Here is a 72,089-nt window from a genome sequence, read left to right on the forward strand (position 1 = left end):
TTGTTATCATGTCATGTAAAAAACATTATTAAATCTAATATTAATATTAATATTATTCAACTTAATAACTTTTAATTAATATAATATTAGACTTTTTTATATTACAATATATATTAATATATCATGATATATATTAACTCTAGATATATATGGGAGAGAAGAACAAAGTCGTAGAGTGATAGAGGTCGAGAGATAGAGGGAGTGTGATAAAGGAGGAGAGAGAGGGAGTGACAAGGGAGAGATGGAGAGAGAGTGTTTACGCTTGGGGTGAGATAGAAAGACAAAGAAGGAGAGATGGGGGGAGAGAAGGATAGAGGGAGTGAGATAGTGACAAAGTTGGAGGGTGAAGAGAGAGAGAGAGAGGTGGGAGAGAAAGGGAGATAGCGAGGACATGAGAGGGAGAAGGGGAGAGGAAGGGAGAGAGAGAGAGGAAGGGGGAGAGAGAGAGGAAGGTAAGAAGAAAGACACATAGCGAGAAAGGTGGAGAGAATTAGAGGGAGTGATAAGGGAGATGGAGAGAGAGGGAGAGAGGAAAGCAAGAGGGAAGAGAGATAGAAAGGGGGAGAGGGAGAGAAGGGTAAGAGAGAGTGTGAGGGAGAGGAAGAGGGATGTAGAGATAGATAGATAGATATGCAGAAAGAGTGTGTATGTTTTGGAGGTGATATAGAAAGAAGAGAGAGAGAGAGAGAGAGAGAGAGAGAGAGAGAGAGCATGTGTGTTTGGGAGTGGGGGGGGGCATGTGGGGTGAGATAGAGAGAAAAAGAAAGAGAGATTGAGGGAGATATAGATATAAATGGAGGGGGGAGAGATGGAAGAATATTTCATTCACTAGATGCATTGATTTTAGTGTAGATAGTGATTTCTAATCCTATTTGATTGCTTACATTGAAGGAGATAAACTAAATTGGAGGGGACATGAGGAATGAAGAGAGAGAGAAGGAGAGGAATGAGAGAGGGAGAGAAGGCTATAAGAGAGAGAGAGGGAGACACAAATATGAAGGTGGAGAGAGTAGGGGAGAGAGAAGGAGAGAGGGAGGGAGAAAGTTGCAGGGTTGGAGTGCAAAGAGAGAGAGAGAGATGGGGGGAGAGAAAGGGATAGAGAGGAAGGACGAGAGAGACGAGGAGAGAGGGAGAGACAAAGAGATGGAGTTGGAAGGGGAGGGAGAGAAGAAGAAAGACATAGAGAGAGAGAGAGAAGTGGAGAGAGAGAGAGAGAGTGAGTGACAAGGGAGAGATGGAGAGAGTGTGTGTATGTTTGGGGGTGACATAGAGAGACAAAGAAGGAGAGATGGAGGAAGATATAGATATAGATGGAGGGGGGAGAGAGGGAAGAAGATTCCTTACACTAGATGCATTTTTTTTAGCATACATGGTGATTTATAATCCTATTTGATTGCTTGCATTAAATGCATTGATTTTAGTGTAGATGTTGATTTTTTATGATATTTGGTTGTTTGCACTAGATTCATTAATTTCAGTGTATATGTTGATTTCTAATCCTATTTGATTGCTTGCACTAGATGCATTGATTCCAGTGTAGATGTTTTGTAATTCTATTTAATTGGTTGCACTAGATGCATTGATTTTAGTGTAGATGGTTATTTATAATCCTATTTGATTTCTTGCACTAGATGCATTGATTTCATTGTAGATGGTGATTTATAATCCTAATTGATTACTTGCACTAGATAAATCGATTTCAATCTATATGTTGATTTCTAATGATATTTGATTTCTTGCACTAGATGCATTGATTTCGGTGTAAATATTGATTTTTAATGATATTTGATTGCTTACACTAGATGCACTGATTTCAGTGTAAATGTTGATTTCTAATCCTATTTTATTGCTCGCACTAGATGCATTGATTTTAATGTAGATGTTTTCTTATTCTATTTTATTTTTTTTACTCGATGCATTGATTTCAGTGTAAATGTTAATTTCTAATTATATTTGATTGTTTGCACTAGATGCATTGGTTTTAGTGTAGGTGTTGATTTTTTATTATATTTGATTTCTTTCACTAGACGCATTGATTTCCGTGTAGATGTTGATTTCAAATCCTATTAGATTGCTTGCATTAGATGCATTGATTTCAGTGTAGATATTTTTTCTAATCATATTTGATTTCTTGCATTAGATGCATTGATTTTAGTGTAGATGTTTATTTCTGATTTGATGTAACTAGATGTATGATGGTACATTAATTTTAAAGTGATTGGATTAATAGTGAGATTGATTTTAGTTTAAACGCAAAAAAATTATTGACAATGTGCATTGATTTTGTGTTATAGTAATTCAAACTATTAATATTGGAGAGAAAGAGAGACAATATAAGATGTTTACTACAATAGCTCAAGTTAAAGATTTGAATGGTTTACACTTTAAACAACACTTTTCATATAATCAATATAAAATTATGGCAAAAATAACAGGGGTGACAATAAGAATAATACAAAAAAATACTTTGAGATTGATCGCAATGAAGGCTATTTTTAATTGACTACATTCTTATTATTCACATTCTTTTCCATTCAACACTATTACATTGTCACTTTGCATTCGGATTTTTTATTTCATCATTTTTCATAATTAAAGTTATTAACAATATCTATCATCTCAACATATTGAGGTAACTGAGAAAATTTAAGATTAAAACTACTCTTCAAGTTAAATTTAGTAATACGTGGAGGGACACTATTAAGAATTAATTAGTTGTCAAAAACTGTGTTACCTAAAATTAAATGAAATAGATGTGCAATTTCAATCCTCCTACAACCTATTGACCAGATTATCTTCCTTCTTCATCACCAAATAATTACTAATAGACAATTACATGCACATATAGAAATATAACGCAAAAATTGTAACATTCATGAACATTACCATTCAAATCCAAACACATAAACACACAAAACACTCAAAGAATCCAAACAAAGGCACAAAAAAACACTCAAAACATCCAAACATAGACATACAAACCATTCAAGGTGAGCAGCATAGACTAAATTAAATAATATAATTATATGGTCATGTTATACAAATAAAACATAATTTAAATTTCAAAGTATGAAGTTTATCTCAAACATATACATAATAATGATAATATAAAACTATTACATTGTTTCCCTCAGCTTCAACCAACCTAGATCCATCTAACTTCAGATCTATCATGGGCCGAGAGGGATTAAATTCCTCAAGGTGTGAACCTTTCCTCAAATTATACACTCCAAAAAGAATGATTGCACCTCGAGGGATTCGATCCCTCTCGGTGCATGATAGATCCAGAGTTAGATGGATCTAGGCTCGTTTATTGTTTCTTGTCTCCCATCTGCTACTCAATGATGAGAAGAGCAAGTTCGCTCCATTTCCATTTTCAAGTTTATTCTGTCTTTATTTTCTTTATTAATTCTTGTCAAATATAACAAGAACTATCGATTAACCTATGAGGTGTAGGTGTATACCATTTGCTTGTTGGGTTCAGTCCTCGCTAGTTCACAAGTTCAAACCTCATGGGGAGAGGTTGAGAATGGAAGCGACTTTGGGGAATTAAGCTTTCCAAGGGGCAGCCAGGCTCAACTAAGCCATGTAAAATCTTAGTGATAAACATCCCATTATTCTTAGATCAGTCTTCTTCCATCCAATAAAAGTGTTAGCTTAGGCCTAAATTCAGCCTAGTCAAAACAAAAAATCCAAAAAAAACAAGACGCGACTAGAAGGAGAAGGTTTGAGGATGGATGCCACTCTGAAAAAATTAAACTTCCCAAAAGAGACCACACATAATCCTAATCCTGGTAATAAATATCCCATATAATTAGATCAATATTTTTCCATTCAATTAAAAAAAGTCCCAAAAAACACTCCAAAAACCAAAACTATCAATTAACTTAACTTATTATTTTCCTTTATCTCGCTCTATATATATATATATATATATATATATATATATATATATATATATATATATATATATATATATATATATATATATATTACGTGAGTAGACAGTTTTATATAAAAGAAATAAGTAATTCGTTTTAGAAATGAATTAATTAATTAATTAAATTATATATTGAAAGTTTCTGTTGTATTGGGGAGACGACTGGTTAGAGCAAGGGTTTCAAGCATTTGCAAGCATTAAACTCCATGGAGGGGTGCAAAGGGGGGAGCTCCACTCTCTCCTACATTCAGGCAGTCGCCAGCTGAGGTAAGAAACCGATAGAAATTGCCAGAGGTCCTTCAGGAGAAGGGAAAAGGAATATTGAAGAGGAACATGATTTGACCAATACAAAGGAGGATAATAGAACAACAAAAAATGAGGAAGAAGACAAGAAACAGGAAGCAGAAAACAAAACGCAAAAGGGTTCGTGTAAACCTAAGGTTGAGGTCACACCCAGAGTAGTTTTAAATGATCTTGCTCTGCAGGCGCACAGGGACCACATGCGGACCTATGCTATCATTTGTAAATTCATCGGATTATGGCCCACAGAAAAGGTGATACAATTGGATTAAATACCACTGGAAATTGAAAGGAGGCATAGACCTACATCTTGGGTCAAAGGGTTTCTTCACTATGGTCTTTACAAACATCGAGGACAAACACAGGGTGTTTGAAGGAGGGCCCTAGTTCTATGTAGCTGCAGGCCTCTACATGCGGCCTTGGATGATCAATTTAGTACCGGAGCTAGAGACTTTCACTTCGGTCCCAGTCTGGGTAAGACTTTATTCCCTACCTCTAGATTACTGGCAAACTGAATCTTTATTTGCCATAAGAAATAAACTAGGGCATTTTTTCAAAGCATCTGAGGCCACCAAAAGGGGAAATACACTTCCTTCGCACGAATATGTGTGGAGATGGATCTCTCTAGAGCTCTACTGGATGAGGTCATCTTGGAAGTTTTTGACGAAGAATGGGTGCAAACAATACATTATGAACATATTCCTTTCAGATGTCGCAGGTTCCATGAGCATGGGGACCTATTTAGAGACTTCCCTCTCAGTAAAATAGAAAACAAAAGTAAAGCTACCCACAGTGAAAGACACTAAAAACTTTCAAAATGTGGGATATAGAGGAAAGGGGGGCAAAAGGGGGCTAAAGAAACATCAAACAAAAGGACAACATGCCAGTCTGAACAGGTTCCAAGGACTAGAAGAAGAGGAAGAGACAACAAAGGTAGATCAGGTAATGGAAGGCAGCCCAGGCGAGAAGGAGAAGGAAGAAAATAGTGGGCAAACATAGGATATTAATAAACAAAAAGAGACTACGCTGAGCGATGGGGAACTAGAAATGGACCAAGAAATGACCCAGAGTGAGATGGAAATGGAGGATCATGAATTGCAGGATATTCTTGATAGGGAACACCTAGATCTGGAAGGGTTCTTGAAACAAGGGACCATGGGAGGGGTAGAATCACTACCTCAAGAAGAGTTTAACAGAGTTCATCAACTATTCCTATGGATAACTCAGGCTAATGGACTGGAAAGGAAAAGAAGCAAAGAAAGGCTAGGCAATGAAGGTGTGAAATCTATGCAAGCCACACCAGGATTAGCTCCTAGAAATCCAGGAAGGAAAAGCGGTAGAAAAAAGCAGAATGAGTTATTGATGGAATGTGGAAAGCTAATGATAGATTCAAGTATTATGAAATATCTAACCAGCTACTCGTTTACAAATCTTTCATAATGAAGTTGACATCTTGGAATATCAGAGGTCTAGGTAGTAAAATAAAGCAAAGGATACTTAGTAATAGAATGAAACAAGAAGCTCTGGATATGATCTTTATCCAGGAAACTAAATGTTCCATTCAAAAAATAAAAGAAATACATAGTAAATGTCTCAATAAATATGAGTTTCTAGAAGTTAAAGTAGATAAAACAACAAGAGGTATACTTACTCTTTGGAAGCCCCAAAAGATTGGCATAATATATGCTGAGGCAGCTAGGAATTATTTATCAGTGGTTATTCAACCTGTGGGAGACAGGGAGATTTATTTAATTACAAACATTTATGGCCCCCAAAGACTGGATGATAAACTCAAGCTTCTAGATTCTCTTGTGGAACTAAGAGATAGACACGTAGGAGTACCATGGATTATGGGCGGGGACTTCAACATGACCAAATCACTGTAAAAAAAAAGGTGGGACCAGAACTTTAAGCAACGACTCTATAGCATTTCATAATTTTATAGACAACATGAAGCTAGTTAACACTGATATGAGTAATGGCCTGTTTACATGGAACAATAAGAGAGGAGGAGAGTCTCAAGTAGCCTCTAAGTTAGACAGATTCATAATCTCAGAGGACCTTATGCTGACAGATAGGGAAATGACAGTGACAATTCTCCCCTTTGGAGGCTCAGACCTTCAAGGCATTAGCACCCCCAAGAACAGACCTTTTAGATTTGAGAATATCTCGCTCACCCACCCAGATTTTATCAGCAACATTGCAAAATGGTGGACAAAAGATCTGCATATTTAGGGTACGAGAATGTTTCTTCTACACAAAAGACTAAAACACATCAAGCTCAGACTCAAAGATTGGAACAAAAATGAATTTGGTAATATTTTTGAAGCAAAAAAAGCTGTTGAAGGTAAAATGCAGGAACTCAATCAAGCCCTAATCACGGATGGCTTTGATAGAGTTAGAAATGATCAAGTCACCAAGCACCATCAAGACTAGGAGAATTTAGTAAACAAGAGGAGATATTTTGGAGACAAAAATGGAGAGTTCAATGGTTAAAAGAATGGGAGATAAACACTAGGTTTTTCCATAGATCCACCATGGCGAACAGTTCTCATAAGAAGATCTCATCAATCAAGGACTCTGAAGGACAACTACTCAATACCCATGAAGATATAGAAGTTGTGTTGGTTCAGCACTTTATCACAGAGGATACCATCTTAGACAAAGCTCATTATATCAGGGACTTAACAAAGCGCATACCTAAACTAGTAACAAGAGAGGATAATTTCAATCTCAATAGGTCGATGACTGAAGAGGAGGTTAGTGAGGTCATCAAAGAAATGCAAAATGGTAAAGCACCAGGCCCTGTTTCAATGTTGATTTCTTTAAATCTTGCTAGAACATTGTAAAGAAAGACATTCTAAATGTTGTGGAGCACTGTCGGATGAATAGAACCATTTGGAAGGTGCTCAATACATCCTTCATCTCTTTGCTCCCCAAACAGGACAATGCTCAGACTCCACACAGATTTAGACCCATAGCTTTGTGCAATGTGGTGTACAAGATAATATCCAAAGTTATTGCCAATAAACTCAAACCCCTTCTTCCTACTCTAGTTTCTGTGGAGCAAACAGGATATGCGGAGGGTAGAAAAATTCTCAATAACATCATTCAAGTACATGAGATGGTTCATTAATTGTTAAGCAATATAAAGGCGGGAATGATTATGGAATTGGACCTTGCCAAAGCTTATGACAAGTTGAATTGGACCTATATCAGGAAGGTCCTTCTAGCCTTTGGATTTGACCATAACTGGATAAGATGGGTTATGGCCCTGGTGACTTCATCTAGCTTTTCAATTATGGTTAATGGTTCTCCATCCAAGACTTTTACTCCTACAAGGGGCCTCAGGCAGGGAGATCGGCTCTCTCCCTTTCTCTTTATCCTCATGATGGAAGGACTTGGTCGAATAATCAAGCATGCCAAAGAAGTGGGTAACATCAAGGGTCTCCAACTCTCCGAGATTGGACAAGCTTTGACCCATCAACAATTTGTTGATGACACCATACTGCACGACATCCCCACAGTTAAAGAAGCGCTAGCTTATAAACAAATCTTGAGTGACTTTGCCATGGCTACGGGTATAGAGGTAAATCTCTCAAAATCTAAGATTTTCTTCTTTAACACTAATATTGCTATTTAGAGGAATATCTCCAGAATTTTACACTTTCAAAGAGATATCCTTCCTTCCAAATACTTGGGACTTCCTCTAACTGATAAACCTTTGCACAAGAGTATTTGGGAGCCGGTGACTAACAAGAAGCAGGACAAAACCCAGAAATGGACTATCAGATATTTGAACTTGGCAGGCCGGCTGGTGCTTACAAAAGTTGTACTTCAAGCAATCCCTGTCTTCATGCTTTCAGCCCTTCCAGCTCCAAAAGGAGTTGCAACAATTTAAAACCATTCAAAGAGACTTTCTTTGGGGTAAGGTGGAGGAGAGAAAGAAATGGGCCTTGGTAGCCTGGGATAATATTTGCAAACCTAAAAACCACGAAGGTCTTGGAATGGATGATCCGGAAGTGCTAAGCAAAGTTTTAGGGGCAAAATTATGGTGGCGTTGGGTAAAAGATCCAAAGGCTCAGTGGGCTTGTATTTGGAAAGAAAAATACGCCAGCAATTGGCAAGACAGTGATCACATAAGGATGACTCGCATCATAAAAGGCTTCAACATCTGGAATAAAGCTTGGGAGAATAGAGGCTTAGTGCAAAAAAATAGCTTATGGAAATCAGAGAGGGAGATCTTGCTTTGTTTTGGGAGGATAAATGGCAACAAGAACCTACACTGCTAAGAGAGGACTTGGTGAACCTCAAGAATGAAGTTGATTCCAAAGGGTTACTTAGGGTAAAATATTTTTGGGACCAAACCAATAGTGAAGGAAAATGGCGAACCTGGAAGAATATGGGATACAGGGATGGTAGCCCCTTGAAAGTAAAAGCTGATGCACTTCTAACAATGTTGGACCAAAGGAAAATTCTGGTGTCAAAGGGGCATGACCAACATAGATGGGGCAATAATAATGAAGGTACCTTCAATCTTAAGGAGGCAAAAAGCATAATCCTGGGGCTTGTTTCTAATGAATCAGACATGGTTTGGCAGAACCTATGGAGGCATCAAGGATGGATGAAAATCAAACTTTTCATGTGGCTGGTACATCATAATAAAATTTTGACATGGGAAAAAATTCGGAATAGGGTTGTTCTGGGACCATCTAGATGCCAGCTTTGTGAGTCTCAAGAGGAAACGATGGAGCACCTACTCAATAACTGCATTTTCACCTCCAGGTTGTGGGATTCTTTTGCCACAATTTTCAGACAGACAGACAGGGACAAAGGAAGCATTATCAATACCCTTAATAACTGGAGAGGAAACTTCTCTGATTATGAAATTCTTCGCACAGCTTGGGCTTTAACTCCAAGCTTCATCATATGGAATGTCTGGAAAGAAAGGAACTACAGAATCTTCAAAAATAAAAAAAGTTCCTCCCAAAGCATTATGGCGCAGATCTTAAGACAGCTTAAGGAGACGGTGGGAACTTTAGTGCGAACTTCCCCAAAAACTCCACCTTCAGAAGCGGAAATGCAGATACTTCTTCAGTTGGGTATGCAGGGGCTTATACCACAGGGCATGGATAGGAAGGTGAAGAAACTGGTCAATAAGCCAGACTGCTGGCATCCGCCCCCTCAGAGTTTTTTAAAATGCAACATTGATGGGGCCTCAAAAGGGAACCCGATTATTGCTCGTTATGGAGGGGAGTTGAGGGATGAAAATGGCTGCATCCTTTTTTTTTTTCATTGCCATTTGGGAAGAGCTACAAAAAATATGGCGGAACTAATGGCACTAGAGCAATGTTTGGATATCTTGAAGCAGGACAATCTTCAGAATATAATAATTGAAGCGGATTTTGAGTTAATCATCAACTCGGTTAAGAGAATCTGTTGTGGTATGGAGCCGGAAAAGGTCTCAAGACACTGGAGGATGCTTCAAGTCTTCCAAAGGATACAATTTCACCTTCAGTGCTTGCGAACCATGAGTTTCATTCATGTACAAAGGACGAAAAAAAAATTGGCAGACATTCTAGCCAATCAAGGGGTGCTCTGCACCAAAAGCAGTGTAAAGTTGAGATGGCAAGGGATGCCTCATGATAGATTGAGGGAGCATTGTCTCAATCAGGTGGATGAGGACAGAACAGTATATCGAAACAGAGTTGGACAACAATCACAGAGACAAGGTCTAGTTGATTCAGATTCACTATGAAGTGTTATTTCAAAAGTGAGGTTACAATTGGGATGCAGGTCTTTCTCTACTTCCTCAGCCCAGGTAAGCGCAAACACAGGAGTCTAAGGTGGAAGTTGTTTGGCAGACAGCGGTTCTCGGATGATCGGACGGAGAACATCAAGAATGGTAAGAATATTTTCATCTTCCTTTGGTTCAAGCGCTGGAGGAGTAGGGGTGGTGCGATACCCGGCTTTCTCAGCAGACTCAAAACCCCTGCTTTACTTCCCGTGGTGTCAATACTGCCCTCGGGGTAATTTCCATTATATCGCATGCCCTTAAAGCAGGGAGTGGTTTCTTGTAGTTGGAAGTGATTCCACTCACCACGCAACATGTGGCCAAGGGTGGGGAGAGAATACCGCCCTCATCGTGCGGTAATTCTCAGAGCTTTTAGATCATGCAATATGATCCTCTGCCATTGGATTAGGTGAGGAAATCAGCGGTCAAGGAATAGCGTGCATGTTGGTGGGTCCAGGATTTGAATTGTGTATAGCTGTGCGGTGGGTCACTAGGGGTTCGGGATGGCCACTCATGCATTGTTTATTTCGGATTTGAATTATTTCGGGTCTGTTGTTTGGGTATTTAGGACCTAGTTGGTGGGTTTAATATTTTGGTGAGGTTTATACCTAGGGCTAAAAGGTTTAGCCTGTGGGTGTTTGTATTTTATGTAATTTTATCCTTTGGACATTTTGAATAAGAAGGCACGACTCTTGCATTAGCAAAAAAAAAAAAAAGGTTTATGTTGTATTTATTAGGATAATTATGATCATCAAAATGTATTTTTTAAATATTAATTTTATATGTAATATTTATTTATTTATATTTTTTAGTTTATTTTATGTTTAAGGTGTTTTCCAACTCAGTATGGTAGGGATGTTGTAATGTAATATAATGTCTCATAAACATTTGGATAAGTTCAAATTACATAAAATTAAAAACAAAACAAAATAAAATATTAAATAATAATTAATAATTAATAATTATATTTATAATTAATTATAGGTAATAATTAAATCCTCCAAGGACAACTTAATTGGTGATCAAAGTAATGTCATTTTTGGTGATCAAAGTAATGCGAGTCCTCGTAACACTGAGAGATCCAAGGCTCAAATCCCTTAGGTTGTGACCTTGATTACAGAGAGAATGAGAGGTCGTAGGCTCCTAACCTTGTTTACAGAAAAGAGGACAGGCCCCGACCTGGTTTACAAAAAAGAGGACAAAACCTGACTTGGTTTAAGAAAAGAGGACATAACATAGACCTTAGAGGTTTCTAGCAAATTTGGAATTATCATGGATATAGGCTATATGCTATTCTTATTATATAATGTATTACAATGTTAAGTTGCAATATGTGACTTAAATGAATTCCTCTTAGATTCTAAACAAACTAGATGGGAAAATAAGTGACTTTTTTTAAAAGACCCCTTTACATTTATAACATAATATATATTTTCTAAGTATTTTAATAAATATATATTTTTTTTGTTATTTTTAAATATTTAAAATAAAGTTAACTTTTTAAATTACAATATTTATATAGATAATTATTTAATTTTATATTATTGCAAAGTATGTATATAAATGTTTTAACTAATTTTTTCTTTTACTTTCATTTTAGAAAAGTTATATTCTTTTTTAGATTGTTTTTCATATTAATTGCCTATCATTTTATTTGGTCTACATTTTGAAGGAACTACTCTGGTTTATCCTTAAGATGAACATGAAAATCTGATCTATCCACAAGTTTAAATAATATTAAATTAATATACAAATATTAGGAAATAAATTATTTGGTATAAAGTAAGAAATTAACCATGGTGAAAAAATACTAATTTCAAAAAGTAAAACAGAAAAATAAACTCAATAATAAATAAAAATATAAATTTAGAAGGTAAAATTATTTGAAAGTAAATATCTACAATAACCATTTATATTATTCTCTTTTATTAATAAATTTTAAAATGAGAATATAATCCAGAAATTAATTAAACTATCAAAATATTATTATATACTTATATAACTAAAAAGTATATAATAATATATTTTAACCTAAAAAAAATATTTTCAAATATATTATAATGAAGAATTATTTAAAAAAATCTAATACTAAAAAATAATATTTATGTAATATTAAAAAGAGAATGAGAAAAAAATAAAAGGTAACATTAAAATGTTCACGAAGAAAGAGTAAGAATATACAAACATAATGTTAATTTTTGTAAATTTCTTTACTATAATTAAGAAATTATATATATATATATATATATATATATTTATTTATTTATTTATTTGTCAAATAATCAAATATTAATGCTCAGAAACCAGTGAGCTTAACCTTCAAAGAAAAAGCAGTATTTGAAATGCACTAATATGTGTTCTAAGATAGCTGGACCTGGGCCAATGGAAACCTTGTTCAGATCCATGACATCCAGCATAGTGAGTATGGGTGGCTTTCTCATCACTCCCAACAACACCTACACTGCTATTGGTGGAACCTATTATCCCCTCTTTTTAAAACATACAATGGATTCCTGTTTTCGGCTTTATCCTTTGCTTGAGAATACAGTGTAAAATCCCTATGATCATGATTTTCTTTGTTATATAATACCAGTAATCCCCATTTTGTCGATATCGTTTAATGGATACTTTGTTTTCGTTTTCTTTGAATACACAATGTAGAATAACTATGATCACGATTTATCTTAATCTCATGACACGCAAGTCGTTAATATTTTAGTGTCTTGCAACCGCGTTAAAATCACAATAAATTTGATGATGATGATGATGATGATGATGATGATGATGATGATGATGATGATGATGATGATGATGATGATGATGATGATGATGATGATGATGATGATGATGATGATGATGATGATGATGATGATGATGATGATGATGATGATGATGATGATGATGATGATGATGATGATGATGATGATGATGATGATGATGATGATGATGATGATGATGATGATGATGATGATGATGATGATGATGATGATGATGATGATGATGAGAACTTATTTTTAGTTTGTCGTTTTCTTTGAATGCACAATGTGGAATAACTATGATCACGATTTATCTCTCATGAAAGGCAAGTCGGTGATAAATTTGATGATGATGATGATGATGATGATGATGATGATGGCGTTAAAACCAGTAATCCCCATTTTTAGTTTGTCGTTTTCTTTGAATGCACAATGTGGAATAACTATGATCACGATTTATCTCTCATGAAAGGCAAGTCGGTGATAAATTTGATGATGATGATGATGATGATGATGATGATGATGGCGTTAAAACCAGTAATCCCCATTTTGTCGATATCGTTTAATGGATACTTTGTTTTCGTTTTCTTTGAATACACAATGTAGAATAACTATGATCACGATTTATCTTAATCTCATGACACGCAAGTCGTTAATATTTTAGTGTCTTGCAACCGCGTTAAAATCACTATAAATTTGATGATGATGATGATGATGATGATGATGATGATGATGATGATGATGATGATGAGAGAACTTATTTTTAGTTTGTCGTTTTCTTTGAATGCACAATGTGGAATAACTATGATCACGATTTATCTCTCATGACAGGCAAGTTGGTGATAAATTTGATGATGATGATGATGATGATGATGATGATGATGATGATGATGATGATGGCGTTAAAATCATAATAAGTTTCCATATATTAATGGGATAAATTTGATAGGTGTCGATGATGATGATGATGAAACTGTGTTAAATCATAATACAGTGTAAAATCCCTATGATCATGATTTTCTTTGTTATATAATACCAGTAATCCCCATTTTGTCGATATCGTTTAATGGATACTTTGTTTTCGTTTTCTTTGAATACACAATGTAGAATAACTATGATCACGATTTATCTTAATCTCATGACACGCAAGTCGCTAATATTTTAGTGTCTTGCAACCGCGTTAAAATCACAATAAATTTCCTGATGATGATGATGATGATGATGATGATGATGATGATGATGATGGGAAACGTAAGAGATCTTATTTTTAGTTTGTCGTTTTCTTTGAATGCACAATGTGGAATAACTATGATCACGATTTATCTCTCATGACAGGCAAGTCGGTGATAAATTTGATGATGATGATGATGATGATGATGATGATGATGATGGCGGCGTTAAAATCATAATAAGTTTCCATATATTAATGGGATAAATTTGATAGGTGTCGATGATGATGATGATGAAACTGTGTTAAATCATAATACGTTAACAGGATAAATTTGATAGGTGTCTATTTGATGATGATGATGATGATGATGCAATCGTGTTAAATCATAATACGTTAACAGGATAAATTTGATAGGTGTCTATTTGATGATGATGATGATGATGATGATGATCATGCAACCGTGTTAAATCATAATACGTTAACAGGATAAATTTGATAGTTGTCTATTTATATTAATGGGATAAATTTAATAGTTGTCTATTTGTTTTTAATCGTTAGATGATGCTGATGATGATTATGATGATGATGATCTGTTTTAAAAATAAAAATAAAACATAGCATATTGATTTACTATAACTGTGTGGAATATAGAAGACGAGTAACCTGGATTTATTAGGGATTGAATATCTTTTTACTCTAAAAAAAGTTTAAAAGGTTTAGATATTTAAAGAGGGAAGAGTAGATTGAATATCCTTCCATAAAAATTAAGTAAATTAAATATTACAATGTCTTATCCTATTCTAGCTTGTTAAACATTTTGATTCACTCAAATTACATACAAAATAAAATAAAATAAATAATAATTATGGTTATTATTAAAACATTTTGAATTGGTCAATTACATTTAAAAAATTAAAATTAACATCATAATTAGACCATTTTAGAACCATCTTAACTTTAATCTACCAATTTCCAGTCTCTTTTCATTTTAAAAAAGGTTTGCACATAAAGAGATTTGATCTCTACTTCTAGTTTCAAAGTTAAGATGAATCTAGAATGGTATATAAGTGAAATATATATACATTTAAAATAAAACATGTCATTGTTAATCATGGAGATTTTTTGTTACAATATCATTTTTTATCAATACCACATGCCTATAAATTCATAACCCATTTCATATGATATTTTTTAATTAATTAATTTTATTAAAAAGACAAAAAAAACATAACTATTTTAAATATAAATCTCAATCTTTGATTCATGGATATTAGTAACAATATTTTATAAAAATTCATAGAAATTAAATCCCTATGATACACTTAATAATTATTGATAATCAAATTAAAATAAAAAAACCTTATTCTAAAATAGACAAACTTATTAATATAATTAATACTAACTATATAACATAATTATAAAATTGTATTTAATTGTATACTTTTAATTAATTGATATTGTAGTTAACTACTATAGTTATGCTTTGTATTTTATTTATTGTAATTAAATTTATTATCCACTATTGTTAAATTTTGTGCTATAATTACTGTAACTAAAATACAATCAATAAAAACCATTGTTGTAATTATTTGTGTAAGCATGATTAGTTAATTTTCATTCTATAAATTAGAAAGATACTTTTTTATTTGTTCCCCTCTAAAAGAAACTTTTTACTCAGTAATCAGCCACGAAAGCTCAATCTCTAAAAATGGATATATAAAATGCATATATTTTTCGACATTTATAAATTCTCAAATTGATAAATAAGTAGAAGCATTGTTGTAATTATTTGTATAAGCATGATTAGTTAGATTTCATTCTATAAATTATAAAGATACCTTTTTTATTTGTTCCCCACTAAAAGAAATTTTTTACTTAGTAATCAATCACGGAAGGTCAACCTCTAAAAATAGATATATAAAATGCATATATTTTCCAAAGTTCATAGATTCTCAAATTGATAAATAAGTAGGTTTTTATTGATGAATATAATGTTTCATTTCATATATTATCTAGCCCTAAAACCAACGTCTTTTGAGAGTGAAAAAAACCCATAATATAAAATAACAGTAGCAAAAACGTTATAATGTTTGTGATCTAGGAAAAGACCACTGTAACCTTTATGACCACTATCTAAATTAGAGGTAAGACTATTACTATGGACACAATACATAAATACTTTTTAAAATTTAAACAATATAAAATTAAACACCTATGGAAGAAGGGTTATGCTCCGAAGAAGATCCTGGAGCTACCTACTCCCGGTAGTAACTAAGCTTTTAGGAGTACTACATAGGTTGGATAAAAGAAACCGTAGATAATATGGAATTAGAATTGGATTTTTTTGAACAAGCCTTTGATTCCTTTATTCTTTCATACTCATCTATTTTTTATTATATCCTCCATATCTTGTTTAAATTAAATTTGAATACTAAATATACTCCTAACAAAAGAATCAAATTTTCCTAAAAATCAAGGTTATTATCATATATCTTCCTAAAAATCAAGGTTATTATCATATATCATTATAGATAGCTAGATTTTAGACTTTTGTAGATAGGAAGTTTATATTTTCTGTCGTGTATTTGAAAGTGGTTGATGTTTCGAGAAATAAATAAAAGTTAAAAAAAAAAAACTCCGAAAATTATAAGAATTCGGTTAAGAAAACTCTAAAAATAAAAAATATTTATGTATAATATTCTAATAATTAATGCATATAAATTAATAAAGTGCATGTTAAATCATAGTACTTATATTAAATAATGCAATTAATGTTACCTATAATAATATGATTAAAGTATATTAAATTTTATATGTTAAATTTTTATAATATAATTAATATTATTATAAGTTAAAATATTATATGAATTCAAGTTAGTGAGAGAGATTTATATTTGAGATGTTACACTTGAGAAGAGTTGCTTGAGTCAATTTGTGTGATTAAACGAAATCAATTCTCATTAATTTCAATATCATCATCTTTGTTGAGATTATGTGGATGTTTCATTATCTTAAGGGATTCCTTGATCTTTCTCTTCTAATAGTGGTCCTCCCTAGTGATGATTTTAGCATTTTCTAACAAAACATGATGCTTAACTTTCAAGGAGTGTTAAAAAAGGGTTGAAGTACACGATATTTCATTTTTTAATGTTTTCTCCATGCTCCTTTAGTCTTCTTTGCAGGGAACAATTTGATCTCCAATATAACTTTTACCATAAGAACAATTAATTTTGTAGACTCCTTTAAGTTGACGTTGATCAATATTGTACTTCACAACTCTCATTCTTTTCTTGATTGTTCATGTTGTCTTGAAACAAGTGGATATATCCTTCTTAACCAAAATCCATATAATCTTGTCATTTGTTGACACCTAATCTTCGCCAACATGGGATCAAACATCAAACAACTGTGCCTTATAATCCCCAACATAATGGTGTAGCTAAAGGAATGAATAGGACAATCTTAAATATGGTACGCTCCATTCTATTCTTCAAAAATGTAAAAATAATGTTTTGGGCTGATACAGTTCTATGTGTTCTATATATAAAGAATAGATGTCCATCTAATGTTATCAGAAACAAGACTCCCTATGAAATGTGGAATGGGCACATTCCTTCAGTAAAGCATCTCAGGGTCTTTGGTCCCACCTGTTATGCCTTGGTACCAAAGGTACATAGAAACAAACTTGGTGCAAGAAGTAGTAAGTGTATCTTCCTGGGGTATTCAAACACCTCCAAAGCATACCATCTCTATGATGAAGTCAATAAAAAGTTTGTTGTATCTAGAGATGTAATCTTTCTTGAATCATCCAAAACTGACAATGTTATTGAGCGGCAACATGATCGCTTGCATAGATTCGCAAATGCAATATCATTTAAAGAATTTGCTAATCAGATTCCACATCTTGAAGAGGGGATTCCTCTACTAGATCCTATGGAATCTTCTTCTGAATCACTCTCTCCCCTGCATGAAACTTCAACAACGGATGATACTTTAAGTGATGTGATTGATAGAATTGGGAGACTCAATCTAGATTCAGACCCAACTCAATCAATGGAGCAGCATAGAACATCTACGAAAGGTACCCCAAAGTGGATGACAGAGACACTTGAAAGTGTTCATCCTGATGAGGTTGGAAAGACAGGAACTAGAAATTCAAACCGGAAAAATGGAGGTGATGTAGATGACTCTGATTCACCTATTGATATGAATGTTTCTTATGATTGTGAATTGAATTTGTCTATAGATTTTGAACCAACTTCCTTCAAAGACGCTACTTTTCATGATGAATGGAAAGACGCGATGCAAAAGGAGTATGATGCCCTGATAAAGAATGGCACTTGGAAGCTGGTTGATCCTCCATTAGGAAACAAACCAATTAGCTACAATTGGGTCTACAAGAACAAGTATAAAGCTGATGGCTCACTTGACAAGCACAAAGGCAAAAGGTTTTGCATAGAAGGAAGGGGTCGATTATGAGGAGACTTTTTCCCCCATAGCAAAATGGGCTACCATCTAGACACTCTTTGCCCTAGCAGCTCAGAATGGTTGGAAAGTCCATCAAATGGATGTAAAAACTGCTTTCTCAAATGGAGATCTAAAAGAGAATTTTTTTATGTCCCAGCTTGAAGGATTTGTTGTGAAAGGACATGAACATAAAGTATGCAAACTTGTGAAATCATTGTATGGCCTCAAACAAGCACCCAAGCCTAGTATGAAAAACTAACTGAGCATCTTTTGAAACTCAATTTCAAACATTATGATCTTGATGATGCAACTTTGATTCTCTAGAAGGTTGGAAAAACAGTTGTATATCTTGTGGTATATGTAGATGATCTTTTGATGACAGGGAATAATGAAAGCTACATTGCATCCATAAAGAAGGAATTGAGGAAAGGTTTTGAAATGACTGGTTTGGTTTATGTTCATTACTATCTTGGTATTGAAGTAACTCAACATCCGAAGTCCATATTCCTTTCTCAAAAGAAGTACATTGGAGATCTTTTGAACAGGTTTGGCATGACAAAATGAGACTTACTACTCCAATGGAACAAAACTTAAAGCTCACATCCATTGAAGGAAAATAATTTGAGGATGCAACAAAGTATATATAGCTTGTAGGAAGTCTCACCTACCTAACTACTACCAGACCAGAAATTTTGTTTTCTGTTGGAATCCTCTCTAGGTTTATGCAAAAGCCTTGTGAGGGACATTGGTCTGTTGGAAAAATAGTTCTAAGGTAATTGAAGGGAACTCAAGACTTTGGAATCAAGTATACACAGGTGAGCAACTTCAGCTTGATTGGATACTCTGATTCAGACTTCGATGGAGACAACGAAACTGGAGTATCTACTTCAGGTTATGCTATGAGTCTTGGATCGGGAGCTGTCTTCTATAGATCACACAAACAATCAATTCCAACAGATTCCACAACAGAGGCAGAATATGTAGCAGCAACTGAGGTAACAAAATAAATTGTGTGGCTCAGGAAAATTCTTGAAGATTTGCAAGTAAAACAAGTACAATAGACTCCACTCATGATTGATAATACCTCCGCAATAAATTTGGCCAAGAACCCAAATTTCCATGATCGAACAAAGCACATCAATACTGAATTTCATCTGATTCGACATCATGTTGAGGCCAAAACAATCCATCTCCGCCGTTGTTCCACTAATGAGCAAATTTCACACATCTTCACCAAAGCACTTGGAAGAGAAAAGCTTGAAAGATTCAGAACGATGCTTGGACCCACCAACGTCCCTTCAGATTAAGGGGTGGAAAGTTGACACCTAATCATCAGGATTGGGTGAACAACTGTAATTGATGTAAATAAATAATAGAATAGATGAAGAGTCACCAAGAGATGAAATGAACAATCTCTCCCACATGTATATAATAAAGACCAACCTAAATGAATATCAATGAATTGTTTTGAGGAGTTACCTCCTGGCCTAACATCAGTAACTCTTTGATTGTAAGGGAGGTGCACCTTACCACAATGTGTTTGAGGGAATTGTGAGATAATATTTCCTTCACCTATTCTTATAACCTTCATAATGTCCTTGTCTTTGTATCCTATTTCTAAAGACTATAGTCAAGTGCTTCTTCTCTTCATCCAAGTGCTTAACATTTAATATTCTAAGGGCCCTGATAGCAAGAGTATTGAGGACACCAAATTTTTTATTAAGATGATGATAGGAATCAAAGTGGAGGTAACTCTCCGTGTGGTTTTTATTTATTTATTTATTTATTTTTATTTTTATTTTTATTTTTATTTTTATTACTATTATTTTTTATTTATTAATTTTTATTTTCTTTCTTTTTTAGTTTTTATTTTTTCTGAAGACTTGATTTCCCAATTTACTATCTTCTTTTCTGGTAACAACAACATCTAGGAATGATATGCTTTTGTTTTCCTCCATCTCCATAGTAAACTTAATTTCAGAAGACATAGAATTAAGGTGATTGAAAAAATTATCAGTTTTTGTTTTACCATGTGTCCATTTTACATTTGTGTCATAAACAAATCTCTTCAACTAAGCTGGTTTTAAAGGGTATGTTTCAAGGGATTTGTTTTCAAGTTAATCCATGTATAAGTTTGCAACAATTGGTGAGAGAGGTGATCCCATTGCAACTCTAAATATTCGTTCATAATAATTTTCTTGGAAACCGAAAAATGTGGAGTACAGACGCATAACAAGCTTCATTGTTTCAAGATCCACGACTTCCTTACTAAGCTAAATGGCTTCGCCTAAAGGAATTTTGGTAAACAAAGACACCACGTCAAAACTTACTAGGATGTCATTTGGATCCACTTTCTCATTTTTGATAAGTTTAACAAAATCATTGGAATATTTAATAAAAGAATTGATGTTTACAACAAGGGACTTAAGGATCTTTGCAACATATTTTTCTAATTCATAAGTGGGGGAGCCAATAGTATTGACTATTGGCCTTAGAGGAGCCCCTTCCTTGTTAATCTTTGGAAGTCCATAAATTTTGAGAATAATTTCACAAGAAGGTGTTAGCCTCTTCTTTAATCTCTCATGAAGGTTAGACACCTTGAGCTATCCTATCTTTCATTGTCTAATGCATTTCAACCAATCTAAAATATCTCGTCCCATAAATCCTATTGTTGCTCAAGTCTAGGACCCAACCTTGAGGCTCTATTATAATCATAGCTACATTAGTGGCCTCACACAATTGCCAAAATTACATATCAACATCCTTAATGGAAATACCTTTCCCTTTGTTGAGCATTGGTATAAGAGCGGGCTTTGTGTACGAGCCATGTCTTGTTCCACATGGGTCACATAACACTACCTAGAACCCGTAGTTTGAATTGTGCCCCAAGAGGAAAGGAACAATATTTTCCCTTTGCTATTATGTCTACATGTGGGTTCCATTAATGGCAAACCCATAGAAAGAAGACAATCAAATTACTAGTCCACCACCATCACAAACTCCCAATAATTGAGACCCAACCCCTAAAACCTCTAAGAACAAGGTGAGGAGTCCAAAACTATATAAACCACAATAAAAGTAAATTGAAAAGAGAATTAAAAGAATAGATATGTGGAATAATACTTTAAAATAGGTTAGCTAGTAACCAAAAAATAAACCCAAAGACTACATCCTCCTATAAAAATGATGGTGCATTAATGGTGGGTGTCTTCTCATAATGCCAAATACACAACAATAATTAATTAGGGATCCTTCCCCACTGTCCCCACCCACAACATCAACTGTGCTATCTTTCTCCCTTATACACAATGTTAATTAATTGTTGTTACTCACTTGCTCAAAACTATAGGCAAGGTTGTACTATAGGTGCACCAAAGGTGACATTGAAGGAATCTTATATTGTTTGAGCCCATAAAACCCCACCTTGACATCTGCATCCCACTCCCATCCACCAATTTAGCTCTGCATCATGTTCATGGTCTAACATGCCATCCAAAGCATTAAAGAGGAAAGTTATTTACATAATCTTGAAAATTAATTTAAAATTAAAATATAATTATAGTCTATAATTCTAATTTAAATTCTATTTTTTTTTAATATTATTAATTTACAAATAAAATGACAAAAAAATGGATGATTAAATTTGCCTAAATAATATTCTATTTCGACATATTATAATTTTCACTTAATTTTAAAATTTAATTATTTTTTACAAAGAAAATCAATACGAGTTTAACATGTTCATCATTATATTCATATATTTATATTGTAAAATATGTTTAATAATAATGATTAGTTTTAAATGGTTTTATTGTGTATAGTGATCATGTTTGGAATTTTATAATAATTTAAAGGAGATATCTAAAATCTAGCCATATTTAGGATTAATATGACCTCATCTGAATGTTGTCCTTCAATAATTTTAATGGCTTTAATAATCTTAAATAGTAATTTCTTAAAATAAATATTAATGCTACATATCATAAACATATTAAAATAGTTAAAATTTTGTGCATAATAAATATTTTATTATAAATAAATACAAATTTTAAATTAATAAAATGTAATATATATATATATATATATATATATATATATATATATATATATATATTTAACCTCTTTTTCTTTTTTCCAGGACCAACAATGAGAAGAACGGAATGATGCATATATCACAGATGGAGACACAAAACAATAGCTTGTTTATTTTTTTTCAAACACTATTATTTATACATACATGAGCCGGAGAATCAATAGTGATCTCCACTTATTTAGTATTATTTCTTACCGATTCATGTTGACTATTGATTATGAATCATCTACCGTCGACTGAGGAACAATGATCAACATTGTCGTGATTAATATTTTGACACATCCCTTTATCACGACATAAATGTTAACTCGTTTGCTCGTCTAAGTCTCATCTAGGCTTACAACATAATTTGGATTTGCTACAACACACAACTTACTTCTGCAAATTTCAAATTTAGCCTTTCCAAGTGGCTTGGTGAATATGTTAGTCACATTTTCATTTGTATTACAATATGATAAGTCAATTTTTTTTATTGCATTTTTTCTATTATAAAATGATGTTGTGTGTCTATATGCTTTGTCCTTGCATGATATATAGGATTGTTTGTCAATTTGATAGTGCTTTGAATGTCACATCGATTATTGTAGGTGGTTGTTGTGTTTCTCCAACATCTTCAAGTATCCTTCTAAACCAAATTGCTTCGTAGATAGCACTGATTAATGCTTTATACTCAGCTTCAGTGGATGGCAAGGAAACGGTCGGTTTTTTCTTACTCCTCCATGATATTGCTCCTAAACCGATATTGAACATATATCCAATAGTAAATTTCATGTCATCTGGATTTCCATCCCAATCAGAATCATAATAACGTACCAACTCAACATCAAATTCATCAGTATACATAATACCAAAATTAAGTCTTCCTTTAAGATATTTAAGGACTTTCTTTGCTGCTTTCCAGTGGCTTTCACAAGGATTATCCATGAATTGACTAAGTATGCTGACATAATATGCTATATATGGTCTGATAGAGGTCAGATATTTCAAACTTCCCACTAGTTTACGATACAAGGTTCCATTCACCTCTTTGGTTCCATCATCCCTGTACAATTCGACATTCTGTTATAAAGGAGTAGATATCACCTTTCATTCAATCATATTGAATCTTTTAAGGATTTCCCTTGTATATTTTCTTTGTGTGATTAATTTCTTATAATAATTACAAGTTTATTATAAGAAAAAAGAAAAGAAGAAGTAATTAAACATATGATTGTCATTATCTGTGCCAAGATATATATAGTGTTAAAATGCTCTCTATATCGACGCTTATTGAGCAATAAATTACAAGGTTAAAAGTATATCTTATTTATCACAATTATATATATGATTTATTATTATTATATTTATATATAACAATAGGGCTGATTTGACACATATGTATATTGTATTTATTTATATTTATAGGTTAAACAAAAAAATTAAAAATCCATATTGACTAGGATATATATCTCTCAAAAATCTGATAATAATATAATTGAGAATATATATATATATATATAGAAACTAAAAAATTAAATTTAAGATAAATAATATTATTTTTATTAAAATTTTAATTATAATATAATTTGATAAAACAATAAATAATAAAAATTACATTCGAGTATAATATATTACATATTATATTAAAAATAATTTAGGAATATAATTATAATTCTGAAAATCAAATTTATTTATTTCAATTTATGAATAATAAAATATTTTAAATTTTAATTGAAATTATATATAATTTATATTAATTTATTAAAATTTAAATTAAGGAATACTGAAGTATTAAAATGAATTAGAACGTAGACCGTGATTGGGAAAATTATTAAAATGAATTAGAACGTAGACCATGACTCGGAAAATTTTTAGAAGATAAATATAAAATGAAAATTAAAAGGTACTAGACTAATATAAGATGTAAGATGAAATAAATGTAATAGTCTACTTTTATACTCTTTTAATTGTTATTTTAGATTTTCACATTATTACAAGATATTTAATTTTTTCAAATGTTATATTTTAAATTCTGAAGAAATAAGGTAGGTATAAATGTATTAAAAGATATATATAAATATTTTAAAATTTCGAAGGAATGAGACATGTATAAACCAATTAAAAATCAGAAAGAATAAAGTATGTAAATTTTAATAAACATATATTATAATTTTATGATTGTTTTAAGATTAAATTATTATTTTTAGTATAAATTTTATTGATGATGATGATGGTGGTTAACTAAGACTAAATTTTGGTCTATCAGATCTAAAGAAATGAATTATTTAGTTTGATTTAAGATTTTATTCCTATGCTAAAAAAGCTTGGAGAGAAACTTCCTGAGCTCATTGTAATTTTGACAACGTAAAAGGCTAGGAAGGTCAGTGTTGTAACAAAGATTTTGAAACTGAGATGTATTGTAACAAATGTTTTGAAATTGAGATCTAATGTGGTTGTACCAGGGGCACTCTAAGAAGAAGTGCTTTTCATATTCTCACAGAGATGGCAGAACCTTTCCATCCATGATGTGATTTTCATATTCTCACAGAGATGGCAGAACGTTTCCATCTATGGTGTTTTAAGAACTGCCCAACGACCCATTTCACTATGGAGCTCATGAGAGTTCGTTCTAATCTTGGCTATATTAATTTTCTTCTTTGAGCTAGTTAAAACAGACAGATACTTTTGATTTTCTAGGGTGGGGTTGATGACTTCCTTATAATATATTAATTTTCTTTTAACTCCTAAATCTTTCTCGCACCACATTTTTCTTTGAACTTAAAAGTAACAATATTTTTAATGCTGCCCACGGGGCTTTGGATTGATGGTGAATGGGTGCGCTGTTAAGTCACTCCTTGCGATAGGTCACTCGTTCAATTCCCCGTGGGTACTTAGTTTAGTCTTAACCTAGAAAAAAAAAAACAATATTTTTAATGTTATTAATGTTTTGCAATGCAACATTCTAGTCGATCTCCCAATGGTTTAACTAGGCCCTGGTGTCTTTATACCAACCTCGTTTGAGCCTTAGGTGGTTTTGGCTGAATTTAAATCTAGCTTAGGAAGTCTATGGTCACCTATGTTATTGAGTTTGTGCTTGTAGAACATAAGCCTAGTCATAACTAGGCTCTCGATAGGGGAAAGACCCACTTTTATAAGGAGAATAGGATAGGGTGTGTTGCTTTTAATTTTGAGGTTATACATTATAAAACACTTCTGAATTTGCTCAATCTTTCTCTAGGATTTTCTAGAGATGCTACAACCACAAACCTCACATCCATATAAGATAACTGGAGTGACTAAAGTTTCAAAAAAGAATTTCTTTCTTGAGGTTTACATTTTATATTATTATTTTAAAATATTAAAATTTCAATAAAAAAAATCAATTTTTAATTAATAAGATATCTGAAAATAATTATTAATTTACCAAGGGATTCTTTTAGAAAATATTTATATAATTCGTGATGCTATTTAGATATCCTTTATGACTGATTGATTGATTCCGTGTACTTTCCTGAATGTAATTCATTTATTGTAGTTCTACGTAACCAGGTAATCCAATGGGTGCTTAATTCAAAACGTTTCTCATTCTTCCATGTTTTTTATATTTTCACTGTTTCTTCTCTTTTTAGTTTCATTAATCGTGGCAAAGTTTCTACTTTAGTAAGTAGTTTAACAAATTATAGGCTATTTATAACAGGAAATTGATGGTTCAGATGTCCGAATAGGTGATTATTTCGATGTAATTGCGGGAAATAGTACGGGAGGACTGGTCACTGCAATGTTAACTGCTCCAAATAGGCAGAATCGTCCACTGTTTGCTGCCAAGGACATTATGAAAATTTTTGTGGAGAACTGCGCTTCTATTTTTCCCACGTTAGTGCAAAACAGTTTTATTTTCCTGTGTTACATAGGTGAATATTTATTTGAATAGATAGCTGGATCAGTTGAAGTTCAATGATTGACAGAGGTTTCTTGGCGGATGCACGGCTCGTAAAGGGATCAAATATACTGGGGTTTACTGCACAATTGTTGGTAATTTTTTTGATAAAATTCCAAAAACAAATTAATTGAAATCTCTGTTTATTTGTAGGATCTTAACACAGAGAAGTTTTAAATGATTTCTGATAACAGAGTATTACATACACCCACAAAAGCTTTTTATTCATTAAAATAAAATTCCTCATACAAAATTCATCCTCTTTCTCTTAGAGGGATTCACCAAAAAAAATTTCAACAACAAAAAGCATTACTCTGTCTCCTCCTGAGATTTTGCACTGCTATGTGTAAAAATCTCTTTTACATTCACTGATATAAAAAAAATTTCTTACATACAACTTGATTAGCACTGCATTTCAATGCATTTCAATCTCCCAACAAGACAAAAAATCTCTTTTACATTCACTGATATAAAAAAAATTTCTTACATACAACTTGATTAGCACTGCATTTCAATCTCCCAACAAAAAAAAATTTACATAACTCTTTTTCGCTGCTGTGTGAAAAAATACAATTTACTTTTACTTCTGTAAAAGTCTTCTGGCTTCATTTACTCTGCTCAGGTTGGTGCGTTCTTCACTTGCTTCACATTACATTTCATTGCTATGCATTTCAATGCATGAGCTTCACCAAAAAAAATTACCACGATACTCCTCCTTCTCTGTTTCGCACTGCTGTGCATTTCTCATTACAATGCAAAGTCAACTCAAAACAAAAAAACATAAAAAAATAACAATACGTTTTTACGTGCCCATACTTCCGTGTAAAAAAAAACATTAAAATTTAAAGTTCTACCAACAATTTACAAACCAACGTAAATACTATTAATTACTCTACTGCAGTAAACAACGGTAAAAATAAAATTCACGCAAACTCCATGTTCAGCACTGTATGCAAATTTAGGTTAATCGGACGGACATCCACCATCCTTTCAATTGAACGATTCGGAACAATATTGGACGCCCCTTATTTCCTGAACATTATGTCCCGATGAAAAATCTGTTTTGAAAACGTACAGAGGACACGCGTAGAAAAATGATTGCATCGGGTGCGTTTGGAGGAAAACCACTTTTCGTGAAAAGCGGTCCGATATGGGCAGGCGGTTTTGTGAATTAAGTGCAGCACGACAAGTTGAAATTATTATTTCAACACTCCCCCTTAATTTCAACTACTGGGTTATCAGTCATACCCAAACACTTCCTCAAAAATTCGAAGCTTTTCTGGTCCAATGGCTTTGTCCGAATGCCTGCAACCTGATCCTGAGTCCTGCAATGTACTAAGACAATTTCTCCATTGCTTACCAATTCTCTGATGTAATGAAACATTGTGTCAATGTGTTTCGTTCTCTTATGAAACATCAAATTCTTGAATAATGCAATAGCTGAGCTATTGTCACAAAAAATCATCGTTCCTTTTGTGTATTCTTGGCCTAAGCTCCTTAACATTCTTCTCATCCAAACTGCTTGACATGTTGCTGCTGTAGCTGCCACATATTCTGCCTCTGCTGTAGACAATGCTACAATAGGTTGTTTCTTAGAAGCCCATGAAATGGCTCCTGAACCCATGTGAAAGACATAACCGGATGTGCTTTTCCGATCATCTACACTTCCAGCCCAATCACTATCAGTGTATCCAACTAAATCTGAACATTCTGAAGTAGTATATAGAATCTCAAATCTTTTAGTACCTTTAACATACCTCAGAATTCTTTTTGCTGTTTGCCAATGTGCTTCTTTTAGCCTCACCATGAATCTGGAAATTAAACTAACAGCAAACATTATATCTGGCCTAGTTGAAGTCAAATACATTAGGCTGCCAACTATGCTCTTGCACAAACTTGGATCAAAATCCTTGCTGTTGTCCTCTTTGTTGAGCTTTAATCCCATCACTGTGGGAGTGATTGCTGCCTTGCTGTCCTGCATATTAAATCTCTCCAACATTTCATTTACATATTTTTCTTGTGAGATAAAAATTCCTTTTTCATTTTGATCCCCTTCTATTCCTAAGAAGTATCTCAGTAAACCCATGTCAGTCATCTCAAATTCTTCTTTCATGACTGATTTGAAATTTTCAATGAGGTAGTTATCATTACCTATAAAAATAACATCATCAACATATAACACAACAATTAAAATTTTACCATCATTTTCTTTGATGTAGACTGTGGGTTCTCCCTCACACTTCTTAAATCCATTTTCCAGTAGATAGGAATCTATCCTACTGTACCATGCTCTTGGCGCTTGCTTCAGCCCATAAAGAGCTTTCTTCAATCTGCACACTTTGTGCTCTTGACCTTTCTTTTCGTAGCCTAGAGGTTGTTTAATGTAAACCTCTTCCACTAACACTCCATTTAGGAATGCTGACTTCACGTCCATTTGGTAAACTTTCCATTTGTTTTGTGTTGCTATGGACAGCACTGCTCTCACTGTTTCCATTCTTGCAACTGGTGTGAAAGTTTCATCATAGTCTCTCCCATACTGCTGCTTGTATCCTTTGACAACCAGCCTTGCCTTGGGTCTTTCTATCTTGCCTTCAACATTACTTTTGGTCTTGTAGATCCATTTAACTCCAATGACTTCTTTTCCTTTTGGTAGCTCAACCAAATCCCATGTCTTGTTTCTTTCTATGGCATTCATCTCCTCATCCATAGCTTCTATCCATTTCCTATCTTTAATAGCATCTTCGAAATGAATAGGGTCATCAACATGACAATATAAGGCAAACAGAGAATTCATACCTTCATCATAAATGTCACTTAGATTTCTGAATTTCTTACCTCTTTCATTTGGTGTACAAGTGCTTGAAGACGCACTTGAATTTCCTCCTTGTGGTGTGCTTGGAGAAGCACTCTCATTTCTCCTCAAGGGTGTCTCTTGCTGTCCTTGTGTTGGCGTTGTTTGGGGATGTATTTCAGCCATCTCCTCATCATCTTCATCATGAGACAAACAGTTTTTGACATTCATTGTTTTCTCTATGCTTCCATCCCAAGCTTCCTCCTCAATAAACTGAACATCTCTGCTCACAAAAAACTTCTTGGCGGATGGGATATACAACCTGTAAGCTTTGAATTCCTCACTGTAACCAATGAAAATACATTTCTCCCCTTTTCTGTCCAACTTCCTCCTTAGCTGATATGGAATGTGTGCATAAGCCACACATCCAGAAACTTTCATGTGGGTGATTCCTTGCTTTCTCCCACTCTATGCTTCTTTCGACACTCTGTTCATGACTACTTTTGTTGGGCATCTATTCAAAATATATACTGCACAGTGTATAGCTTCAGCCCAATAATCATTTGGCAAATGCTTTGCTGTCAACATGCTTCTCGCCATATCCATAATTGTCCTGTTCTTCCTTTTAGCAACTCCATTTTTCTACGGGGTGTACCTCGCTGTAAATTGCTTGTGAATTCCATTTTCTCTACAAAACAGTAGGAATTCCTTGAAGATATACTCACCTCCTCTATCAATTCTCAAAACTTTGATGCGCAGCCCACTTTGATTTTCCACAAGTGCTTTGAAATTTCGAAATTTTTCAAACACTTCACTTTTTTTCTTTAAAAAATAAGCCCAAGTCTTTCTCGTGAAATCATCAATGAATGTTAGAAAATATTGGCTGCCTGCTAATGATGGAGTTTGCATCAGTCCACATAAGTCTGAGTGGACAATCTCTAAGGGTGCCTTTGCCCTTATGCTTTTCCCTGATGGAAAACTTTCTCTGTGTTGTTTCCCTAGATACAACCTTCACAAAGGTTGTCTGATTTCTCTATCAATGGTAATCCTCTTACCATTCCTTTTCTACTCAACAAGTTAAGACCTCCAAAGTTGAGATGTCCAAATCTCAAGTGCCACAAACAATTTTCATCCTTTGGTTGGCTTTGGAAAGCCTCTTGTGTCACTGCTACTATTACTTCTTTGTTTTTCAAATCTGCCTTTATCCTGAGAGGGAACATCCTATTCCTTGTCATCTTCACTTCAGCAATGCATCATTTGCTGGGTGCTCTATCCATGATGGTGCATACATCATTCACAAAGAAAACATTGTAACCCTTTTGAATAAGTTTTCCAATACTTAAGAGGTTACATCTCATTCCAGGAACATAATAGACATCTGCTATGGTTTTCTTTTCACCTTTCTTTGTAAATATTTTTACTTCTCCTTTTCCCATAATAGAAATTTTACCATCAGTCCCAAGTGTGACTTGTGACTTCACACTCTGATCTAAATTGAAAAACAAGGCTATGTTTCCTGTCATATGGTTACTACAACCGGAATCTAGAAACCATATATTATCACTGTTTGTTTCGGCGATATTACAAGCTAAAAGCACATTATCCTGGCTGATATTTTCTCTAGTGATATTTGCACTAGATCTATTACTCATATCATGCTGCTTCCTCCTACATTCATTTGCATAATGCCTATATTTTTTACAATAATAAGATTGGATATTGGCTTTTTCATACCTTTGTCCTTGAGCACGATGTTGCCTACTTTATTGGCTGCTACCTTGACCTTGGTTCTGATTTGGATTGCTTCCTTTTCCTTGAGCATTTGCTGGACTGTTCCTTCCACCTCTGTTTTGGCTTCTGCCTCTTCCTCTCTTGCTTCCTCTGCCTTGACCTATTCCTCTTCCAAAGGACATCTGGGTCTTGAAGGCTTGCCCTAGAGATGATTTTTCATTTCTACTCAACCTCTGCTCATGTGTTATCAGTGATGCGTGAAGTTCATCAACTAAAAAGTTTGAGAGATCATTTGTCTCTTCTATGGTGGTGACAATCACATCAAACTTTGAGGGTAGGACCCTCAATATTTTCTCCACAATTCTCCTTTCTTCAAGAACTTCTCCATGAGTCCTTATTTGTGTGACCAGACCAATCACATGTGTGAAGAATGAGTCAATATTGTCTGAATCCTTTATGCACAGATTCTCAAAATCTCTTCTCAGCAACTATAATTTTGCTGTCTTCACTTTCTCCATGCCTTGATACGTTGTCTTGAGAGTTTTCCATGCTTCTTTGGATGTCTTAGCTGCTGCTATCCTTGGAAACACACTCTGGTCCATTACTTGATACAAAAATACAAGGGCTTTTGAATCCTTCTTCCTATTGCTCTTCAACAGATCCTTCTCTGCCTGAGTTAATCTATTAAACTCATTTTCATTAGCTGGTTCTTCAAAACCATCCTCAACTAACTCCCATAAATTTTGTGAAGCAAATAGGGCTCTCATGGTTATTGCCCAATAGTCATAGTTTTTCCCATTAAACTGTGGGAGCTAAGTATTAAAAATACCCATACTAGTGCTGGTGCTGGCCATTCCTTGCATTCTCAGCTATGCTTCAAATATTTGACTGTGTATTTAAAAAACTCTGACTGTCTTTAACAGCTACACAAAAAAAAACTTTGAGAAATACCTTGGATTCTTTTGCCTGAGACTTCCTCTGCTGGGGAAGCTGCTGCAGCAAAAAAAAACTCCTTCCTTCAGCTTCTTTGACACCTTCAAAGAGCCTGGACAAGCTCTGATACCACTGTTGGGAATTTTTATGGTAAAATTCCAAAAATAAATTAACTGAACACAGAGACAATGCTCTGTTTATCTCCAAGATCTTAACACTGGGAAGCTTTAAATGATTTCTGAGAACAGAGTATTACATACACCCACAAAAGCTTTTTATTCATTAAAATAAAATTCCCGATACAAAATTCATCCTCTTTCTCTTAGAGGGATTCACCAAAAAAAATTCAACAACAAAAAACATTACTCTGTCTCCTCTTGAGATTTTACACTGCTGTGTAAAAATCTCTTTTACATTCACTGCTGTAAAAAAAAATTTCTTACATACAACTTGATTACATTCGCACTGCATTTCAACGCATTTCAATCTCCCAACAAAACAAAATTTACATAACTCTTTTTCACTGCTGTGTGAAAAAATACAATTTACTTTTACTGCTGTAAAAGTCTTCTGGTTTCATTTATTCTGCTCAGGCTGCTTCTTCTCTGTTTCGTACTGCTGTGCATTTCTCATTACAATTCAAAGTCAACTTAAAACAAGAAAACATAAAAAAATAACAATATGTTTTTACGTGCCCATACTTCCGTGTAAAAAAAACATTAAATTTAAAGTTCTACCAACAATTTACGAACCAACGTAAATACTATTAATTACTCTACTACAGTAAACGGCGGTCAAACAAAAAAAAATTCACGCAAAATCCATGTTCAGGCTTGTATGCAACTTTAGGTTAATCGGACGGACATCCACCATCCTTTCAATCGAACGGTTCAGAACAATATCGGATGCCCCTTATTTGCTAAACATTATGTCCTGATGAAAAAGCTGTTTTGAAAACGTACAGAGGACACGCGTAGAAAAATGATTGCATCGAGTGCGTTTGGAGGAAAACCAATTTTCGTGAAAAGCGATCTAATATGGTCAGACGGTTTTGCGAATTAAGTGCAGCACGGCAAGTTGAAATTAATATTTCAACAAAAACGTCATCAAAGAGAATCTGGTAGATATACGATTACACCTGACGTTAACCAACGTTGCTATTCCAACCTATGACATCAAATCACAGGAACCTGCAATATTCTCAACTTTTGCGGTAATCTTTTTCTGACATAAATAACGTAAACTGGGCACTATAAATAAAATAAATGATCTCTAGTGTGGTCAGTTAAAGAAATATAATCTACTAAATCTCTTTACAGGCCAAACAAGATCAATTGAAAGATGCATTTTTATCTGATGTCTGCGTTGGAAGTTCGGCAACTCCGATATATCTTCCTGCTCACCATTTCGAAACATGTGATTCTTTGGGCAATATCAGAAGCTACAACCTCATAGATGGGGGAGTTGTGGCAAACAATCCGGTAGGGCTTACACAGATTTTGTTCATTTTACATTAAAATTATAAGTTCCCCTATACAGTGATGTGTGGGATGGCTGGGTGTTGGGTGAAATCCAGGAAGTCAAAATCACATTGAGTATATTATTTTGTTATAGTGTTTTGATTCAAGAAATAGACTTGTGTATGTGCAACTCAAGAAATAAACTTGTGTATGAACTATTTATATTATTTTTTACCTTACCTCTTCTACCTTTCCAACCCACTAGTATCTTAAAAAATAAATAACACTTTAAAGAAAATTTTATCTTTATCTAAATTCATCAAGCTTTTCAAAACTCAACAATCTTCAAAACCCTATTACATCTCACAATTACAGAGATGAATTCAGCAACTTCATGTCTCAACACTCTTAAAACCCTATTACAACTGATTATGCAATCTTACATTGATATACAATCTCACAATTAGATAGATGAATTCAGCGCTCTCAAATCTCAACACTCTTCGAAACCCGATTACATCTCATTAAGAAATCTTACATCAAGATACAATTTCAATAACCAATTTTTTTTTAATGTTTATTGATGATGATGATGATGATGGTTAACGTCCACTGAGACCAAATTGGTCTATCGGACCTACAATTTTCTTAGTTTTTACTTGTCTGGCTCCTCGTCTTTCTTGGCGAGATTGGTGTTGTAGCTTTCTTTCTTTTCTCTACGGTCTTCCAACTTCCTTTGTCTTGCATCTCCTTCATCTCTTCTGGTTCTTGGGAAATTGGTGTCTTAACTTCGCGATCTATGGTCGGAGAAGTTTGGTTTAGGAGATCTGCTTTGCTGTTAAATGAAGATTTATTTTCTGCGGTATTCAAATCCTCATAAATATTGATTTGTTGGGGCGGGCTTTCTCCTTGCTTGCTTTGAGAGTTGTTTCCTTCTTCCTTGATTTCTTGTGACTGAGAGTTTTCTCTAGAATATTCTTCTTTGATGACACTGTAGTGTTCTTTTTGTGCTCCTTCCCACCATGTCGATCTGTGGTGGTTTTTTCTAGCAAATTTTTTCTCAGAGGCTTTTGGGCAATTTTTAGCTAGATGCCCCGTCTCAAAGCACGATCGACATCTGAAGAGGACACTTCATAATCAAGCTTCTGGTTCCACACATAGTCTTTACTTGTTAGGTTTATTTCAGCTGGGAATCCGGCGCTGAAATCCATTTCCACACAGATGCGTGCATAGGTGGTTCTGGCATATTCCTCTGTTTCTGGGCACCTGCAGTAAAATTTCCCAATTGCATTTCCGATGGCTTTTAGCGAGGAGAGATTCCAGAGATGCAAGGGTAGGCTTGGCAATCTCACCCAAACTGGTGCTGAGGTTATCACTGCTGTAGAGGGATCGAATGATGGGTTCCATGGCTTCATGAATAGGCCTGATTTTTCCCAAAACCAAGGGCCGGAATCTAGAATACATTGTCTGCTTTCAGGATTTTCAAAATCTACTATAAAGAAACCTCTAGCACATGGGTAGATATTAATTTCATCAGAAATGATAGGCTTCCATACCTCCGAGATCCAATTGTGGAGTGCTATCAGCCGCGACCAAAAACCATTGAACCGGCAAATTAGGGCACTTTCGGAGAACTTCAAAGCTTCATCGAGTGAGTCCTGGACCACTTGGATAGTGGGAGCTGGGGCTTCACTCACGATATGGGCAGGAGATTGCCCTCCAGAGGCGGATGAGCCACCAGTTATTTTTGCGAAGCTCGGAGCCATATTTTACGCAGATCTGCACCAGATCGAAAGCCAAACCGCAGATCTGAAGAGATACGAACGTCCCACTCAACCGCAGAGCAGATCTGAAGAGGCTATAACGTAGTTACTAAAAGTTACTAAAAGTTATAACGTAGCCGCAGCTCGAACCGCAGCTATAACGTAGATCTGAAGAGCCGCAGCTCGAACGTAGTTATAACGTAGATCTGAAGAGCTATAACGTAGATCTGAAGAGCCGCAGAGTTATAACGTAGATACTAGGGCACTTTCGGAGAACCGCAGAGTTCCACCCAAACGAGAACCGTAGAACCGCAGAAGAGAATGATCACCGAAGAGAATGATCACCGTAGAACCGCAGAGAATGATCACCGCAGATCAGATTTACACCCACGACGAGAACCGTAGAACCGCAGAACCGTAAAATGGAGAACCGCAGAACCGATATACAGAAGAACCGTAGAACCGCAGAACTGATGAACCGAGAACCGCAAAACCGAGAACCGCAGAACCGAGAACCCGATTATATTGGATGTAGGTACAAATATCATTGTTTGGTGGCTTCTTTTCTCTTAGTGTTTGTCCATGCCTGTGGAATTATTGTTGGCCTTCAGAAATCATGTCGGGTTTTGCAAAGTGATTAACTCTAAGCAGGATTCGACCTCTGTGGGGAATTTTCTGTTTAATTCCAAAACAAAAATAACTTAAACAGAACAGAGAAAAATGCTATGTTTTAACACAGCGGAAACTAAAATTGTTTTCTGGGAAGAACAGAGTGTTTCACATGCACAAAAAAACTTTGTATTCATTAATAAAACTGTGGTTACAACATTCTTCCTCTAACAGAGGGATTACAACCAGAGACTGCTTCTGATGCAGTTATAAAAAACTTTCACTGTCTCTCAAAAAAAAATACTCTGTCTCAGCTTGAAAAATTAACACTGCTGTGTGTGTAATTTTTCTTTTTCATTCACGTTGTTGTTGCATTACAAAACAAAACTATGATGTATATATTTACACTGCTGTGTAAAAATTCTTCACCTATGCACCGCTGCGTGCTTCCCTTACATTACATATGCAAAAAAATGAACAACTAAAACCAAATGACATTACTTATTTCTTGTGCCATACTCCCGTGAGTAAAAAACATTAAAATTAAAAACTTTACCTATGTTCTACCAACCATCGTAAATTTCATTAATTACATTACTGAGGAAAAACTGGCGGTCAAAATGAAACTTTTACTTCATGTCAAGTCCATATGGTGCAGGCCTGTACGCAACCATTGATCTAATCCGACGGCTGACAGACAATATCGCACGGCTCTACTTACCGACCTTTATGCTCCGGGGAAAAAGCTGTTTTGGAAATCTGTTGTGGACACGCGTCAGATGGTGAATGTGATCGCTGTCGTTTGAGAAAAACCACCGCTCGGTGAAAGGCGGTGTGGGGAACTCATGGCAGTTTTCTGAAATGATAACGCGGTAGGGGAAATTAACATTTCAACACTCCCCTTTAATTTCAACTGCTGGGCAATCAGTCATACCCAGACATTTCCTCAAAAATTCAAAGCTTTTCTGCCCCAATGGTTTGGTCAAAATGTCTGCAACCTGATCCTGAGTTCTGCAGTGTTTTAAAACAATTTCTCCATTATTTACCAATTCCCTGATGTAATGAAACTTTGTGTCAATGTGTTTCGTTCTCTTATGAAACACAGCATTCTTGGATAATGCAATAGCTGAGCTATTGTCACAAAAAATCACAGTTCATTTTGTTTGCTCTTGGCATAAACTCTTTAACATCCTTCTCATCCAAATTGCTTGACATGTTGCTGCTGTAGCTGCCACATATTCTGCCTCTACTGTAGACAATGTTACAATAGGCTGTTTTTTAGAAGCCTGTGAAATAGCTCTTGAACCCATGTGAAAAACATAACTGAATGTACTTTTCCGATCATCTACACTTCCAACCCAATCACTATCAGTGTATCTAATTAAATCTGAACATTCTGAAGTAGTATATAAAATGCCAAACCTTTTAGTACCTTTAACATACCTCAAAATCCTTTTTGCTGCCTTTCAATGTGCTTCTTTTGGCCTCTCCATAAATCTGGAAATTAAACTAACAGCATACATTATATCCGACCTAGTTGCAGTCAAATACATGAGGCTGCCAACTATGTTCTTGTATAAACTAGGATCAAAATCCTTGTTGTTGTCCTCTTTGCTAAGTTTTAATCCCATCACTGTGGGAGTGATTACTGCTTGCTCTCCTGCATATTAAATATTTCCAACACTTCATTAACATATTTCGCCTGTGAGATAAAAATTCCATTTTCATTTTGTTCTACTTCTATTCCTAAGAAGTATCTCAGCAAACCCATGTCATTCATTTCAAATTCTTCTTTCATGACTGTTTTGAAATTTTCAATAAGATAATCATCATTACCTGTGAAAATAACATCATCAACATATAACACAATAATTAGTAATTTACCATCCTTTTCTTTGATGTAGAGGGTGGGTTCTCCCTCACACTTTTCAAATCCACTTTCCAGTAGATAAGAATCTATCCTACTGTACCACACTCTTGGTGCTTGCTTCAGCCCATAAAGAGCTTTCTTCAATATGCACACTTTGTGCTCTTGGCCTTTCTTTTCATAGCCTAGAGGTTGTTCAATGTAAACCTCTTCCATTAACACTCCATTTAGGAATGCTGACTTCACGTCCATTTGGTAAACATTCTACTTGTTTTGTGCTGCTATGTACAGCACTCCTCTCACGGTTTCCATTCTAGTAACCGGTGTAAAAGTTTCCTCATAGTCTCTCTCATACTGCTGCGTATATCCTTTGAAAACCAATCTTGCCTTGTGTCTTTCTATTTTTCCTTCAACATTACTCTTGGTCTTGTAGACCCATTTAACTCCAATGACTTCCTTTCATTTTGGTAGTTCAACTAAATCCCATGTCGTGTTTCTTTCTATGGCATTGATCTCCTCATTCATAGCTTCTATCCATTTTCTATCCTTAATTGCTTCTTCGAAATGAATAGGGTCATCAACATGACAATATAGAACAAACAAAGAATTCATACCTTCATTTGTTGCCTCTTGTTTATAAATGTCACTTAAATTTCTCACTTACCTCTTTCATTTGGCGTATAAGTACTTGAAGAAGAACTTGAATTTCCTCCTTGTGGTGTGCTTGGAGAAGAACTTTAATTTCTCCTCAAGGGTGTCTATTGCTGTCCTTGTGTTGGTGCTACTGTTTGGGGATGTATTTCAGCCATCTCCTCATCATTTTCATCATGAGACAAAGAGTTTTTAACATTCACTGTCTTCTTTATGCTTCCATCCCAAGCTTCCTCTTCAATGAACTGAACATCTCTACTCACAATTAGCTTCTTGGTGGATGGGTTATACAACCTGTAAGCTTTGGATTCCTCACTGTATCCAATGAAAATACATTTCTCCCCTTTGTTGTCCAACTTATTCCTTAGTTGATCTGGAATGTGTGCATAGGCCATACATCTAAAAACTTTCATGTGGGTGACTCCTTGCTTTGTTCCACTCCATGCTTCTTTCGGCACTCTGTTCATGACTGCTTTTGTAGGGCATCTATTCAAAATGTATGCTGCACAGTGTACAGCTTTAGCCCAATAATTATTTGGAAAATGCTTTGCCTTTAATATGCTCTTCTCCATATCCATGATTGTCCTATTCTTCCTTTCGGCAACTCCATTTTTCTGCAGAGTGTACCTAGTGGTAAACTGCTTATGAATTCCATTTTCTCTACAAAAACGTAGAAATTATTTGGAGATATACTCACCTCCTCTATCAGTTCTTAAAACTTTGATATGCAGCCTGCTTTGGTTTTCTATAAGTGCTTTGAAATTGAAAAATCTTTCAAACAATTCTTGAGGAAGTAAACCCAAGTTTTTCTAGTAAAATCATCAATAAATGTTAGTATATAGTGGCTTCCTGCAAGTGATGGAGTTTGCATCGGTTCACATAAATCTGAGTGGACAATCTCTAAGGGTTCTTTTGCCCTTACACTTTTCCCATATGGAAAACTTTCTCTGTGTTGTTTCCCCAAGATACAACCTTCACAAAGGCTGTCTGGTTTCTCTATCAATGGTAATCCTCTTACCATTCATTTTCTATTCAACAAGTTAAGACCTCCAAAGTTGAGATGTCCAAATCTCAAGTGCCACAACCAATTTTCATCATTTGGTTCGCTTTGGAAAGCCTCTTGTGTCACTGCTGCTATTTCTTCTCCGTTTTTTAAATCTGCTTTCATTCTGAGAGGGAACATCCTGTTCCTTGTCATCTTCACTTCAGCAATACACTGTTTGCTGGGTATTTTATCCATGATGATGCATACATCATTCACAAAGAAAACATTGTACGCCTTTTGAGTAAGCTGTCCAATACTTAAGAGGTTACATTTCATTCTGGGAACATAATAAACATCTGCTATGATTTTCTTTTCACCTTTCTTTGTTAAGACATTTACTTTTCCTTTTCCATAACAGAAACTTTACTATCAGTCCCTAGTGTGACTTGTGACTTCACACTCTGATCTAACATAGAAAACATGGCTATGTTTCCTGTCATATGGTCACTGCAACCGGAGTCTAGAAACCATACTTCTTCACTCTTTTCTTCAACCATATTACAGGCTAAAAACAAATTATCTCGGCTGATATTTTCTCTAGTGAAATTTGCGCTAGTTCTATTACTCATATCATGCTGCTTCTTCCTACATTCATTTGCATAATGCCCATATTTTTTACAGTAGTGACATTGGACATTGGATTTATCATACCTATGTCCTTGAGCATGAAGTTGTCCACTTTGTTGGCTGCTGCCTTCGCCTTAGTTTTGATTTGGATTGCTGCCTCTTCCTTTCTTGTTTCCTCTGCCTTGACCTCTTCTTCTTCCAAAGAATATCTGGGTCTTAAAGGCATTCTCTAGATATGAGTTTTCATTCCTACTTAATCTCTGCTCATGTGTTATCAATGATGCATGTAGTTCATCAACTGAAAATTTTGTGAGATCTTTTATCTCTTCTATGGTGGTGACAATCACATCGAACCTTGAGGGTAGGATCCTCAATAATTTCTCCACAATCCTCCTTTTTTCAAGAATCTCTCCATGAGACCTTATCTGTGTGACCAGACCAATCACATGTGTGAAGAATGAATCAATATTATCTGACTCTTTCATGCAAAGATTATCAAAATCTCTCCTTAGCAACTGTAGTTTTGTTGTCTTCACTTTCTCCATGCCTTGATAGGCTATCTTGAGAGTTTCCCATGCTTCTTTGGATCTCTTAGCTACTGCTATCATTGGAAACACACTCTTATTCACTTCTTGATGCAAAAGGTAGAGGGCTTTAGAATCCTTCTCCTTATTGCTTTTCAACAGATCTTTCTCTGCCTATGTTAAACTATTAAACTCATTTTTATCTGCTGGTTCTTCAAAACCATCTTCAACAAATTCCCATAGGTCTTGGGAAGCAAGCAGAGCTTTCATAGTTATTGCCCAATAGTCATAGTTTTTTCCATTAAATTGTCGGAGCTGAGTATTACATATACCCATACTAGTGCTGGCTCCAACCATTCTTGCATTCTTAACTATGCTTCAAAATATTTGATTGTGTATTAAAATAGCTGACTGCTCTCAACAGTAACACAAAAACTGACTTGACAAATACCTTAGATTTTTTTGACTAAGTTTTCACTCTGCTGGAGAAGCTGCTGCAAAAAGAAATCCTTCCTTCAGTTTCTTTGACACCTTCAAAGAGCCTAGACAAGCTCTAATATCATGTTGGGAATTTTCTGTTTAATTCCAAAACAAAAATAACTTGAACAAAACAGAGAAACACTTTGTTTTAACACAGCGGAAACTAAAATTGTTTTCTGGGAAGAACAGAGTGTTTCACATGCACAAAAAAAACTTTGTATTCATTAATAAAACTGTGCTTACAACATTCTTCCTCTAACAAAGGGATTAAAACCGGAGACTGCTTTTGATGCAGTTCCAAAAAACTTTGACTGTTTCTAAAAAAAATACTTTGTTTCAGCTTGAAAAATTAACATTGCTATGTGTGTAATTTTTCTTTTTCATGCTGTATATATTTATACTGTTGTGTAAAAATTCTTCACCTGTGCGCTACTGCGTGCTTCCCTTATGTTACGTATGCAAAAAAATGAACAATTAAAAACAAATGACATTACCTATTTCTTGTGCCATACTCATATGCAAAAAAATGAACAACTAAAAACAAATGACATTACCTATTTCTTGTGCCATACTCTGGTGAGTAAAAAACATTAAAATTAAAAACTTTACCTACATTCTACCAACCATCATAAATTTTATTAATTACATTACTGAGGAAAAACTAGCGGTCAAAATGAAACTTTTACTTCACTTCAAGTCCATATGGTACAACACTGTACACAACCGTTGATCTAATCCAGACGTCCATATGGTGCAGCAGTGTACACAACTGTTGATCTAATCCGACCGGTGACAGAGAATATCGCACGGCTCTACTCACCGACCTTTATGCTCTGGGGAAAAAGCGGTTTTGGAAATCTGCTACGCGTCAGATGGTGAATGTGATCACTGCCGTTTGAGAAAAACCACCACTCGTTGAAAGGCGGTGCGGGGAACTCATGGTGGTTTTATGAAATGATAACCCTGTAGGGGAAATTAACATTTCAACATAAACTAGGGTTTTAAGTCAGTTTAAATTTTCTGATTGAAAACATTTCAATAGATTACCTCCGAAAAACGATTATGTGCTTGCTCCGGGCGCGTATTTTCTTCACGCTTCTCTCTGCAAATAAGCACTCTAGGGCACGAATTTTATTAGTTGGTGGGTTGGTTTCTTTTCTTCAGCGTTTGTCCTTTTCTATGGAATTATTTTTGTAGTTTTCTATAACGCGAATTTTTGAAACCTTTTCCGGTGGGTTTTTCCCGTCGAAATCCTGCAGGAATTTAGTGGAATCTTAAGTTTGATAGTTATTTTCTGCACAATGAAAGCGTCCCAGGGGTTTTCGAGGGTGCTGAATACAAATATGCAGTTGAAAAACCATTTTAACTGCAACAAATCAAGATTTAACCTCAATTTCTTCCACCGGATTCCGTCACCGGAATCTCCAAAAAGTCACATTATAGACAACTCCATTATTTTTTGGCTGCATAAAATGAGGTCGGGTTCTGTATGCAGAAATTCGAATCTTCTCCCTTAAAAACATTGCTCGGGCTTTGTTTCCTAAAAATCAACTACTCGGGCTCTTGAATAAATTCCCAATCTCTTCTATTTTATTTCTCCCCATTTGTGTGTCAGTTTGGAGGGAGGTAATGTGGTGAAAATATGATTAAAGTGAGGTTGTTAATGTTCTCGCAAGTTTAAACTTAACTGTGATAATTTAGAAAGAAAACCAGAATTGAATGCATCTTCACGGTTCAATCTAAAAATCTTTCTCAAGTTCAAAATATTCAAAGTTTATAATATTCAAAGTTTACAATGCATAATTTAACTATGACATACTTAAATTTATCTAGCCTCGAGAGATAGTACAATGCATAATTTAACTATGACTTACTTAAATTTATCTAGCCTCGAGAGATAGTTCAGTTAGTTAAGTTTTTATGGCTAAGTACTTTATTTATCCCAAGGTTATCGAGTCAATTTCTTTTTTTGGGAGCCCTGAGGACTTAGGCCTCTTTAGACCATGGATTTGGTGGATGTAGAGCCAATCTGTCCTTGAACCACCTTAAAAAAAAAGACCTGTGAATATAAAGGCCACTCGGTGTCTTTGAAATACCTGGCCACTCGGTGTCCTTGAAATACCTTAAAAAAAACGATGGAAGTAGGGTTCAGTCACTGTCTTTGAATCACCTTAAAAAAAGCCAGGGAAATAGGGGCCTCTCAGTATCCTTAAACCAGTTTAAATAAAATACTTATCTAAATTTTGCTAAAAAGTCACCCTCAATTTTGGATTACTGGTTCAAAATATTAACTTATCTAAATTTTCTTAAAAGTTACCCTCAATTTTAGATTACTGGGTCAAATATTAGGGAAAGAGTTGAAAGGAGAAACTACAATGAAAATGGAAATAAAAACAGACATACTGAGGAATCAAATCATTAAACATTAAAACTTTTCCATCTAACATAATAACACTAACCAAATCCCAGACAAGGCTCAACCTGATTCACCAAACTACACTCTACCAACATTACCCTGGACGAGATCACTAGATATTTTCCGTTCAAGAAAATCCTAATTTTCAATTGAGTCTCTTATTATAGTTGTTCGCACTTTTTACCTCCAAATCCCAGCCTAGGCTGAACCAAATTCCCCAAAATACACTCTACCCACATTACCTACATAACGCTGGATCAGATCACTAAATGTTCTGATCAGTTCAACAAAATCCTTGTTATCAGTTCAGTCAATTCTAACAGTGATTTGCATTTTATTCCTCCTTTATACTTTTTCCTTTATGGGCAGACTTAAAATCGTTTCGGCCGACAAACATCCCTTGGGTTTACCTTTATCACATTATTTTGACATGGCCTTCTGTTAGGTTGATGCGACTCTTGTTTGAGACGTTATGTAATTTAGTGCTTTCTGAAATGATCTTGCAGACGCTACTTGCCCTAAATCAGGTGACTAAAGAAGCGCTCTTATGCAATCCAGATTTCTTATTGCCACCGTCCAAAACTCAGGTGAATTATAAACAGATATACATATGTTTATAAGTTGGATTCTTGCAGTTATGATAGGTTTCTAAAGATTCACTAAAACGCACTGGCCTTTGTGAAAGAACTAATGATACTGCACGTTTTAAACAGGACACTAGCAAGTTTCTGGTGCTTTCTCTTGGAACTGGACAGAAACCAGGAAGTTATAACGCCACTGATGTTGCAAAATGGGACTTATTTGAATGGTTATCCAAGGACGGTCAGGTGCCCATAATTGACATGTTTTCGCAATCCAGTGCAGATATGGTTGACATTCATGCAGCTCTAGTGTTCCAAGCTTTTAAATCAGGGAACAACTACTTAAGAGTCCACGTGCATTCCTTATTCCTGGTCGAGATAATTCTGTATTTATATAGCGTTGGGCATCTTTATGTTGATTGCTAATTTTAGATAATTTTGTATGTATATAGTTTTAGGTATCTTTATGTTGATTGTCGATTTTAGGAATATTCAGGGCTGGGTAGTCCATAAATATCGTGAGTTCAAATCACTTATTTGACCTAGCCCATGTCCCTCTTATCCCTAAATATTCTGGAAATTAGGGTATAGGGTTGATGACTGGTTTTTGTTTACATGTACTCCATGCTGAAAGCTAAAGATTATATATCTGGAATCAGGTCAAATTATCACCGGATACAAGCTCAACCGTTCTCTCGACAAAGGAGAATCTTCGTAACCTGGTCAATATAGGCAAAAACGTTTTCGACGATCCCGTTTCAAGAGTGAATATAGAGACCGGTGTGTTTGAGAAAGTGCCAGGCGAAGGCACCAACAAGGATGCATTGAAAAGGTAGATATATCGTTTTCATTTAATCGAAATATACAGAACTTGGAACAATGATATAATTTTTTTAATATGTTTGCGTTATTGAATTGATTTGGCAGGTTTGCCAAGGCACTCTCCAATGAAAGAAAGTTGCGATTATCATCTTCATAGTCGTTTTACAGACTTCACTTTTATTAAATTTTTACATACCTGATAACTGGAGACCCATTTGAATAGACGTAATTTTATATTCTCTGCATGAAAGCAAGTTATGATTATTACCTCCATAATCATCTTCCGGAGATTCGCATCTATTAAAATTTGAGAAGCCGCATCCGAATAAAATTCAATTTTAGTTTATGTTTTTCTTAAAACCTATTAATTTGATAAGTTTTTCAGCTTACTTGGAGTTGGTCTCTTCAATCTTTTCGTTGATTGGTGTGTTTGGAGAGGCTCGAGGCAGTGGTTTTAGTTTACCAAGAATTTAGTGCGTTTAATTTTGTAAATTGTTAATATGTTGTATATGATTTTGTATTTGAGTTTATTTTTTAATAAATTTATTTTAATTTCAAACTTATTGAATATTAAAATTACATTTATTATAAACACTAAAGAATATATATAATTTTTTTTTATAGTTTTATTTAATAAATTTAAATTTTAAATAATAAATTTTTATTTTTTTGATCTTTTTTCAAGGATGAAAACAAATTTTGGATAATTTTATATTATAGAATATCAAAATTACATTTATATGTTTTTGTGGAATTATGTGGTTAGTAACTCCAATGTTTCGCTTTGATAGAACAAATGATCCCAGTTTAATCGAAATTTGTTATGGGAAAGAATGATTAATTTTTAGAAAATTGATTTTTATAAAACTTTTATGAAAAACGTCCAATACAAAATTTATCAAGATTCTTTATTGTGAAGGCATAATAATTTTTTTGAAAAAGGATCATGAAAGAGAGTAGTGAAAAAACCTTTATCTCAAAGTCCAAAACAAAATTGTATCAAGATTCTATATTGTGAGGTCATAACAATTTTTTGCAAAAAAAATCATGAAAATGTGTACTGATGGATACTCGTAGCATAGTTGAATAAGAGATTTTCCATCATGAAATGCTAATCAAATTTGGAGCCAAGATAAATCATATATTTTGGGATGCCATCCTGGTATTTTTTTGTAAATTTTCTAAGGTTCATGGTCCATTCCCATGCTAGCCTTTGAGATTCTATCTACATCTTGGTTGTGCTCCTTGTATATATGAGTGAAGAGGGTAGTATATATTTTGAGGTACTCGAAAGGAAACAAAAGGGTGTGGATTTGCATTGAGAACAATGCTATCATCAAATTGATTGAAAGGACTGACCTACCATAAATATGAAAATTTGTATTTCCTTTCTCCGTGGTAATTTGAAGGGTAGACTTATGGGCCAACAATTCACTAAAATTATTTGTTGTTTCTCCAAGACACATAGATAATGAAACATATGCTTCTTTAGAAGTGTGGCGAATTGCTCCCCCCCACAAGAGAATGGTGACCTTGTGCTAATCCATCAAAGAAATCCTAAGGGGAGTAATTTTGTATCATGCAAACCAAATGAGGTATTTTTGGCATAGAGGAAATATTGTGAGGAAAAGTGATTAGGATAGCCAAGGTTTGAAATGCATAATGAGTACGGGAAGGAAATTAATCCTCAAAGGGGAAGTGGTTCCACATTCGCCAAGTACCCCATGCAACAATCAATGGAAGATCATTGGTGTCTTTGGTACTTTGACTAGCTAATCATGACTTAAGATGTTCCTTACTAGAGACTCCTATTCAAGAGCTATTAGACCTATATATGTTTGAATTTATAGCCATAATTATTTAGAGAATAGAATATCTAAAATGATATGGTTGTTTGTTTCGTTATCATTTTTACATAAACTACTCCTTCTTGGGCCAATGAATTTTCGTCATTGTAGGTGATCACAAGTAGGTGCCTTATCATGTAGAATGAACCACAATAATTTCTTGGCTTTTGTTTGGAATTTTAATTTTTTAAATCCTATTTCCCCACCAGGAAGGAGAATTTTCTCTAAAATCCTAGTCTTAGGTTAAATAACCAAGTTTTGACTTGTAACTACCCAAGCATGGGTTGCGAGACTAGATTAATTAATCTTCCTCATTTGATGGTTTCATGAAGGAATTCTAAGGGGATGTGGTGTAATAAATCCATTGAGGAGAGACATCATCCCATATACCAACCGCTTGCCAAGATCATGATTACCCCTACCTAGAAGCTAACTCCAACAAACCTCACTTGCTTTAAAAAAAGTCTATTAAAATTTAGGATTAAGGGGTTTGGAAGAATATGCCTATTATTACTTCCAATCCAAGGATCCTTGTTAATTATAACATTTCTACTACTTCCAATGTTATGTCCCAACTATTCCCAATTAGGTGAAAGACATTTAAATAAGGAAATTTTTAGGGGCTAATATTAGTAGGTAGGCTAATTTTTCATGTTTTTTCCCAAAAAAGAGATTCTCTAATTTCCACTCTTTTTAAAATTCGCCAAAATTTTATAATATAAAAATAGCCAAAATTTTATAGGGAATATATAATATCATTAGAAATTTGAATATTTTTCCTAAAACATAGCTAATTGTTTAATAGTATGCATATCAGGGACTAATGAGATTCACCAATTTTTCTAAAATTTAAGATAAATTTGCATCTTTAAAAGTTTCAATGATTTAAAATTGCTTTGTGAATAATTGAGATAATTTTAGATTTATTTTCTGGATTCCTTATCCAATCCACTAGGGATTCCTGTCAAAAGTATTTTATATAGACAATCTAGGTCCAAAGGCCTAATCCTTGGAAAAATATGCATGCATTCTTAGTTACTAGGGCCTTGGAGAAGAGGGGATAAAATTTTCAACCCTAACCTCCAAGACTTTTTTGGGTGACCAAATATCTCTAAGAGGCTAGGAAAAGGAACCTATTGTCTTCAGGGCTAGACCAGAGAAACCTAAAAGAGACTTGTCTTATTTTATTCAACGCACCTTTAAGAGCCCATGATAGGGTGATATGGTAAATGGGGATAGCTTCCAGGATAGGTTTGACCAAAACCAACCTTCCTTCCTAGAAAGGCATCTATCGCACCAAGCATTAATATTTTTTTCCACTATGGCAATGATCCACATCCAGTCATTTTTTACATAGTCATTACCTTTTAAGTTGAAGCCTAGGAATTTCAAACCTACTTATAATACCAAATCCTAGAAGTCCAAAATACAAGATATATAAAGTTGTTCTAGATTTGATATTCCCAAGATCAATAAGGAGGATTTGTCTTCTTTTTTTTTTTCATACCAATGGATTTATAGAAAAAAATTCAAGTAATGCCTTAAGTTTTTCTAAATGACAGGGGTCCTAATGAAATTAAACTAATATACCATCCACAAAAAGGTCTGAGAGGGAAAAGTATGTGCTTATTAATATTCCCTTCATAATTTTGGATTCAATTGCATTATGGATCAGTCTACTAAGTCCCCTCTGTTACCAAGAAGAAAAAGAGGGGGGAGAGAGGACATCGTTTCCTTACTCCCCTTTTTGCATTAAATAATGGAGAAGAAATTTTTTTTATTGGAAGGGTGAAGGATGTTAATAAGGTAAAATTTAAAACCCAAAGTTCAAATAAATCACAAAATCCTAGTTGTATAAGGAGAAGCCTAATGTACAACTACTTGACCCTACAATTTTTTTTGAGAGATATACCTTGAGGGTGACCACTATTTTCTTACTTGTGTGGATAAAGTGAAATACTTCTTGAGAAATTCCAATTTCTTCATGTTTTTTTCTCATTTGTTGAAATCTATTTTTTTCTAGCAACATTTCTTTGAGAGAAAATCCTTTAAGTGCTAGGTAATTAAGTTTGTAATAATTTTATAGATATTATTATAGAGACATATAGACCTAAACATATCAAAAGAGTAAGGATTTTTAACTTAGGGATGAGGGCGACAAAGGTCAACTTGAAATCCAAGAGAAAGTTACCCAAGGATTTAGAGTAATCCACTTCCCTTAAGATATCATTCCCAAAAATTCAAAGAATTCAAGATAAAATCCATTGGAAGTATATCTAGCCTAGTGCCCTTTTCCTTTCAAAAGCTATGAATAATTGTTAAGAGTTCTTATTTTGATACTTCTACCATTAGTTGGTCATTTCCTTCTTTGTTAATGTACATGGAGAAAACATAAGAAACCTATATTATAACATCAATGAGAGGCATGGGATTCTTCCTTATTAATATTTTGGAAGTGGTGATCTCCAATTAAGGAAATGTCCACAATGGATGTTACAAATGAAGTTCTCATCCCATGTATGGCCAAAGTGGTGTCTATAGTCTTTCTTATTTTAAAAAAATTATGAAAAATAGTTGTGTTTTCATCCTCTCCTTCGAGCCATAAAGCATGGCTCTTTAATTTTCATTCTTTCTCTCAGTCCAAAAGGATCTTTTTATAGGCATATTCCATAGATTTTAACTCTTCTTTTTTAATATATAGGTGGACTTATTATTTCTTCTTCTAATGAGAGCTTGAATTTGGCTTCCAAGTCCCTAATGGTTTCATTATTTCTTTTAGTTTTTTCTTTGCCCCATAAGAGGGATAATTCCTTTACTCTTTTTAGATTTCCCAAAAATTGTAGGGAGAGTGGAGGGAATTTGAGGAGGACCAATTATGTTATACCCAACAATATTTAATCGATTCTATAAAAAAAGGGTCCTTAATTTAGTAGGTGTTCAATTTGAAGGGGCTAGGTGGGTTTTGTAAATGGAAATGGATGAAAGCATGAAGATGGATTACACTTTGATGGATTACACTTTGGGCCAAAAGTGGCGATGAAATTTCATTTTTTTCCTCTTTTATCGAATTGAAATCCTCAAAATTCATATAAGCACTCTGAATTTTGATTTAGAGTAAAAAGATAAATTGTGGAGAATTATGTTTTTGTCCTAATGATATCTTTTGCAAAAATATTTAGTGTCGTATAATATGTCAATTTTCCATTAAATGAAATGTTTGTCCTTGCAAATTTTCACACATCTTAAGAGGCATGCTTGTGTTCACGTAGCATAAATTTTCTAAATTGTTTGTATATATATAAACATGATCTACATGGAGAGAGCTAAGTTTTTCATATTAAAAATTTATTTTTTTATGAAACAATACATTTTTTATTATTTTTCAAAGTTACCAAAGTAATATTTCAATTGCATTTTGCAGAAACATGTGTTCACGTGAGGTATTTTTCAACTATTTAATTAAATTGAAAAACCAAAAGTACCCTTTTGAAGAGGACTCGTAAAAGAATATAGTGGTATTTTTTGAATTTTTTTTGTTGTTTATATTTTAAGATATTGATTTTTTATTCAACCTCTTTAAAACTATTTAAAAAAATTTCAAGCATTATGTTTAAAAGAAATTAGATGAAAAATATCATATGAATTCGAAAATGTCAAACTCATATGCTATTCAATGGAGGATTCCTTCATGAATCCTATGTGGTAAACTTCGCCGCCTAAGGACAAATTTATCCCTAAGTCCGCTTGGGTACAAAATGGAGTTGTGGAAACTTTTGTAGAAGGGGTGTTGAAATTGATGATTTTAGGACTTAAGAGGCTCGATTGAGCACTTAAAGCACTCGATCGAGTGCCTAAATTTCAAATTTAAATAGATTGATCGAGTCATTAAAAATCTTACCCACCAATACCCTTACCAACTTTTATTAATGGCATTAATGGTGAACCATATGACTCAAGCCTATAGATCGATCAAACCTCTGTTGTCAATAAATAGTTTAGTGTCTAAATTCGATTGTGCAAAAAAAACAATAAATATTTCTTCATAGATAAATATCAAAGCGTGGAAATTACGTAAATATTCACAAAAAATATGGGAAATTGGAGATTTATATCTAGAAAAGGAAATAAATTTCCATCCATAGAGAAAATACGAGAGAAAGCTAGAGAAAGGATGTGAAAAAGATGTCAAACATTGAGAGAACAAGAAGTTCATGCAAATATAGGTAATTCAAATTGTCTCACTTCTCATATTACTTGTTCCATATTGTATGCATTAAGAAATATGATTGAAAACCATAAATAAATGGAGAATAAAATAATAAAACTAAGATAAAATAAGCATTGAAAGTAATACCATGTAGTTAAAAAATGAGATGTAACAACAACTAAATAAAATCACTTGAAACCATACAAATTATTGGAAACCACTTGAAATCATGCAAATTATTGAAAAATACTAAAAACCATGGTTTACTGGAAATTTTTGAAACCACTTGAATGCATGCAAATTATAAACCAAATTTGAATTGTAAGGGTTTAAGATAACCCACTAAAACTAAATATGTGATTTAACCAAAGAAAACCATTGGAACATAATTTCCATATATTATTTACATGAATTCATGGCAATATATTTACAAGAGGGAATAGAAAAAATGGTTGTCACATAGGTGCTCCAAAACCTATAAACGTTAGTTTGATTAATGTTTATATCCAAAATAGGAGTTAAAAGAGATAAAATGTCGCAAGACTTACAAGGAGCAAGAATGTCCCTACTTCCAATGTGCATGAACTCAGAAGACATTCTTTATTAAACATACATTTAACAACATTAAAATTTTGTAAAATTCATCATTATATATAACATTTAATGGTTCTTTGAATCCTAAATGATGATCCCTACCTTCGAAAACCTCACAAGTTTCTTCTTTCAATTCTCACATGAATGTTATGAGATTTTTTTTAAAGAAGGTGTTTTTTAAAGACATATAAAGTCAAGTGCATATTCTTGCTTGCAAAAAAAGGAGTGCCTTATTGTGTATAACTATAATGCTCCATGGAAGACTCATGCGATTAATCAATATTAAAATCATAAATAATAAATGCAAAAGAAATAAATTAGCATGCATGTATTGATGATATGCTATAAATATTTACAACGTTAATATTATTGGACCATGGAAATCTAATGTCGATTAAATCATCTTGTTGTTTCTCAACATATGTAATCGTGAAATATATTGCCAAATATGGCTCAAAAGTAAAAAATACTTCTTTATTTTAATCTTTGTCAAGATTTGATCAAAATACTTGAAAACATAAAAGACGTTGGATATCCATCTTTGCACGTGCATAAAAAAGGTTCCTTGTAGAAACATATAGTTTTTAAAATCCTCTTACCCCTCCTTGTTCCCTACTTGATTGTTGTGCTAAAATTTCCATGTACATTCTCCCAAAAAAACACTCAAATCATTTGTGCCCCTCTTCACCACAAATGATAACAATGTACATTCATTGTTGATAAGACCTTGAAGCATCTTCCTTGTTCTCTAAATCCACTAAAACCTCTATCTCTTGATTTATTTTTGTTTTCTTATCAACAATTTCATTGTCCTTCTCATCCCACATTTCTTCCACTTTTTATTTAGAATTGTGAAATTCTCTATAGTTATGATAAGTTCTTCCTTTAAGAAAGATATTCTTACTATTATTTTATGGTAATTTTAGTTACACGTTTTAAAATGTTAAATGATATGGTGCTTCTAATGAAGAATTTGTTTTCCAACTAATTTGATTTTGTATAGTAGGCTTTCAAATATTAACATACTTAAAAATTAGTTGAATAGGTTCCTTATTGTATCATGGAGTGTGTATTTATGTATTGTATGGTTTTTCAATCACAATTTATCTTATAGTTGATTAAATTTGTATGAATTTATAGATATAGATTTTGTTTTATCTCATGAAATAAATTTAGCCCTTCAATTTGGTAATCACTAGCTTGATTTTTCAAGAATCTCCCATTATTTAAAATTCAAAAGGTTCCCCACAACATTAAGTTCTTTAAGTAATAATTCCCTATGAAATATGTACATTATGAAGTTTCGTGTATAATAATTTAAACTTAATTTCTATTAGTTTTTAGTTAAACAACCTTGCAAATTATTATACAAATGAGTAGATTTAAATAATTGGCATTGGAATTAAATAATTGAAATGTTTGGTATGTGATATACATGAACGAAGATATAATGTTTTCCTTGTTACAGTAGGGATCACTTTTAGTTTAGGATTTATATAGTGTTTTGAAGAAATAAACAAATGTTGCTAAGAATAAGTAAATTTGAAAAAGGTTTTTAAATGTTTCACTTTGTTGTAGAACTCACTTTTAGTTTAGGATTTATATAGTCTCTTGAAGAAATTAAAAATTGTTGCTAAGAAGAACTAATTTTGAAAAAGGTCAAATGCTTCACTTAGTAAATGGAGACAATATTCTTATGATCTATCAAATTAAATTTTAAAAAAATTGACAATATTGTATTTTATTAACCATTTATAGAAATATATTTAACCACACATTATAACTATATAATACATATTTCACACATACTTGCAATTCAAACACTTTGTATGTGCACTAGATTCACCTTTCACACACCATCACTACTAACCAATTTTCTATACTAACCATTACAAGTAGAGTAATTGAGGCTTATATTTTACTTTATAATTTTCCACACAAACATATGCTCACATAGTATAATTAGGAAAAAAGTAAGTGGAACATCATCTACACATCATTTCTTTTCTTGCAAGGAACAAACATCACCTAGTGTAATTAGGGTAATTTTATTAAAGGATCATAAACCACATATCCACATAACATATGCTCAGATAGTATAATTAGGAAAGAAGTAAGTGACCCGTCATCCACACATCATTTCTTTTTTTGCAAGGAACAAACATCACATAGTTTAATTAAGGGAATTGTAAAGGATCACCACATATCCACATCAATTCACACTTTGTATGCTCACAATTTTACTTGCACACACATTCACCCCACATACTAAGTTCACTTAAACTTTGTATAAAGGGTATCCTCTTTCCAGAATCTTTGTACCTAATTTATTTGAGCTTATATTTTGTTGCACACCCTAAGTGAAGCAAAGCCTTTCTAAAAACAATCTTAACTTGAACACACTAAATTCCCCACAGGGGCCACAAGATAATTTATAATTTAGGCTAGGACCATGGTGATAGGTAGCACATAAGTCATCATGGTTTCTTTTCATATTCAAACATAGAATGTTGTCTTTTAGGGAAATTAACATTATGCATCATCCAGTGACAAATTCGGTACATGGAGAGAAACCCATGAAGGGGGTAAGGCCTAGGTGGTGGATTATCATGGACCTTCATGTTGTCTCCCGACATGTGGTAGGGGTTTTGGGTCCAAAAATGACAACCAAAAGTTGAGATTCATCCATTCCCACTGGACACAGGTAACTTAGTGGCCAAATATTAAGGCATATTTCCCTATAGGTTGAGGTGCAGGAACACTTAGACATGAGGTGATATTGGTCAGGCTACTAGAATCGTCGCCAGCTCTTTTGGGATGTAGCCCTAGTATGTTTGCATAGTATAACCCTCTCTATACCTTGGTTGGTTTTCTGGCTATTGGAAGGATCACTACTGACATTTATGATGTGGGCCAAGTACCCTATTCTAAAATATTCACAAGGCCTAGTTACTACTTGAGTGGAAGGGTGTTAGGTCTTTTTAGTATTTTTTTTCATATGCAAAACCTCATATAAACCTCTTTTGTTGATTTTTTCACACATTCAAATTAAAGGGAAATTAACCATTTATTTTTCGCTTTGTAGTATGTATGTGATTCATTTTGTTTTCTTAAAGAAAATGTATGTGTTCAGGTGTGGTTACAAATACATCATCCTCAGGTGTTGTTGATTTATTTCCTGTCTTTCCAACTAGTTTATTTCTTAGAATATAGTTCTTTTAATTAGTTACACGTTTAATAGGGATTATATCATCTTCAAGAGACTCCTACATACAATTCACATTATCATGAAAATTATTTTACCTTTCATACATGTTGAAGCTTTTACCTTTCATCATATTTTAAATCACCCTTTTTGTTGACACAAGGACCGATACTTTTACTAACCTGCTCTCTTCTTCAACCCATATTTCCCTGAGCTCGAAACCCTTTTCTTTTCATGTTTCAACTTAAAACCCTTGCCCCATGTAACTATAACCCTAGGGTTTCCAAAAAAAAATTTGTTGAGTGAGGAGGAATTCTTTTACCTTTCATCATATTCTAAATCACCCTTTTTGTTGACATAGGGACCGATACCTTTACTGGTGCGCTCTTCTTCGACCCATCTTTCCCTGAGATTGAAACCCTTTTATTTCCATGTTTCAACTTAGAACCCTTGGTCCATGTCAACTTATACTACCTAGTTTCCAACTGTCAACTTGTTTTTCATTTAACTTTTCCCTAGGGTTTGTGACTAGAACCCTAAGGTTTCCAAATTGATTTTTGTTGAGTGAGGAGGAATGATTTTACCTTTCATCATATTTTGAATCACCCTTTTTGTTGACACATGGACCGATACCTTTATTGGTGTGCTCTTCTTCGACCCATATTTCCCTGAGCTTGAAACCATTTTCTTTTCATGTTTCGACTTATAACCCTTGGTCCATGTCAACTTCTAGTACCTAATTTTCTACTATAAAATCACATCATGACCTTCAACCTATGGTGATTTCTTAATTAAGCATGTGTAGATTTACTATTCACTTGTCTTATGATGATGATTCACTTGACTTACAAGTATATTTTGTATTCCACTATGAAAGGATGGAAATTGAACAACCACATGAGGGAGAAGATGTGTCCCATAAAACTAATCAATGAGATGATAATCAAGATGTGCCCTATGGACCTGATCAACCACTAGAGGAACATGTGCCCTATTAAGCTTATTATTGTCACTAGGGGAACAACATGTGCCATGTCAAGCTAAACAACCAATGGAGGAAGAAGGTTTTCCCTATCAAATTGATCAATCACTGGAAGAACAAATTGTTCCCTATCAAGTTGACAGGATAACATGGAGTTGCAGTGGTCTGGAAAGGGGTGGACCATTTGCAAAAAAAATTGGATGCAAGAACAATAGAGGACCTTGGGGAGCTTAACCTTGCTCGCACTATTAGAGACCATGTCAATAACATCATTCAACAACATTTTTATAAACATTCAATTGTTGCACAAGCTCATATACTACATGAGTTGATCAAACATAAGAAACTAAAACATGAGACGAAGCTTTTGGGTGTCCAAGTTTCTAAAGCAAGAAGACACATATGAATGTCACTGAAAATATATGAAAGACTTTCACTATGTTTGGAATTCAATAAAACCCAATGTTCGAGTTGTGTGCAAGGAAATTACAACTTCTATTATTCCACCAAGTACATCAAGGCACCAAAATTTGGCAACAATGTAAAAAATTCTTCATGCATCAAGAAAAAACTTGCACAAGCATATCAAATTTAGGGTTAGAGTGAATGAAAATGATGAATCTGATTTTTTGGCTCTTATCACAGGGAAACCCTACCAAGACAATCTTACAACAGGAATCATAAAATTTGTGGTAGAGTTTTGGGAGATCCATTCCCAATTTATTCCATATAGAAAGCATGTCGTATGACATCACATAGCTAAATGTGAGTATGTGGAACACATTAAGCACATTGTAGAAATGACACAAGTTGCACTGTTCGAGGAATTTTAGGAAAGCAATATCCATGTGAAGCTATCCGTAAGGATGTTTTGGAAATTGAATCCATGATTTATTAGGCCTAATACAATCCATGACACATGTTTTTGCTAATATCATGTTGAATTTTAGCTTCATTGTGAGAGTTTCCGAGAATTTTACAAGAAGAATTGTCACGATGACCCTCCTCCTACATTGCATGATTTTTTTTCATTAATATTGTGTAGAAGGGAGATAGAAAAGTTTTATTACAAGAAAATATGTTTAGGGAGAGAATATGCACTGAATGTGGTGATTTGACATTTCTCCATTGGAACTTTTTTATTGATCCCAACGAGTCTGGGATGCCAAATGTCACTATCACATGGAAGAAATGTGAGTATGTTGTGGGAAATCAATGATCTTCTTCAACGTTGGCACCTAAGAGGATCAAATATGTTGGGGATGAGATTCCTATTTCACGATTCATGGGAGTTTTTCAAAAATAAATCTATAAATATATCAAACACTCACACAGGTCCAAGTGGTAAGAGTATGAATTTAAGCATTCTTGTGAAGCATTTCAGCCAGTCACAATCTTATCAGTGGTGGAATTTGCTGAGAATTACACATTTTCTCCTCAGACAAAGATATAGAGTGAGTATTGTCACTCAGATCAAGTGTCCATATTTAGTACTTGTTATGGACAGTGGATGTGGATGATGTAGACCTATTAAATTAGTGAGAGGAATGTGGGTGGCCATAGAATCAGATATGGAATATGTAGATACAATAAAGGTAATAAGATAAAGTAACCTCAACCAAAGGAGGATGGTGTTTATGAATTCACAAATGCTACAACATAGACAAGATAAAGTTATATACAATATTTGTTGTGTCTTTCAAATCCAAAACATGATATCAATATGTCAAATATATGCGTAAAGTGAGGTTTTGTGTTGGATAGAATATTGGTCGAAATGATATAATCGGTGCACTAAACATCATTGACTATGTTATATATTATAGGGGCAAGATGAGGCCATGGCAACAAATCGTTTCATATTAAATAAGGACACAAAAAATGTCACACGACATCAAGTAATTATGAAATTTTGACTTGACTTAGGAATAATTTTATGATACATCCACCCTTTTTCATAGTATTATTAGAATTTATAGTGTATTATCCAACCTTGAAATAAATTAATGCATGTTGTTGATATTTTAGATGGAGATTGGAACAAGTGCACAACCTAAGCATTCAACTAGCAAAAGAAAAAAAACATATGTATGTGGGCATGGACCTAAAATTGTTAAATCATGAAGAACATAGTGGGTGGAAGAGGATATGACAATGGATACTTTAGACACAACAAATAATTCCACTGAAGAAGAGGTTGGTCAAGACTATATTACATGGGATGGGATTTTTTAAGCGATATTTGATTATATTTCTTTGAAATTGATACATTTATGATTTATCCAATTCTTGCCAAACATTAAATAATGGTTGTGTTTGTCGATAGGTAGAAGATGATGATGAAATAATGACTACTAATACCCAAGCTGATCCAACTGGGTTATTAATATTTGGACGGGATGATCCAAACCATCCTTTAAACCATACTAGGGTGAAAAGAGCATATTTAAAGAGAACTCTACCACCTGATAAATTTGAACAGCTGATGAGATTTGTATACATTGAATACTGCAATATGCTACCGGCGAACAACCTTAATGGTGATGGGCATGATAGTGAAAATGAAATGCATGAAGAAGGATTGAATGAGATTCTTACAATTTTCTTTGGGGATGGAAACAATGATGACAATAATGATCATATGGTTTACAGTAACAATGACAATAGGGGTAATTACCACCAATGTAATGTTGATGATAAAAACTTGCTAAAAGACTCCATCAAGAAAGTAGAAAATACACTCATGTTCAAATCAGGTGCAAGTAGAACCTCAAAACTAGCATGCACATTAATATTATTAGAAATCAAGTCACTATTTGGTTGGTCAGACAAAGGATTCACCAGCCTATTGAAGTAAGTTGAAATCTATTTCTTACAATGAATTTTCAATTGGTTTACGTAATTCGTAAACATTCATCAACTTCATTTATATTTCTTTAAGGATATTTTAAAACCATATATTTTATATAAATAATCATAATATAGAATATTGACATATCAAACATGTTCATCATAAGTCAAACATTCATTTGATCTAATATTTTGCAATCTTACAGGGCACTAAAAACTAAAATATTTCTTGAAGAGAATGTGTTTCCATCAACTTGTAGAGAGGTGTGTCTGTTGTTAGTTGAGTTGGGGATTGAATATAAGAAAATTAATTCATGTAAAAATGATTGCATTTTATATAGATACGAATATCAATACAAGGTAGAATTCCATGTATGCAAAGAGAAGAGATATCATACATATGTACAAGGTCCTACAGTTCCAAAGAAGGTGTTATGTCACATGCCAATTATACCTAGAATTCAACGAATGTTTTGTTGCAAGTCACTTGCACAATTAATGCACTGACATGCAAAGAATAAGAGTAAATATGGATTCATGTGAATTATGACCATCTCCAAAGCATAGAAACACATAGAGGAAATATGGCCAAAAAAATTCAATGATGAACCTTGTAGTATCAGGTTTGGTCTTCCAATTGATGGAGTGTGCCCATTCCCTTTCATGAGTTAAAATTATAGTGTTTGGCCAGTTGAATGATAATATAAAATATTCCCCCATGGATTAGTGATAGAAAAGAGCATCTTATGCTGACTCTCATTGTTCTAAGAAAACATTAGGTTAAAAACATGGATGTTTATCTTGCGCTATTTATTGATGAGATGCAACTACTATAGAAAGGCCTAAGAATGTATGACGTATCATTTCCTCCATCAAATAGGTCCTTGATGTTGTATGGTATGCTTGTAGAAAATCTAACTGTAGGTTAACTCGATAATACAATATACATCAAAGAAAAATACTATAACCTGCTTCTACTATCAAAGTTTTCTTTGCAGAAGCTTAAAGATCGAGCTGAACAATATAACTAGAAGATGAAGAATCAATGAACAATACACATGAAAATACTTTGGGGAAAGCCTTAGCTAAAAACCCCACTATATGTATTATCATACAAGGTGGAAATACATAGGAATTATACAAAGCCTTAGCTCTTATAGCTAGCAAACTCTCAGTATAATCCTCACAGATGCTCACAAGCAATCCTGGCTTCTCTTAAGCCTTCCTCTCTGCCCTCCAAGCTCCTATTTCCTTGCACTATTCCTAGTGGATGATTCTCACCTCACCAAGTGGAACACTGCTCTCGCAGACTGTCAGAACTGCGCAGTCCTCAAGGATTTTTTCCTTCTTCATGCATGAGTTTTCCTTATAGGAAAAAACATGCAACTGATAGTACACTATCCTTGACTTTAATCTCAACTAGGTCTTTCTCTGAGTAGACATGCATGAGTTTCTGATGAAGGAATATTTAGTTATCTAGAATACACTAGTTGAGTGCATGCATGCATTAACTGACTGATAACTCACAATTAGTTCCTTAAACAATTTGGAACTAATTTAACTGGACTTAACTCAGTAAACTGATTAAGTAACTACAACTCAAATATAACTCAATATTATCTCCTTAATTAGGGGATAATCTCCTTAATTTAAAGGATAGCTCTTACATGACTTCAAAAAGAATTCTAACTTGAATTTCTCCAACTAATTAATCCATAATAAATTAATTAATTATTTCCAAGTAGCTGGTGAGACTAAATTTGATTTTAATTCACAATTTTAATTTAAGGACAAATTAAAATTGGAATTTCTAGATTCGATTTTTATCATTTCTTATTGCTATGTTCAACACTCCCTCTCAACAAGAAAGGAATTCAACTCAATCCCCATCGTGAAAATTTGGAATGTTATGCATGCAACACTTCTCTCTAGTGTTGTTTCTCTAGAAACTCTAGAAACAAAAAAAAAATAAAAAAATCCAACTTGAATCAGTATGATGCATCTATCATCAAAATCTCTGACTCCTATTGCCTTTGTCAACTAAAAACTTTCTGCTTTTGCTGACTCTGCCTTTCTGCACTGTTGGAAATCCTTCTCTGCGCTCTTCAGTATCAAACTGCTCCAGCCTCTGTCACTTTAATCTCTGACTACATCAATCCCATTGATTCCTCCCTCTACTATGTACTTTGGGCTCCCGTAGCAAGGTATAATCCATGAGATAAAACCTCTCAATGGACCCTGCCCAATTTCGGCTTTCTTGGGGCTATCACTTCACATCACCCCACCTCACACCTGGAGGTATGGATGCATGTGATCCCTCTGCCCACTTGGATGGAAATTCCCCCCCTAATGGAGGAATCTTCATGAGTGGATCTCTTCACTCGGTCTCCTCTCTGCTTCTCCAATTGTGGCTTTTCCACAATTGTCTGAGACTTCTTCTGGGACTGCATGTTGAGAGGTAATTTACTCTCCCTCTCAACCACCAAGTCTCTAACATTTTCCTTTCTCCTCAAGGCTTTGCATGCATCTTGAACCTCAAGAACATACATGTTCTTAACTCGTGAACCGATCTGTTTCACCTGTCTCGTGCTAATGTGTCTAAGGAAAACCTTTCCCTTACTAAAGACAATATTGTAGCCTTTGTGCTCCAAAATCATGACCGATACCAAGTTCTTCTTCAGTCCAGGCACATACTTCACATCTGTCAAGGTGATAGGAGCTCCATGCTCCCTCTGAAAAGCAATCGTGCCCACTCTTGAAACACTATACCTTCCGTCATCACCCATCTTTATGTGCATCTTGAGGTCTTTCTCCTCCAAGGCATTGAATAAACTTTTATCACCGGTCATGTGGAATGAGGCTCCACTGTCAAGATACCAACCACAACCCATCATCGATGACACCATGTATGCGATGAGGGTAAAGTCCATTTCGAACTAAGAGGCTAATGCCTCACCTTCTGACTCTTCCAAGGATCCCTTCTTGGACTTCTTTAATGGGCAATTAGTCGCATAATTTCCCATCTCATGACAATTAAAGCATCTCACTTTAGACTTGTCACCCTTCTTCCCTCCATGAGAAGAATTCGATTTGGAATGGGAAGCCTTCCCCTTCCCTTCCCTTGCCTTACTTGCTAAGGCCAGATTTTCTTCATCATCATCCTTAGATGAAGAACCATCTCGTGTGCTCCTCCTGATCTCCTCCTGCATGAGATCTGACCACAGTCATTTCCAATCCAACAGTTTCTCCATTCCATTCACAGTGTCCTGGTAGCTATTCCAACACTTTGGAATGCCAAGGAGAGCGAGTCTCACCATATCATCGTCAGTAGTAGTTATTCCCACACTGCTATGCTCATCTCTGCAGGTGTTGAGCTTGTTTAGATATGTGGAAATAATATCGCCCTTCTCCATCTTGATTCTTCGAAGCTTATTCTTGAGCACCAATTTCCTCTGGTCGCTACTATTCTGGTAGAGGTCCTTCAATGTCTTCCACATTGAAAATGGAGTATCCTTCCCATGGAGACTTTAGACAATATGGTCTCAAACTCTCTTAAGGATGATCCATCTCGCCTTTGCCACACACTTCTTCCACTTGGCCAACTCTTGTGCATTAGTTGAAGCTGGCTTTTGGATTTCTTGATCAATGAATTCCTTCAAGCCATTGTCTTATAATACAGCCTCCATTCTATCTTTCCATGCTATGTAATTCGAGCTACCTTTCAAGGCATACTCGAGTCTCAAGCCATAGAACATCGTTGGCCAACCTTGAAGTATGATAAGAATTCGATTTGCACCTGCAACCCTGAAATTCAAACTTCGAATTCTCTTCTCAGTATACTGTTCACAGCTCCGATAAACTTGGCTTTGATACCATGTAGAAAATTTCTACAAATCTCCCTTTGATACCATGTAGAAATTCTCTAAATCTAGCTCTGATACCATGTAGAAAATCTGACTGTAGGTTAACCCGATAATGCAATATACATCAAAGCAAAAGATTATAACCTACTTCTACTATCAAAGTTTTCTTTGCGGAAGCTTAAAGATCGAGCTGAACAATATAACTAGAAGAAGAAGAATCAATGCACAATACACATGAAAATACTTTGGGGAAAGCCTCAGCTAAAAACCCCACTATCTGTATTATCATACAAGGTGGAAATGCAAAGGAATTATACAAATACTTAGCTCTCACAGCTAGTCAGCTCTCAGTACAATCCTCACACATGTTCACAGGCAATCCTGGCTTCTCTCAAGCCTTCCTCTCTACCCTCCAAGCTCCTATTTCCTTATGCTATTCCTAGTGGATGATTCTCACCTCAGCAAGTGGAGCACTTCTCTCACACTGGCAAAACTATGCAATCCTCAAGGAATTTTTCCTTCTGCATGCATGAGTTTTATTTATAGGAAAACACATGCAGCTGATAGTACACTGTCCTTGACTTTAATCTCAACTAGGTCTTTCTCTGAGTAGACACGCATGAGTTTCTGATGAGGGAATCTTCAGTTATCTGGAGTACACTAGTTAAGTGCATGCATGCATCAATTGACTGATAACTCACAATTAGTTTCTCAAATAGTTTGGAACTAATTTAACTAGACTCAACTCAGTAAACTGAGTTAACTAATTACAACTCAAATATAACTCAATCTTATCTCCTTAATTAAGGGATAATCTCCTTAATTTAAGGGATAACTCTTTCATGACTTCAGAAAGACTTCTAACTTGAATTTCTCCAACTAATTAATCCATAATGAATTAATTAATTATTTCCAAGTAGCTAGTTCGACTAAATTCGATTTTAATTCACAATTTTAATTCAAGGACAAATTAAAATTGGAATTTCTGGATTCTATTTTTATCATTTCTTGTTGTTATTTTCAACAATGCTATGTTGGACTATTCATGATTTCCCAAGACTTGGTTGTTGTTCCAATAAGATATTTTTTTTACCTATTTACACTCATAATTTATTGTCATCCCAGCTTTCATACTTAGTTTTCTACTATTATTTTGATGTTATTAACCTTATTGAAATGCATGGCTTCAAACAAAGAGGATATTTTCATGTCAAAGATGGGCATACCGATTTCAAGGGTGGTATTTTAAAGACCTTCATAAATTTATTTATGCAAACAACAAGGTTTTTCTACCACTATATCATAGGTTTAGAAATTTCCATAAGAATCAATTTGATGGAAAGGTTGAAAATATAGGCCCTCCCATGATTATGGGTGCATCTGATTGGCTTAAGAAGCATGAAGATGTTGAATTGAAATCTTGGCAGGATTTCTTTATGGGGGTGATTCTATTGAATAATTAGAACAAGTCGTAATTAAGATGTTGGAAGGGATAAAAGGAAAATCCATATTTTATGAGCTCCCATTTTGAAGGATCTATTAATATCTCACCTGTTAGATCTCATGCACATCTTCAAAAAAATCCCATATTCGATTTTTTGAAATATAGCAGGCAAAGAGAAGGACACCTTGTCTTCGAGGAGAGATATTGCTCTTTTGTGTACCAAATTTGACAGAAAACATTTGTGCCCAAACATGGAAAATGAAAAATATTGCAGAAGCTTTATGGATTTTGAAAAAGAAATATCTAGACCAATTAAAAAATTTCATATGTTCAATAAGGACACCTACTAGCTATGGGTCATCATTAAATAAAGCTTTTACAGTTCATGGATATATCACAGGATTTAAAACATGTGATTTTCATAATTTTATGAAGGTATTATATATCGTCATTTAAAATTTATTGGTAAAATTGATTAGGTACAAAATATATTATGATATTCTATTGTGTGACAAAAATAACTAATGACGATCTTTGATAAATGTGTTTGACAACATATCATGTCATTGGAAATTAGGGGGGATCCATGTCTTACCGTTGACTTGAGGAATGCCATAAGTTGATTGTCAGCATTTATAAGGTATGTGATACGGAATTTTCATGTGTGAGAGACATAAATATATTGTATTGCATTTTATTTTTTCCCTAAAGGTTCATACTAAATTAGTATTTTTATATTAGGTGGGTGACATCCAAGGAGATCCACAAATGTGAAGTGCCAAAATGGAAGAAGAAAATTGCAGAAATTGTATGTGTATTTCAGAAGGAGCTCCCTACAAGTTTCATGGACCTACAAATCCATTTACATATACACCTAGTCGATGACATTAAATTGGTGGGTGACATATCGATGAGGTGGATGTTTTTCTTTGAGAGGTATATGAAAAATATAAAAAATTGTGTCCAAAAAAAGGCACATCCAAAGGGTTTCATGACTGAAGGATATATATTGAATGAAGTATTTTTATTCCTATGTGAATTCCTTGGTAAGGATTTCGAAGATGGGTCATGCTTATAGGATTAAGAAAGAGAATTATATATTATTGATGGAGAAAAACCACAATCTAATGGTTTTCAAATAGAAGTTAGTAAGTAAACTCATGATCGTTGTGGTTGTTTTTATTGTGATCATTAATTAACTCTGTAATTTAGTTTTCAAATTAACAACATGGCCTTTGGAGTTTGAAATAATCATGTTGACATGTAATAGGTGTAGACGAAAGTGCTATACTAGACAAGTTCATTCTCTACCACATGGACTTTATAAACAAATGGATTGATTTGTATGATAAAAAGAGAGAAGAATCATTAGAATCAAGGTGACAATTTAAGATATTGAACCAAAGGAATACCTCATTTCCTATTGATATGCAAGGGGAATGGGCCAAATATTGCACACTAGGGTGGTTTGCTAAACAAATTCAAAATAAAATAGAAGATACAAGTATAGATTCAAACGTAACAGTAGATGAAATCAACATGTCTAGAGGACGTGAAAGGTACAGTTGGAATTTTACAAAATGTTGTTTCCTTACAGTTTTTACACTACTAACTATTTTAATATTCTTCATTATATTTGTTTTAACCAAAATCAATGGTCTGTCACAAGCAAGGAAATATCTAGCAAAGTGGTCATATGGTGGACATTATCATGTAGAACGTGTAGATGTAAAGAGACAATCCTTCGGTTGTGGCATCATGGTTGACTTCAAGAAATTGAGTTGATCAAGCTCAAAGGATAAGAATAGTATTGAAGGGAACCTACAATATGTTAGGAAAATACAAGAAATTATTGAGTTGGATTACCACTATTTTAAATTTTTTATTTTTAAGTGTATATGATATGAACCATTTGAGAGGAAATGAATATATGATACCCATAGTGGATTGTTTTCTATAGATTGCTCAAAGTTCCTACCAGAGGATAAGGAGCCTTATGTTCTACCAATTCATTGTGAGTAGGTATTTATTTAACTCAATTAATTAGAAGCGATAGTGATCAATAATATATTAATACATTTTTATTGCGAATATATACTTGTAGTTACCAATCAATAAAATTGTCATAGCATATGTCTAATATATGTATGTATATGATCTAAGATTAAGGCATGTATTTGATGATGCATTAGTGGATACTGAGAAAACTAATGATGGCCAAAAAAATTAGAGAGATGGATTAGAGAACATGGCGAATAAATTGGCATCCACGATGATGCTGAAGATGGTTATGTTCAGGCACAAGAAGACAACATTAATACAGAGTTACATGACGTTACAAAAGACAACAATATGGATGTTATAGAAAATGATGATCCAGATACATTTGGTAACAATATGGATGGTGTACAGTTAGATTTTAATGATGATGAAGATTATGCAAGTCAAGACAAGGATGATGATGATATTAACTACTTGAAAGATCATATGGACATTGACAATGATACATTCAATGACATTGTTGCAGAAAATGATGTTAATGACCAAGACTTCTAAATTTTCAGAATTATTTGTAATCTGTGTTTAAAAAATGATGATTCTTATAGCCTAAACTTTGAAATGCTTCATTATTATTTTTGTCGATAAAAATTACCTATTACAATATCATTAAAGTTTTCAAGATATCGTATGAATTATTGGCATAAAAAATTAGGATTACTTGAATGCTTCCTCCATTCATTTTGTATCAACATATGTTTGTGATGACATAAAAGTTAATAAAATATTAAGGCCCATATCTCACAATGATTTGAATAAGAAAATTTGGTAACTTCATTATTTTTATATTGTGCTAGAATTTCTAAGTGTATCTGTTAGAAATCCTTCATGTACATTCTGATCTATTTCTTCCTACTTCTTTTGTTAATTAACAAGTTATTTACCATGTAAATACTAAAAACAAATACAACTACATGCTCAAAACATATAGATCATCAACTGAAGGAAAAAAATAAGCACACAAGTGACACCATTATTTTTGGACTAATGTCCCTAGAAAAACCCAACGCAGGAAAACCAATGCAACTATCTGAGGGTTTTATTATTAAGCAGTTTCATAATACAATTTGGGTGCTAGAAATGGTTCACCCAATAAAGAATGATCTTGGCAGTAGCACCTCCCAGTCGGGGACAAATATTTTGGCTAAAAGCCCCAAATGTACAATCCCACAACTCTCAACTCCAATATGCCCCACGAAATCTCCTAGTGTCAACCTCTAGGGTCTGGATCAGCCTCTCTAGCCTAGCGTCACCCCAACTAGTCCTGCATCAGCCTCTAGAGCCTCTGTGTCACCCACGTTGGCTCTCTCTGGTACTTCATAGCTCCTAGCCACCTCTGCGTGGGCTTTGGCTGCCTCTGCATGACCTCTGGGTGCTTCTGCATGGCCTCTAGTTGGCTCTGCGTCAAGCCTCTCCCGGCTTCTACGTTGATTCTCCCGGTACCCTTTCTACCTCTCTTCTTATGTATTCACTACCCCTTAGTTGCAACTTTGATCACTCCTTCGATTTCCTCAGCAAGCCCTACCCCAAAAAATCAAATTCTTGATCAACTTAGTGTGTTCTCCAAGTGACCCTCAAGCCTCCTCTTATACATTTCTCGTTGAAAATTCAATGTTCGAGATTAAGTCCCTAATCAACGACTAAGATTAGATTTGGGTTGATCCATGACTTTTGGACCATTCTAACTCAGTTTTATATTAATTCAAATTAATATTTTATTTTCCCTATGTTTAGACTTAGGAACTCCATTAAAAATATTAATTATTTTAATATCTCCCAAACTGGTTAGATTTTTCCCAAACCATTTTTGGGTATTCGATATGTCATGTGCTTTAGCCTTGCCACCAATTTTCGTGTCTATATCACATCCGATGCTATCCCAAATCAACACTCCCTCTTAGCGAGGACTGTGCTCTAGTAATACTCCTCACTAAGCATCACCCTGATCATTCGGCATCAATCCTTGTGATGATGCTAGGCCTAGTTCCCAACATCCTATGTACTTCAGCATCATGTATTGCTACCCATGACCCTGCCACTATCATTGCAGCATCTGTACAACAACTCCCTCTGCATTCATGTTGCTACCCATGGCCCTGCAATTGCCACTGCTGCATCTGCACTACAATCCCTCTGATCATGTTGCATCGTGCTGCTCACAGCGCTGCCACTGCTAACTGCTGTACTGCAACTCAGTTACTGAGAAGTAAGTAACTAATCTCCCAACTCTAACATCTCTGTCAGTTCTTCTACTCCTCTTCGAGGCTCCCGTAGTAAGGTATAATCCAAGAGGTTGGGTACCTCGAGGATCCTGCCCCTCATCGCCTGTAGTCTGTCTCACTACAACTCGATGTCACCCCACTTCCTCTCATGAGGTGCATGAGCACTCATGGCATAGTCATCATCTATCTCCACTTCTTTCTCCACCCTTGCCGGCGTAACCTTGGTCTCAGAAGCCTCTCCCTTGCTCTTCTTCCTCGGACACTGGCTCGCATAATGACCTAGTTCCCCATAATGGAAGAATTTGACCTTGGAGAGGTCCTTCTTCTTTAATTTCTCCTACTTTCCCTCAGATGCTAGGGTAGCATCCTCCTCTTCCTCCTTCTTGATTCTAACCCCCTTGTCGCTACTTCCTACCTTGGTTAGCCTTCTAATATCTTCCTCACTAAGAGACACCCACAGTTCCTCCCAATCTGGAAGGGTCAATCTACCCAATATGCTCAGAGAAATACCTCCTAGTCCTCTGAGACTATGTTCAATGCGGTCCTCACCATTAATTCCTGATCTAGTGTGGCCCCTATGGAAGTCAGTTGATCCTGGATCTCCTTCAATCAACCAAGGAAGATGTCGATCTGTTCTCCTTTTTGCATCTGATATGACCGCAACTGATTTTATAGTAACATCTTCCTCTACACGAAAGTATGCTGATACAGTTTCGGCAAGGCCTCCAACATTGCATTTGTCGTGTCCTTTTGCGGCAATATGTGGTAATAAATGGTACTTGACCCCGTCAAGGATGATTCTCTTGGCCCTCGCCATTGCCTCCTCATACTTATCATTCTCAGTTTGGTCAACTGGGATCACTATCATTTTCAAGGCAAAGTCCTTGAGACGATTCCTGTCTAGAGCAGACAAGATCTTGGCCTTCCAGACTACAAAGTTTGAGGTTTTGTCCAGTCTGTCCTAATCTCTTACCTCGTTCACTGCCATCTCATTGCTCCTCTTTCAACTCTTTTGAGTCTCTCTACTTCCCTCCTAGAATTTCTTGGTGTGAATCCCTCTGAGCCTCAATTTCCCTCTTGAAAACCCCTCTGTCAATGTTGATATGCTCCCACTCTCATCATTAATGCAGTTGCACCCATGATCTAGATTTCTTGGCTAGAAATCCTTGGTAGCAACTCCCTCCTCCTTGGTCTTGCCTTGTTAGGTATTGTTCTGAGCATAATACCCCACCAACTTCACTCTGTAACTTCTCCACAACCTCCTATGCCCCAACAAAAAGGTTAGAGCTTCTAGACTCTCCACAATCCTAGCACTAGCAAAATTTGAACCTCCTGGCCATGTGTGTTAATCCTTCCTGACTGAGAAAGATGACCAGGCACTGCGTAGGTAAGGTCTAGTCCTTTTTGCCACAGCGTTGATCCTCCTCCTGGATCAAACTTGATGACACAGACACTGTGTCACCCCTTCCTTACTGCTTTTCTGCTAGGAACAACTTCTATCACTCGAGACATTTGTTTCCACTGCTCCTACTCTGCTCGGTTGATGCCCTCAGTTCTCCTGTGATCTTCAACCTCACTCTAATACCATGTTGGAACTTCTAAGTCTATCAGATAGAAATCCTTCATGTACTTTCTGATTTACTGCTTCCTACTTGTTATGTTAATTAACAAGTTATTTACCATGTAAATATTGAAAATAAATACAAGTACATTCTCAACACATATAGATCATTAACTAAAGGAAAAAACACAAGCACGCAAGTGACACCATTATTTTTGGACTGATGTCGCTAGAAAAACCTAATGCGAGAAAACCGGTGCAACTATCTGAGGGTTTTATTATTAAGCAGTTTTAGAATACAATATGGGTGCCAGAAATGGCTCACCCAATAGATAATGCTCTAGACAGTAGTACCTCTTAGTTAGAGACAAATATTCCAGCTAAACATCTGGATGTACAATCCCACAGCTCTCAGCTCCAATCTGCCACACAAAATCTCCCAGGGTCACCCTCTCTAGCCCAACATCACCCTAGCTTGCCTTGCCTCAACCTCTGGAGGCTCTGTGTTAGCCTCTGGAGGATCTGCGTCAACCATGCTGGCTTTCTTTGTCACTACGTAACTCCTGGTTGCCTCTGCATGGCCTTTGGTTGCTTCTGCATGGCCTCTAGCTGGCTCTACATCAACCCTCTCCTAACTTCTGCGCTGATACTCCCTGTATCCTCTCTACCTTTCTGCTTCTATATTCACTACCCCTCAGCTTCAACTCTAATCACTCCTTCAATTTCCTCAGCAAGCCATGCCCTAGAAAATCGAATTCTTGATTAACTCAGTGTGTTCTCCAAGTGACCCTCAAGCCTCCTCTTATACTTTTCTCGATGACAATTCAACGACTGAGATTAAGTCCCTAATCAACGGCTAAGATTAGATATGGCTTGATCCATTACTTTTGGACCATTGTACTCAGTTTTATATTAATTCACATTAATATTTTATTTTCCCTAAGTTTAGACTTAAGGAATCCATTAAAAATATTAATTATTTTAATATCTCCCACACTCGTTATATTCTGCCCAAACTATTTTTGGGTATTGGAAATCTCATGTGGTTTAGCCTCTCCACTAATTTTCGTTGCTAGAGCACATCCGATACTACCCCAAATAAACATATTGTTTGCATTTTAATGTTGGTCGACCTGCTCTTACATTTAATTATCAATGCAAGTAGGCTTTAATTTATACAATACTGTCACGAAAATTTTATGCTAAGGTAGATGATGATTAGTATAAAACAATATAAACCCAAAGTCATTGCACATGCAATCTCATCAATCAACAAAGTTGCTACGCACTCCACACAGATTAAATGCGAAGAAATACTGTAGAATAAGCTACTCAGTCATATAACCACTCTCACAACACTCGTAAAGACCATCACTCATTCAATTTGCACACATAAAAGGAAGTGCAATCCAAATTGTAACAACAAAGATGTTGGACATACTTAGAGAGGGGGTGAATCAATATTTCTTTTACAATTGTTTTTTTTGTACTAGTTAAGATCACTGACAACTAGAACACAAAATGAACAATGATATAAATAATTTTATTAATTAATGATGAGGACTCCAACCCTAGATGAAGACTCCAATCTTCAATCAACTAGGCTCTAACCTAAACTGCCCCAAGCTCCAACTTGGAATTCAATGAGGAACCAGCCTTTAGGCCTCCAACCCTATCCACTCATCGAGGCTTCAACCTAGTCTTTATGAGGCTCCAACCTCTACAATTCTTCAATAATGAGTAAAAGTAATTATTCAAGGCTTCCCAAACACTTCTACAACAAGCCTTGATACTTTCTTCTCCAACTTGTATTCAACATGTTTTTAACAGTCTACTAGTTCATCAATGAAAACTTTATTTATTGTAGAAGGTGTCTCCCAAGCTCTTCATGAACCCAATCAAATTTCTTAAGGGACTACATCAGATATTCAATCAAATTTCTCCTTGATGGTTTTCACAAAAAATTCTTTGCTTCAACAAGTAAATAAAAAGATCTTCAATTTATCCTCAATGTATTGTTTCAAGTATGCTTCCTCTGTTACATAGACTGCTCCAAAGTTTTCTACTCAAAGTTGTTTGCATCAAAGAAATATGATGCCAAACAGGATCTGTAGTATAAGAAAAAATTCACAATAAAGGTCAAGATTTGCTCCAACAATTCAAGGATCTTTAATTATGTTTCAAAAAATATTTTAACAGAGTCTTCAATATTGTTACTACTTCAAAATCCTTTCAAGGATTGCTCTAAATACATCAAAGGAGTGTTTCAAAGATGCTTCCAAGGTTTAAAATAAAAATTCAAAATTGTGTCTTCATGATCTAGAAGGGTGCTTTTAAGATTTCTCCACTCTCTTCAATAATGAGCCACTGTAGTCCTTTAATGGTTTTCAAAGTTATGTCACAACGCTCTTCAATAATTCTGCAACCTCTAGATAAACATATCATAGTTCTGAAATAAAAGACAAAGTTTGCATATATACTTTTGTAGATTTGAGATTTTGCCTTCCTATGATACAAATATTTCTTCATAGGTCAACAAGAGATATAGATATCTGAACCATAAAATGTGTCTTTACCGA

The 72,089-nt window shown here is 34.6% G+C and overlaps 1 protein-coding gene across 1 annotated transcript; it reads left to right on the plus strand.

The window, feature by feature from the left end:
• Positions 1-9,236: 9,236 nt before the first annotated feature.
• On the plus strand, positions 9,237-44,834 carry LOC149246649 (patatin-like protein 2). Its single transcript, XM_089442106.1, has 10 exons — positions 9,237-9,701; positions 10,037-10,145; positions 26,036-26,049; positions 26,198-26,428; positions 32,995-33,105; positions 33,212-33,373; positions 43,781-43,861; positions 43,988-44,209; positions 44,515-44,687; positions 44,783-44,834. Exons 1-10 carry the CDS (start codon positions 9,237-9,239, stop codon positions 44,832-44,834), a joined length of 1,620 nt encoding a protein of 539 aa, XP_089298232.1.
• Positions 44,835-72,089: the final 27,255 nt, after the last annotated feature.

This window comes from Pinus tabuliformis, chromosome 7 (assembly GCF_031772625.1).
Source record: "Pinus tabuliformis cultivar Carrire ecotype Pingquan chromosome 7, CPIR1, whole genome shotgun sequence".
Lineage (NCBI taxonomy): Eukaryota > Viridiplantae > Streptophyta > Pinopsida > Pinales > Pinaceae > Pinus > Pinus tabuliformis.

Coding starts and splice junctions, on each gene's coding strand:
- LOC149246649 (XM_089442106.1), top strand. CDS start 9,237: ATGGCGCAGATCTTAAGACAGCTTAAGGAGACGGTGGGAACTTTAGTG. Junction 9,702..10,036: donor GTGGTATGGAGCCGGAAAAG/GTCTCAAGACAC, acceptor ATTGGGATGCAG/GTCTTTCTCTACTTCCTCAG. Junction 33,106..33,211: donor CAATATTCTCAACTTTTGCG/GTAATCTTTTTC, acceptor ATCTCTTTACAG/GCCAAACAAGATCAATTGAA.